The sequence below is a fragment of the Lycium barbarum genome, chromosome 3 (assembly GCF_019175385.1).
Source record: "Lycium barbarum isolate Lr01 chromosome 3, ASM1917538v2, whole genome shotgun sequence".
In the NCBI taxonomy this organism is placed as follows: Eukaryota; Viridiplantae; Streptophyta; class Magnoliopsida; order Solanales; family Solanaceae; genus Lycium; species Lycium barbarum.
In genome coordinates, this window is record NC_083339.1 from 140,103,845 (window position 1) to 140,170,627 (window position 66,783).

The 66,783-nt window shown below is 38.2% G+C and overlaps 7 protein-coding genes across 15 annotated transcripts; 4 read left to right on the forward strand and 3 right to left on the reverse strand.

The window, feature by feature from the left end:
* The first annotated feature begins 5,457 nt into the window (after window positions 1-5,457).
* Window positions 5,458-12,138, forward strand: LOC132633012 (uncharacterized). The gene is made up of 2 exons (XM_060349190.1): window positions 5,458-5,808; window positions 12,009-12,138. The coding sequence occupies exons 1-2, from the start codon at window positions 5,472-5,474 to the stop codon at window positions 12,041-12,043; spliced, it is 372 nt and encodes a 123-aa protein (XP_060205173.1). The 5' UTR covers window positions 5,458-5,471; the 3' UTR covers window positions 12,044-12,138.
* A 1,567-nt stretch (window positions 12,139-13,705) lies between these two features.
* Window positions 13,706-18,927, forward strand: LOC132633011 (signal recognition particle subunit SRP54 1-like). The gene is made up of 9 exons (XM_060349189.1): window positions 13,706-14,012; window positions 14,933-15,032; window positions 15,213-15,366; window positions 16,332-16,482; window positions 16,546-16,694; window positions 17,529-17,629; window positions 17,724-17,881; window positions 18,186-18,298; window positions 18,402-18,927. The coding sequence occupies exons 1-9, from the start codon at window positions 13,782-13,784 to the stop codon at window positions 18,733-18,735; spliced, it is 1,491 nt and encodes a 496-aa protein (XP_060205172.1). The 5' UTR covers window positions 13,706-13,781; the 3' UTR covers window positions 18,736-18,927.
* A 460-nt stretch (window positions 18,928-19,387) lies between these two features.
* On the reverse strand, window positions 19,388-26,484 carry LOC132633010 (PX domain-containing protein EREX-like). 3 transcript variants are annotated; one of them, XM_060349187.1, is made up of 10 exons: window positions 25,804-26,484; window positions 24,440-24,510; window positions 23,929-24,027; window positions 23,634-23,720; window positions 23,361-23,469; window positions 22,521-23,197; window positions 21,406-21,570; window positions 21,077-21,319; window positions 20,627-20,845; window positions 19,388-19,766 (listed from the first exon to the last, which is right to left on the reverse strand). In XM_060349187.1, exons 1-10 carry the CDS (start codon window positions 25,805-25,807, stop codon window positions 19,530-19,532), a joined length of 1,911 nt encoding a protein of 636 aa, XP_060205170.1. In that variant the 5' UTR covers window positions 25,808-26,484; the 3' UTR covers window positions 19,388-19,529. The 3 variants fall into 3 exon arrangements, with proteins under 3 accessions (XP_060205170.1, XP_060205168.1, XP_060205169.1); XM_060349185.1 differs by having other exon boundaries at window positions 24,440-24,550; XM_060349186.1 differs by lacking the exon at window positions 25,804-26,484 and adding an exon at window positions 25,005-25,662 and having other exon boundaries at window positions 24,440-24,550.
* A 2,280-nt stretch (window positions 26,485-28,764) lies between these two features.
* LOC132633015 (zinc finger BED domain-containing protein DAYSLEEPER-like) lies at window positions 28,765-32,589 on the forward strand. Of its 2 annotated transcripts, XM_060349200.1 has the most exons (3): window positions 28,765-29,024; window positions 29,593-29,641; window positions 30,440-32,589. In XM_060349200.1, exon 3 carries the CDS (start codon window positions 30,449-30,451, stop codon window positions 32,471-32,473), a length of 2,025 nt encoding a protein of 674 aa, XP_060205183.1. In that variant the 5' UTR covers window positions 28,765-29,024; window positions 29,593-29,641; window positions 30,440-30,448; the 3' UTR covers window positions 32,474-32,589. The 2 variants fall into 2 exon arrangements, with proteins under 2 accessions (XP_060205183.1, XP_060205182.1); XM_060349199.1 differs by lacking the exon at window positions 29,593-29,641.
* Window positions 32,590-32,731: 142 nt separating this feature from the next.
* LOC132633013 (putative pentatricopeptide repeat-containing protein At3g15930) lies at window positions 32,732-43,135 on the forward strand. 6 transcript variants are annotated; one of them, XM_060349194.1, is made up of 4 exons: window positions 32,732-35,423; window positions 36,010-36,090; window positions 36,306-36,462; window positions 42,229-43,135. In XM_060349194.1, exons 1-2 carry the CDS (start codon window positions 33,359-33,361, stop codon window positions 36,012-36,014), a joined length of 2,070 nt encoding a protein of 689 aa, XP_060205177.1. In that variant the 5' UTR covers window positions 32,732-33,358; the 3' UTR covers window positions 36,015-36,090; window positions 36,306-36,462; window positions 42,229-43,135. The 6 variants fall into 6 exon arrangements, with proteins under 6 accessions (XP_060205177.1, XP_060205179.1, XP_060205178.1 ...); XM_060349196.1 differs by having other exon boundaries at window positions 32,732-35,225; XM_060349195.1 differs by having other exon boundaries at window positions 32,732-35,225; window positions 36,309-36,462.
* On the reverse strand, window positions 37,218-43,873 carry LOC132633014 (putative cyclic nucleotide-gated ion channel 8). Its single transcript, XM_060349197.1, has 9 exons — window positions 43,665-43,873; window positions 43,539-43,566; window positions 43,002-43,135; window positions 41,219-41,801; window positions 40,441-40,653; window positions 39,372-39,676; window positions 38,751-38,862; window positions 38,350-38,586; window positions 37,218-38,252 (listed from the first exon to the last, which is right to left on the reverse strand). Exons 3-9 carry the CDS (start codon window positions 43,055-43,057, stop codon window positions 37,677-37,679), a joined length of 2,082 nt encoding a protein of 693 aa, XP_060205180.1. The 5' UTR covers window positions 43,058-43,135; window positions 43,539-43,566; window positions 43,665-43,873; the 3' UTR covers window positions 37,218-37,676.
* An 11,416-nt stretch (window positions 43,874-55,289) lies between these two features.
* LOC132634300 (probable N-acetyltransferase HLS1) lies at window positions 55,290-57,641 on the reverse strand. The gene is made up of 3 exons (XM_060350569.1): window positions 57,365-57,641; window positions 57,049-57,197; window positions 55,290-56,289 (listed from the first exon to the last, which is right to left on the reverse strand). The coding sequence occupies exons 1-3, from the start codon at window positions 57,599-57,601 to the stop codon at window positions 55,443-55,445; spliced, it is 1,233 nt and encodes a 410-aa protein (XP_060206552.1). The 5' UTR covers window positions 57,602-57,641; the 3' UTR covers window positions 55,290-55,442.
* Between the last annotated feature and the right edge of the window lie 9,142 nt (window positions 57,642-66,783).

The following is a 66,783-nucleotide window of genomic DNA, read 5'->3' on the forward strand; positions in this document are numbered from 1 at the left end:
CCTGCATAAAGAGAGATTCACTTGAGAAAAAATCAAAATGAAATGTATTTAAGTTGTTAGTTTTGAAAATTTAAGTTCTGCCCTCCCCAGCAGGCTTTGTATGTAAAGTCATGAAGTATGCCTGAAACGGCATACTCTACCGTTTTGTAAACAGAAGTTCTGCCGCTACCAACATTCTTAAAAAACGGAGTAACTGTTTCTGCAACAGTTATTCCAATGAAATTGCAACAGTTATTTTCATGAAACTGAAAAACCTCCTCTGTCTTTATCCAATTTAAATCAAATCCATGCAACATTTATTCCAATTTAAAATGGACTAATTTATACTTCTATATAAACCAACACAACTTTTGGAAGAAGGAAAAAAAACACTTTACTTCTGAAAACCAGATATAATCACATACAAAATGAACCAAAATCAACATATTGTACATGTTAATGGTGGCCATGGTCAAGCACATGAACATGCCCATCTTCATAACCAAATCTATCCTAATATTGCAAATTTGCAAATTACTCATGAAATTGCTGATATCAAAAGAGACATAGATTTTCTGAGGGCTCTTTACGGTGCTCTAAGTAGAGAAAATGATGATCTGCGAAGAGAATTACGATTTGTAAGGCAGAGGTTATTCCAGCACACTGACCAAGTTGACGATGGGGCAATTTGGAATGGGTACACATGAAGTTAGAACTGATGATAGTAGTTTGGTACTTATGAAGTTATATATATATATATATATATATATATATATATATATATATATATATATATATATATATATATATACATAAATGTATGTTAATGAAGTGTAAGTTTCTTTAGGTTTGTAGAATTTTACTTTAATGGCTTCTAAACAGAAGTATTGCCTTTTACGGCATACTTATTCAGAACTTTGCCGGTAACGACATACTCTACTACTTTGTAAATTGTACTTTTGCCTCCTCCGGCATAAGTACTTTTTGTTTTGCTTAAATTAATGCAGTAACTGTTTTTGGTTAAAAAAAAATGAAAACCTTCTCTACCTTCATCCAATTTAAATCAAATGTCTAAAACAGTTATTCCAATTAGAGGATTGACGCTGTTATATCCCGTGTTTTCACACGTTTGGAAAGACTTGAATTATATTGGATTCTTGAGATATAAGATCAATTTGATATTTTGTTGAACATAAGAGTTATGCATGAAAGAATAGAGTCATGAAAGTGTGGGACAAGGCTAAGGGTAATTTTGGAATTTTGGAAATTAGTTTCGGGAATTACAAAACGTGGACTATAAGTCATTGGGCCAAAAATGATGGAATAGAATTTAAGGCCCAATGCACTTGGAGTGGCCGGTCATCGTATGGCCCAAGCCCAAATGTGTATTAAATTTTCATGGGATTAATTAACTTGAGGCCTTGATCCAAGCCCAATTAATTAGTCATGTGCATGGTCATGTGACAATTAATATAAGATGCCTAAAGTCTTCATTATATGCATTAGAACATTCAAGAAAACTAAGCAAGAAAGAAGTCAAGAACAAGAGAAAAACCAAGGAGGGTTTCGGGTTTGGCTAGGAAAAATAGCCACCAAAAATATTGCTCCAAAAATTTATTTCTTGTTGATTCTCTACTAAGTCAAGGTCCCTTTGTAACTTGGTGTAGTTGGATTGGAGTGGGGAGCATTAGAATCACCAAAGTAATCATACCTCCAAGTGAAGAAGACTTGAAGAAAAGGTAAGAATTTCTACCTTTTTATTGTGTTATGAAGTTTTGTTTGTGTTGTAGTATGTAGAAATGTGTTGATTATATGGAAAAATGGAAGTTTGCAATGTGGGTTTGGTATATGGCTTGTAGCCGTGTGTATATACATGTTGTATAGCCAAAAATGTATAGAATTCATGTTGTATTCTAGTTGTGAATGTGATGGAATTTATGTTGAGAATGAAAGTGGAATAAATTTGATTGAATGGAGAAAAATAGCATATGGCCGTGTGGTGTATTTGACTTGGGAATGAAATGGATTAAGTTTGTTTAGAGTATTGGAGTGTTGTTGTAATGCTTGATATGTAAATGAAGTTAGAATGATATAAGTTTGTATTGAATTGGAATGTAGAAACTTATGTCGTTTTAGTATGATTTTCCGACGTTAAGGAAATGAAGTTGTTTGGTTGCTAATAGTAATGATCAGTGATGAATTTGGAAGTTGGAAACTTGTTATGAAGTTGTATGCCAAAGATTTGATGTTTTGCATAAGTTATGATTTTGGCGGAAGATTGTATATCATGTATATCGAGTGTATATCTTAAGGAAAACGATATGAAATGTTTCTAGAACTATATGGTGATGATCATGATGGTTGTTGAATATGTAATTATTGATCTTAGTTGAATGTTGGGTTGAATTGAAGATTATGTCAACTTGTGAGAAAAATGACTAGTTGGAGGATATTTGTGTTTTTAATGTTCATTGTTGATATTGTTGTTGTCGTTTGGGTTGTTGTTGATGATTTATAGCCGAGTTGAACTCTCGGGGTGTCATATGTATAGGGGAAGTGCTGCCGAAATTTCGGTAGCCAAATATGCTTAAAGTTGAAATAATGGCATTAATAATTCACAATTGGTAAACTTGACCAATTGCAGTTTTTCGACGAAACGGGAAGTGAGTTTGGAAAGGCTTAAGGAGCGCGAAAGGTATGTAAAGCAAACCCAATTCTTCCCTTGGCATGCCCCTAGTGTGTTAGGGTCGGATCCGGGCCTCGAAGGACCTCTTGGCCCTCGGAATCCGCAAGACAAAATTTCAGTTTTTCCTTCAGTAGAATTGAACCATTTTGATACGCTTTTTCTGAAATTATGCAATTTTGCTCTAAATTATTCAGAAAGTCATAGAATGTCTGTATAACCTTTTTAGGTGATATTATATGCTTAGAGGGCACAATTTGAGCCCGCCGCCTTGTTTGTCCCAAGGCGGGCCCGCTATTTACGGTTTTGCCCCTAATATGCTAAAGCTTCCTTTTTAAGCGATTTTTGAAAGAAATGTTTTAATTACCCTACTAATCGCTTAACGAATATTATTTTAAATATTCTGTTAAATATTATAAATTATTTTGACACTGGGAATGACTTCGGGAAAGTTATACTTCTGTAATTTATTACGATATCCGAAATACATTTATTATGATTCCGTCCGACTCCATTTGATTTGTTTGTCTTTGCTACGCTTCATCGAGTCTTTGAAAACACTTATGATATTTTTAAATTGCATTAGTCTCTCACTACTCCATTCGTGGATGTCCCAATGTTTCCCACACTGAGCCCGGGCCAGGATATGTTGTCAAGCGTAATTCTCTGCATTGTTCGCCGCGTCCCGATGTGAGGGGGCAGGTATACGCGTACATGGGTCTGTGGAGTATGATGTGCCATGTCCGCCTATTCTGATCTGATTTGTTATGGCCATTTTGATATGACATTATATGATACGGGGCCACGCCCCTTTTTCTGATTCCTCTGTATAGTGGCACCAGCGTCGGGAGGGTGGCCACATTCTGTCTGCCGAGTCCCGTGGCAGGGACCGGATATGATATGATATGACATATGTTTCTGTACACATTCTGTCGGTTTTGGAAATATGCATTTGACACTCTGGATTTTGTACTCATTTTCTGTAATCATTATGATTTGACTTCTGTGATTCCGCTTTGCATATTCAGTACATATTTCGTACTGACCCCCTTTCTTCGGGGGCTGCGTTTTCATGCCGCGCAGGTACAGACGACAGGTTTGCTGATCCACACGTTTAGGATCCCGTTTCTGCTATTTTGGGGCGCTCTCTTCTTCAGAGCCCATCTTTTGGTACAGTCTGTCACTGTTATCTGGATATGTATATTGTTCTGGGTATGACGGGGCCCTGTCCCGTCTTATGATTATGATATGTTCTGTAGAGGTCTGTGGATACATCTGTGTGGGTTCTGTATATATGTTTGGGATGTTTTGTTTTATGATAGCCTTATCGGCTTCTGTGTGCCAAGTCTACTCTTCTGCTAAATTTTGTAGCATCCACTAATGTTATTATTATATTATTATTCTGTTAATATGCTAGATTGGGTATCGGGTACGTATAGGTGCCCAGCTCGGGCACTGGTCGCGGCCCACGGGGTTGGGTCGTGACAAAAGTGGTATCAGAGCAGTTCGTCCTCGGAATGTCCACAGACCGTGTCTAGTAGAGTCTTGTTTATCGGTGTGTTGTGCACCACGCCTATAAACAGGAGGCTACAGGGCATTTAGGATACTACCCTTCTTTCTGTCTTAGATCGTGCGATAGAGCTGTGTTATCAGGATGACCCCTCCCTAACGAGTAGCTATATTTGCAGATATGCCTCCAAAAAAGGCAACAGCGGCCCAAAAGGCCAAGTCAGCAGCCTTGGGAGAGACTAGCCGGGTCCAGAGGATTACCAGGGCCCAGGCAAATATTGCTCTGGAGACTTTGCCCCAGACAGAGGGTTCTTCTACACCGCCACTCGTGGAGGAGATAGGGGCAGCCGTAGCTGCAGATCGGGGGGCGGCTCCACCGCCAGCTCCCGCAGTCCCAGTACCTGAGCCTCCAGCTCCACGGCTAGGCACTGAGGATCAGTCTATGAGAGAGGCAGTCCAGTTGCTGACTAGACTTGTGGCAGGGCAGGTTCAGGGGCATGGACTGGGAGGTGACCGGGCAGTCAGACGTGATAGTTCGAGAGCTCGTGAGTTTTTGACTTGTAGTCCTCCAGAGTTCTTCGGGACAAAGCCCGAGGAGGATCCTGAGGAGTTTATCAGGAAGATGCGACGCACTCTAGATTTGATTAATGCTTCTGAGAAAGAGTCAGTCGCGTTAGCTTCGTACCGATTATATGATGTGGCGGCAAACTGGTACGAGTCATGGGGGCTATCCAGAGGGGACGGCGCTCCCCCAGCAGTTTGGGGCGATTTTTCTCAGGCATTTCTTGGACATTTTCTGCCCCCAGAGTTGCGACGAGCCAGATCTGATAGATTCTTATTATTGAGGCAGAAGGGTTGCAGTATCCGGGACTATAGTTTGGAGTTTGATTCCTTGGCCCGATATGCACCTTCTGTGGTGGCTACTATGGCGGACCGGATGCACCGATATATTGTGGGGCTGGACCGGTATTTTGTTGATAGCTGTTTAGTATTGGCTGCTCAGCCCGGTATGGACATTGCCCGTATTCAGGCCCACGCCCAGGGTATGGAGGATCGGGGCAGAGGAGGACACCAGCCTGACAGGGGCCAGGATCGGAGACAGCCCAAAAGGGCCAGGTCATCTGGAGATTTTCGGGGCAGACAGCCCCAACAGCCGCAGCAGCCTAGCAGATTTTCATCTCAGCCAGCGCAGAGCGCGCCTCCCCAGTCTACAGGTCGCAGATTTGATAGCCCAGGGTATTCAGGAGCAGGCCAGAGCTCCAAGGCTTCAGGTTCACGGACAGATAGGGGTTCTGGTCAGATGAGGCCACCCAGGGTTCAGTGTTCTTTTTGCGGCAGATACCATACGGGAGAGTGCTACAGAGCCACCGGTGCATGCTTTTCTTGTGGTCGTCAGGGCCATTCTGTGAGAGATTGCCCGTATAAGGGTAGTTCGGGTGGTGCAGCGCAGCCTACCGGATCAGTCGCTGGGTCTTCATCTTCGTCAGTGGCTATGCGCCCTACGGGGCAGGGTATTCCAGCGCCAGCGGGTCGCGGCAGAGGCCGTGGTGGAGCTTCTGGTATTAGCGGTCCTTCGAACCGCATTTATGCTTTGGCCAGCCGCCAGGATCAGGAGGCATCTCCTAATGTCGTCACAGGTACTTTATTGGTCTTCTCTCGATCTGTGTATGCACTAATTGATCCAGGTTCGACTTTATCATATATTTCACCCCTTGTTGCCGGTAAAATTGGTATTATGTCTGAACCTATAGAGCCATTTGAGGTAGCCACACCGATCGGGGACTTTATTGTAGCGAAACAGGTATATAAAGATTGTTCCGTAATTGTTTGTGACCGTGACACTAAGGCAGATCTGGTAGAGTTAGATATGACTGAATTTGATGTTATTATGGGTATGGATTGGCTAGCTTCCTGTTATGCTAATGTTGACTGCCAGAATAAGGTGGTTCGCTTCCAGTTTCCCGGGGAGCCAGTTATAAATTGGGCTGGTAATACAGCATCGCCGAAAGGTAAGTTTATTTCATACCTTAAGGCAAAGAAAATGATCAGAAAGGGTTATATCTATCATCTGGTTCGGGTGCAAGACTTGGACGCCGAGACGCCGACACTTCAGTCAGTCCCCGTGATTAATGAGTTTCCAGATGTTTTTCCCGACGAGCTTCCAGGTCTTCCTCCAGAGCGGGAGATAGACTTCTCTATTGACTTACTCCCAGACGCTCAACCTATCTCTATTCCTCCGTATAGAATGGCGCCTGCAGAGTTAAAGGAGTTGAAGGAGCAGCTGGAAGATTTGTTGGATAAGGGCTTCATCAGACCCAGTACTTCGCCTTGGGGAGCCCCGGTATTATTTGTGCGTAAGAAAGACGGGTCGCTGCGTATGTGTATTGATTATCGGCAGCTGAATAAGGTAACTATAAAGAATAAATACCCCCTCCCCAGGATTGATGATTTGTTTGATCAGCTGCAGGGCGCTAAGTGTTTTTCGAAGATAGATCTTCGATCCGGTTACCACCAGGTACGAGTACGAGAGGCCGATGTCCCTAAGACAGCTTTTTGGACCCGATATGGGCATTATGAGTTCAGGGTTATGTCTTTTGGGCTTACTAATGCCCCTGCAGTATTCATGGATTTAATGAACCGGGTATTCAGGCCATTCTTGGATATGTTCGTGATTGTATTCATTGATGATATCCTGGTTTATTCTCGGTCGGAGGCAGAGCACGCAGATCACCTGAGATCGGTATTAGGGGTACTCCGGCATCAGAAGTTATATGCGAAATTTTCTAAGTGTGAATTCTGGCTGTCTTCAGTGGCTTTCTTGGGGCATGTTATTGCAGCTGATGGTGTCCGTGTGGACACACAGAAGATCGAGGCCGTGAAGAATTGGCCCAGACCTACGACGCCCACAGAGGTACGCAGTTTCCTAGGATTAGCAGGTTATTACAGGAGATTTGTGGAGAAGTTTGCTTCGATTTCAGCGCCTTTGACAAGGCTGACTCAGAAGGGAGCTAAGTTCCAGTGGTCTGACGCTTGTGAACGGAGCTTCCAGTTGCTGAAGGAGAAGCTGACTACAACCCCAGTTCTGACTCTTCCAGAGGGACCGGACGGGTATGTTATTTATTGTGACGCTTCTGGTATGGGGTTAGGCTGTGTATTGATGCAGCACGGCAGAGTTATAGCGTATGCTTCCCGGCAGCTCAAAAAGCATGAGAAGAATTATCCTACCCACGATCTGGAGCTCGCAGCGGTGATTCATGCTCTGAAGATATGGAGACACTATTTATATGGCGTTCATGTGGATATCTATACTGATCATAAGAGTCTCCAGTATATTTTCAGGCAGAGAGAGCTTAATTTGCGACAGCGGAGGTGGCTGGAGCTTCTGAAAGATTATGACGTGGATATTCTGTATCATCCGGGTAAGGCTAATGTTGTTGCCGATGCGCTCAGTCGGAAGTCTATGGGCAGTTTGGCTGATTTACAGCCAGACAGGAGAGAGATAGCCCGTGATATTCAGCAGTTGGCTAGTCTCGGGGTTCGTCTGGCCGATTCTGGAGATACACGGATTTCTGTTCGAGGGGTTTCTGAGTCATCCCTCAGGGACGATATTAAGCGGCGTCAATACGAAGATCCTGTCTTAGCTCAGTACAGGGACACAACCTATGATAAGGAGAGGACTCTGTTCGAGTTTTCACCGGACGGTACTTTGTTATACAGAGGCAGGTTGTGTGTACCTGATATTGCAGGCCTTCGGCAGCAGGTTATGAGCGAGGCACATTATGCTCGCTATTCGGTCCATCCTGGGTCTACGAAGATGTACCATGATCTCCGATGCTTATACTGGTGGGATGGCATGAAGCGGGATATTGCAGAGTTCGTCGCCCAGTGCCCTAATTGTCAGCAGGTCAAGATTGAGCATCAGAAGCCGGGTGGACTGTTGCAGGAGATGGAAATCCCGACTTGGAAGTGGGAGGTTATTAATATGGACTTCATTACAGGTTTGCCTCGCACTCCACGGAAGTGTGATTCCATCTGGGTCGTTGTTGATAGGCTGACGAAATCAGCCCATTTTCTTCCCGTCAGGACTACTTATTCCGCCGAGGATTATGCCAGGCTCTATATTAGAGAGATTGTGAAGCTTCACGGAGTTCCTATATCTATTATTTCTGACAGAGGCGCCCAGTTTACGGCGCGCTTCTGGAGGTCGTTTCAGGAGGGTCTAGGGACTCAGGTGAGTCTGAGCACAGCCTTTCATCCTCAGAGCGACGGACAGGCCGAGCGCACTATACAGACGCTGGGGGATATGTTGCGGGCCTGCGTTATTGATTTCAGAGGCAGCTGGGATGATCACTTGCCATTGATTGAGTTTGCATATAATAACAGTTACCATTCCAGCATCCAGATGGCTCCGTACGAGGCTCTATATGGCAGGAAATGCAGATCGCCGATTGGCTGGTTTGATATTGGCGAGTCAGAGTTGATTGGCCCAGATATGGTCCAGCAGGCCGTGGACAAGGTAAAACTTATTCGAGAGCGACTGTTGGCAGCCCAGAGTCGACAGAAGTCATACGCGGATAAACGGCGTCGACCGTTGGAGTTTCAGGTAGGCGATTGGGTATTTCTGAAGGTATCGCCTATGAAAGGCGTGATGCGGTTCGGCAGAAAGGGTAAGCTCAGTCCGCGTTATATTGGGCCTTATCAGATTGTTCGGAAGGTTGGAAATGTCGCCTATGAGTTAGATTTGCCATCTGATTTGGAAGCGGTACATCCGGTATTCCATGTGTCTATGCTCCGCAAATGCATTGGTGACCCTTCCAGAGTATTCCCTGCTGATGATATTCAGGTGACGGAGCAGTTATCGTACGAGGAGCAGCCCGTATCTATCTTGGATCGTCAGGTAAGGAGGCTCCGAAATAAAGATGTGGCCTCCGTTAAGGTACTGTGGCGGAATAATAACCGGGAGGAAATGACCTGGGAGTCTGAGGAAGAAATGAAGAAGAAATATCCTCAATTGTTCCCTATGTCCACAGGTAACCTTAAATCCTGCTTAATTTCATTTCAATGTCAATCGTATGTCTTATGTGTTGTTTGTAAGCATGAACTCCCCCAAAGTATTTTCCAACCCTATAAGATTAATTTTACATTCGAGGACGAATGTTCTAAAGGGGGGGAGGATGTTATATCCCGTGTTTTCACACGTTTGGAAAGACTTGAATTATATTGGATTCTTGAGATATAAGATCAATTTGATATTTTGTTGAACATAAGAGTTATGCATGAAAGAATAGAGTCATGAAAGTGTGGGACAAGGCTAAGGGTAATTTTGGAATTTTGGAAATTAGTTTCGGGAATTACAAAACGTGGACTATAAGTCATTGGGCCAAAAATGATGGAATAGAATTTAAGGCCCAATGCACTTGGAGTGGCCGGTCATCGTATGGCCCAAGCCCAAATGTGTATTAAATTTTCATGGGATTAATTAACTTGAGGCCTTGATCCAAGCCCAATTAATTAGTCATGTGCATGGTCATGTGACAATTAATATAAGATGCCTAAAGTCTTCATTATATGCATTAGAACATTCAAGAAAACTAAGCAAGAAAGAAGTCAAGAACAAGAGAAAAACCAAGGAGGGTTTCGGGTTTGGCTAGGAAAAATAGCCACCAAAAATATTGCTCCAAAAATTTATTTCTTGTTGATTCTCTACTAAGTCAAGGTCCCTTTGTAACTTGGTGTAGTTGGATTGGAGTGGGGAGCATTAGAATCACCAAAGTAATCATACCTCCAAGTGAAGAAGACTTGAAGAAAAGGTAAGAATTTCTACCTTTTTATTGTGTTATGAAGTTTTGTTTGTGTTGTAGTATGTAGAAATGTGTTGATTATATGGAAAAATGGAAGTTTGCAATGTGGGTTTGGTATATGGCTTGTAGCCGTGTGTATATACATGTTGTATAGCCAAAAATGTATAGAATTCATGTTGTATTCTAGTTGTGAATGTGATGGAATTTATGTTGAGAATGAAAGTGGAATAAATTTGATTGAATGGAGAAAAATAGCATATGGCCGTGTGGTGTATTTGACTTGGGAATGAAATGGATTAAGTTTGTTTAGAGTATTGGAGTGTTGTTGTAATGCTTGATATGTAAATGAAGTTAGAATGATATAAGTTTGTATTGAATTGGAATGTAGAAACTTATGTCGTTTTAGTATGATTTTCCGACGTTAAGGAAATGAAGTTGTTTGGTTGCTAATAGTAATGATCAGTGATGAATTTGGAAGTTGGAAACTTGTTATGAAGTTGTATGCCAAAGATTTGATGTTTTGCATAAGTTATGATTTTGGCGGAAGATTGTATATCATGTATATCGAGTGTATATCTTAAGGAAAACGATATGAAATGTTTCTAGAACTATATGGTGATGATCATGATGGTTGTTGAATATGTAATTATTGATCTTAGTTGAATGTTGGGTTGAATTGAAGATTATGTCAACTTGTGAGAAAAATGACTAGTTGGAGGATATTTGTGTTTTTAATGTTCATTGTTGATATTGTTGTTGTCGTTTGGGTTGTTGTTGATGATTTATAGCCGAGTTGAACTCTCGGGGTGTCATATGTATAGGGGAAGTGCTGCCGAAATTTCGGTAGCCAAATATGCTTAAAGTTGAAATAATGGCATTAATAATTCACAATTGGTAAACTTGACCAATTGCAGTTTTTCGACGAAACGGGAAGTGAGTTTGGAAAGGCTTAAGGAGCGCGAAAGGTATGTAAAGCAAACCCAATTCTTCCCTTGGCATGCCCCTAGTGTGTTAGGGTCGGATCCGGGCCTCGAAGGACCTCTTGGCCCTCGGAATCCGCAAGACAAAATTTCAGTTTTTCCTTCAGTAGAATTGAACCATTTTGATACGCTTTTTCTGAAATTATGCAATTTTGCTCTAAATTATTCAGAAAGTCATAGAATGTCTGTATAACCTTTTTAGGTGATATTATATGCTTAGAGGGCACAATTTGAGCCCGCCGCCTTGTTTGTCCCAAGGCGGGCCCGCTATTTACGGTTTTGCCCCTAATATGCTAAAGCTTCCTTTTTAAGCGATTTTTGAAAGAAATGTTTTAATTACCCTACTAATCGCTTAACGAATATTATTTTAAATATTCTGTTAAATATTATAAATTATTTTGACACTGGGAATGACTTCGGGAAAGTTATACTTCTGTAATTTATTACGATATCCGAAATACATTTATTATGATTCCGTCCGACTCCATTTGATTTGTTTGTCTTTGCTACGCTTCATCGAGTCTTTGAAAACACTTATGATATTTTTAAATTGCATTAGTCTCTCACTACTCCATTCGTGGATGTCCCAATGTTTCCCACACTGAGCCCGGGCCAGGATATGTTGTCAAGCGTAATTCTCTGCATTGTTCGCCGCGTCCCGATGTGAGGGGGCAGGTATACGCGTACATGGGTCTGTGGAGTATGATGTGCCATGTCCGCCTATTCTGATCTGATTTGTTATGGCCATTTTGATATGACATTATATGATACGGGGCCACGCCCCTTTTTCTGATTCCTCTGTATAGTGGCACCAGCGTCGGGAGGGTGGCCACATTCTGTCTGCCGAGTCCCGTGGCAGGGACCGGATATGATATGATATGACATATGTTTCTGTACACATTCTGTCGGTTTTGGAAATATGCATTTGACACTCTGGATTTTGTACTCATTTTCTGTAATCATTATGATTTGACTTCTGTGATTCCGCTTTGCATATTCAGTACATATTTCGTACTGACCCCCTTTCTTCGGGGGCTGCGTTTTCATGCCGCGCAGGTACAGACGACAGGTTTGCTGATCCACACGTTTAGGATCCCGTTTCTGCTATTTTGGGGCGCTCTCTTCTTCAGAGCCCATCTTTTGGTACAGTCTGTCACTGTTATCTGGATATGTATATTGTTCTGGGTATGACGGGGCCCCGTCCCGTCTTATGATTATGATATGTTCTGTAGAGGTCTGTGGATACATCTGTGTGGGTTCTGTATATATGTTTGGGATGTTTTGTTTTATGATAGCCTTATCGGCTTCTGTGTGCCAAGTCTACTCTTCTGCTAAATTCTGTAGCATCCACTAATGTTATTATTATATTATTATTCTGTTAATATGCTAGATTGGGTATCGGGTACGTATAGGTGCCCAGCTCGGGCACTGGTCGCGGCCCACGGGGTTGGGTCGTGACAGACGCAACTGGACTAATTTATACTTCTATATAAACCAGAACTTTTGCCTTCTCCGACATACTTGTTATGAAATTGGTTCAGAACATTGCCGTTAACGGCATACTCTACTCTTTTGTAAATTGAACTTTTGTCTCCTCCGGCATAAGCACTTTTTATTTTGCTGATGATAATGCAGTAACTGTTTTTGGTTAAAAAAAAATGAAAGCCTTCTCTACCTTCATCAAATTTAAATCAAATGTCTGCAACAGTTATTCCAATTAGAGGATTGACGCAACTGGACTAATTTATACTTCTATATAAACCAGAACTTTTGCCTTCTCCGGCATACTTGTTATGAAATTGGTTCAGAACATTGCCATTAACGGCATACTCTACTCTTTTGTAAATTGAACTTTTGCCTCCTCCGCATACTTGTTCTAAATTTGCACACAGTTTGCCTTAATTCAAGTTTAAATCGATAAGCATTGCCTGATTTAAATTGAATTTACTATAATTACAATTTCAAGTAAATAAGCATTGTATACTAATTTAATTAAGGTATAAAGTAATTAAAATCAGAACAAAGCATTAAATCCAATCAATTTTATTTTGCTGATTAATTTTATCATGGGCAATGTTCAATCTGAGCTGTATGTCATCTGTTTCTTAATAATCAGGTCGTAGAAGATGATCTTTTTCAAATATTAACAATCTAAACTCAATAAAATCGTTAAATTGAGTTGAATTAAGATTTGTACCTTTTAGTGAAGTTGTAGCAGCAAAATCAATCGAGAAATCTGGCTTGAAACAACGATTTGAATAATTGAGAAATCTGGCTTGGGAACGAAGTTGGGCTGGGTTAACGATATGAAAGAAGGGAAGGATTTGAGAATAACGATTTTTGTATTTTATATGTAACGGTTAGGGGTAGTAATGTCTTTTTACTATGTTGCTTTTGCTCGGAAGGGCAATAATTAAAGACCATCATTTTGAGGGGCAAAATCTAAAGACCAACCCAAAAGAGGGGCATTCGCGCCAATTGCCCGTTCGATTTCCTGACCCGCTCCACCAACAAATACCGGCTCTCTTCTTCCTTGTCGCCAAAGAAATATCCTCGGGCCCGTTTGGATTGACTTATAAGTTGCTTATAAGCTGTTTTCAGCTTTTTTGAGTATTTGGCTGGCCAACTTAAAGTTATTTTGTACTTAAAATAAACTCAAAAAATAATTGAACCCATTTAACTTAGCTTATCTAAAACAGCTTATAAGCTAGACTGAAAATAGCTTATAAGCAAAAAAAAAATTAGACTATCCAACCTAAATTCTATAGCCATTCACAAACTTAAGTTCCTTCAAAATCCCGTGTCTTGTTCTTGTGGATCTCGATCAAGATGGTGTTAGCACAATTAGGGGGGAGCATCTCGCGTGCTCTCCAGCAGATGAGCAATGCCACAATCATTGATGAAAAAGTCCTCAACGAATGCCTCAATGAAATCACACGTGCTCTTCTTCAGGCCGATGTTCAATTCAAACTTGTCCGTGATATGACAACCAATATCAAGAAGATTGTTAATCTTGACGATCTTGCTGCTGGACATAACAAGCGTAGGATCATCCAACAGGTTTAATTTTCTTTCAGCGAAAAATTTGGCCTTTTTTTTTTTTTTTTTTTTTTTTATATCAATGTGATTCTTTGTTAATTGCTTCCGAATTTGGTAAATTTGCCTTAGTTGTGACGTTGATATTCAGGTAATGATTGTCTTAGAGCCTGTTTGGCCATGAAAATTGTGAAATTTGAAAAAAAGTAGTTTTTGTTTTCAAAGTGAAAAATGGTAATTTGGAAATTGGAGTTGTGTTTGGCCATGAATACTATAATTGGAGTTGTTTTTGAATTTTTGTGAGTGAAAAAAGTGAAATTAACTTTTTGATACAAATTGGACCTTTTTTATATCAAAATGTGATTCTTTGTTTTGCTACTCTCTGGTTGCTTCCGAATTTGGTAGATTTTCCTTACCTGTAGGAGTTTATTTTGAGATTTCTCGATTTTCAGTCTTTTGTCAGGAGTGCTTGCTCCCTTTCTTTGCGTTATCTCATCCAATGTTGCTTACCCTTGTTGTTAGTGACTGTTTATATGAAGTTCCTCTTGGGTTGCAAATGGGAAATCAGTGTTTAATGGGTATTTCACCAAGACATTCAGATAATTTACGGTATGAGAGATGCAAGTTTACTTTTCCCCAATAAAGAACAGCGCAATTTCAAATTTGGTTGAAGAAGCAAGTATTCATCATGAATTGGCTCGCTTATCATTATAAATTTTGTTTCTAGTGAAGAAGAAAAGAAGACAAGCAAATGAACTTATAGGACATCTTTCATGATATCCCTTTTCATTTGTTGCTTCCTTTTTATGATGCTTAACTTGTTTTTTGTTGTGTCTAGTTGGAGTCCATTGATTTTTCTGTTTCTTATCAATTTTATATTTCTTTTTCCCACACCACCTTCTTTTATCAACTCAAGATAGATTTTTTTTTTTTCATTTGTGTAGGCTGTGTTTAATGAGCTGTGCAAGATATTGGATCCTGGGAAGCCTGCATTTACACTGAAAAAGGGGAAACCTAGTGTTGTAATGTTTGTTGGTTTGCAAGGTGTGTTCATTTAATCTGCTGCTTTAGGTGTATGTTATGTAACAAAGCTTATATGTGAGCAGTAAGTATTAACTATCTGAGCAGTAAGTATTATTTGGTGCAATAATTGTAATGCACACCAAAAGCTTTTTCCTTTTCAATTAAAAGATGGTATCCTTATTTCTTTTATAATTCGCGCAGGGTCTGGAAAGACTACAACATGTACAAAATATGCTTATCACCACCAGAAAAAGGGTTGGAAGCCGGCTCTAGTGTGCGCAGATACCTTCAGAGCTGGCGCTTTCGATCAATTGAAGCAGAATGCAACTAAAGCCAAAATTCCTTTTTATGGAAGGCATATCCTCTTCTGAATCTATTAGTTTCATTCCTATTTAAACATCTTTAGACTCGTGATGCTCATTCTACTATCTAATGATGATCAATATCCCTCTTTTCTTCTTCCTGACAGAAGTAGCTGAAACTCGTCGTTTTTATTAGCTAATTCAATCAATAAACAATGTCATAGGTCCATAAGCATTGCCAAATTTAAAGTGCATTTCGATAAGGAAAGCGGAGAATGGAATCTGACAAGCATTGCCTGATGCATGTGAAAAGTGACTTGTACTTGGCTAAGGAGAATCACAAGATTAGAGTTAATTAGCTGACAGCTGCCCATGAGTCATCATATTAGTAAAGGCCTATCCTTTAGAGTAACTAGCTTGAATTCTCTATAAGTTACCTCAGTCTCTCCTAATTAGTTTCTCTCCTACACTTTCAGCATCCTACTTCTTAGTCCACCATCTCTTATTTATAGATCCTTTTTCAAAAGAACTCTGTAAAATATTTTATATCTAAACTTTTAGGTATTTATATCTAAATTGATCAAAATATTTAAAAGATTGTTACTGTGTCGAGTGTGCCCCATGTGCTAATGATATGGTACTTTGAATGGTAGAAGGGAACAAAAAAGTATAGTACATAATTAACTGTTGATTTTCTGGTCATCAAATTGCCTCTCCTAATTTGGCAGAAGATTGTCTACTTTTTGCATTAAGCTTTTCAACTTTTTCCTTAAAATCTTTTTAAACCAAATTTTCCTCCATAAGGGAAAATGAGGGGAATAAAAATAAAGCTATTCTTATTGTTGCTAGGTTATAGGAATATAGAGTTTACTGGCTTTAAATGGAACTTACTGTTGTTGCGTGTCATATGAATAGGACTGAACCTGTAATTAGCAATCAGGTCATTTTGAACTGTATCACTGTTCTAATCAACACTACAGGGCATTTTGTTTTAATTGAATGAATGTTTCTGTAACAGCTATACAGAATCAGACCCAGTGAAAATAGCTGTGGATGGTGTGGAAACATTTATGAAGGAAAATTGTGATCTAATAATTGTGGACACCAGTGGGCGCCACAAACAAGAAGCAGCTCTTTTTGAAGAAATGCGACAAGTTTCTGAAGCAACGGTATGGTTTACTATGCTCTATATTTTTCCTTTCATTAGATGCTCATCTTATTGTTTTCTGCAGAAACCGGATCTCGTGATATTTGTGATGGATAGTAGTATCGGACAAGCTGCTTTTGATCAAGCTCAAGCATTTCGACAAAGTGTTGCTGTTGGAGCCGTGATTATTACTAAGATGGATGGCCATGCTAAAGGAGGTGGCGCCCTAAGTGCGTAAGTTTTTAATGGTTTGGCTGTAGGCTTAAAAATGTTTCTTCTTATAGTTCTGGGTATTCTCATTTAACTGCAGAACATATGTTAAGCTCATGTTGTCAGTTTTTTAAGATTTGAACTTCAAGCCATGGTAGCCCGAAGTTGCAGGCTGCTGCTGCTGTTGTTTCTTTTCTTTTTTTGTGATACATGCTGTTAGTTTGCTTTTTACTGGTTAAGAGGGAATCTCTGTTTGTTTACCCGTTTCTGTCGCATAAATACTCTAGTAAACTGTTAAGATATTCCTGCAGGAAATGATTATTTCTCTATCAAACAAGACATAGAAATTGATGCTGCTGCTTAAGCCTTGAATATTTGGTTTGTACATCGGTATTGATAATATAATTTTTCTTGAAGCCTTGAAATTTTAAAGTTGCTTTATGGTTCAAAAAGCAGTAAAATTGCAACTTTTATGGCTTCTTGGATCCAAAAAGATAAAAAACTTTTAATTGCCTCTATAGCGGACATATCCATCTTTTGTTTACAAGGATCTTTTTATATTGGTGGTGTCCAGGCCAAGTGCGGTCTAGCGGGCACAAGTTGCCGAGGTAGTCTTGCTCGCAAAGGCTGGAGAAAATGAACTCCATCTTGCGTTGTAACCGAGATAAAGACTTGGGATCTTCAGATTGTTACTCTATGTTACAACCACTAGGACATCCCTTGGGGACTTCACAAGGATTTTGTTATTGATATTCACAAGTTATAAGTTGGATCAAGTTTTCTCCAAACATTCTGGTGAATATTTTTGGCCTGTTTCTTTGGATTAAAAAAAGATTTATTTGCTCTTTCCATCTGCAGAGTTGCTGCAACTAAAAGTCCGGTCATATTTATTGGAACTGGTGAACACATGGACGAGTTTGAAGTTTTTGATGTTAAACCATTTGTCAGTCGTCTTTTAGGTTTGCATCTCTTCTGTTAATATTGTCAACTTTGCTTTGACCTATGTTCCTCTTTCCACTGCCATTGACTTTGTTCTCCTGAACTATCTACCAGGCATGGGTGACTTGTCTGGATTGGTGAACAAGATACAGGATGTGGTCCCAATGGATCAACTGCCTGAGCTTCTTCAGAAGCTATCCGAAGGACAGTTTACCTTTAGGATTATGTACGAGCAATTTCAGAACATGCTTAAAATGGGTCCCCTTGAGCAGGTTTGCCACTCGCATTCGTTAATCTGATCCTACTCGTGTAAACATTTCAAGCATCTTAATGCATTTTGGTCATAATAGATTTATGGATGTCAAATCACTTGAATCTCATTTGAGCATTAATTTTTTGTTCCAAAAGTATTTTTAATGCATGAATATAAGTTTAATTGGATGGGACCCCCCCCCCCCCCCCCCCCCCCCCTTCTCTCTTTATCTCTTTTACAGAGTGCCTGTTTGCTTTCCCTTCTAGAGGTTGATCGATATCGTTCTTGTTGCACATCGTTGATGTTCTTTTGTTGTGGTATAGGTCTTCTCAATGCTACCGGGAGTTAGTTCAGAGATGATGCCACAAGGTCGTGAAAAGGAAAGTCAGGCAAAATTTAAACGGTATATGACAATGATGGACTCCATGACTGATGAGAAGGCAAGTGACCTAACGTTATATGGGAGTGTAGTTTAAGCTATTTGTACACCTTATTTAGAATATAGTGTAACCGTTGATCTAAATTGATAACATTGTTGCAGAATTGGACAGTACCAACCCAAAGATTATGACTGAATCTCGAATCATGCGTATAGCTAGGGGATCTGGCCGCCTAGTGCATGAAGTGATGGAGATGTTGGAAGAATACAAACGACTTCCCAAGAAATTCAGCAAGATGATGAAGGGTCTTAGGATTCCAAAGAAGGGAGATATGAGCTCCCTGTCCAGAAACATGAATGCACAAAACATGAGCAAATTTCTTCCCCCTGATATGTTGAAGCAGATGGGTGGCATGGGTGGTTTGCAGAACATAATGAAGCATATGGGTTCCGCCAAGGACATGATGGGTATGTTTGGTGGTGGAGGAGAGTAATAACGTGATCACAATCAAAGTACACTTTATGGGTTAAATGTAAAGGCTAGTTCCATTATCAATCTATAGGTGCTGGAAACAGCGTATGACCAGATCTCTGTCATTCCCTATCTTTCAAATTTTTGGAATCAGATGCATGTGATGAATTTAGTTGATTTAGAAATGAAACGTGGTATGATTTTGCTGGAACAACTTGATTTTGATGCTCCACTTTTAGAGTTGCAACTTGCTATCTTTGAAAGTACTTTCCTGTGAGGGATGACATAGTCTGCATCCTTCTAGAGCTCTCCTTGAAAATTATCAGTATGCTGGATGACATTCGTCATTGATTGGCGTACTTGTATATATAGCTGCAGCTGGTGGAGAAGCCTCTCAAATTTCTGAGGATAGCAGAAATTTTCTATTGCAGAGCTTGGTGAAACATTTCAATGACCACTTATACAGTTACCATTATATGTTGCGTTAGAAGTCGCTGGTCTTTCACCAGTACTGGTGCTTCTCAGTCTGTCTCAGGTTATATCAGCACATATGAAAGCTTTATTTCAAGCTTACATCTTCAATGACAATTTTCCAACTATTCATTTACATGATGGGGTGGAATAAGCCGTATATACAAGGTTGCTTTATTTCAAACTTACGTCTTCGATGACAATTTTTCCAACTAGTCACTTATATAATGGGATGGAATAAGCCATATATACAAGGTCATTTGAGAAGTACAAAAGAAAGGAGACATAATACAAGCTTGTACATATTATTGTAGATACGTGTCTTGCGTTTTATAATTTATCCAACTAAAGGCTTCGTAGTTGCTGTCTTTGTTGGAGGACCTCTTCCTCATAATCCTCCGATCTATTAGCTGTTTGGAGTGCATAGCGAATGACAGCGTTCATCTGTTTCCTCAATATGGCATTGTCAACGCAAATGTCAGCTAGCTGTTTCCTCAAGTCATCCACTGCTGTCCTTGAATGGCCTCCATCAAGATTTCTACTAGCACTAGTAGTTTCAACATCTTGTGCTAGCAGCTGAGCCTGTTTACGACACCAAAAGAGAAATGAGAAAGATTGAGCGTTCATACAACATTGTCCATCATTATCATAATGACTCGGCCAATCAACAGAAATTACAAGTGCAAAACGTAACAGGATTCAAAACAAACAACATTGCAAGAAAAGTATAGACTCGTCAATTTACGTAGGGCTGGATATCAGACAATCATATTACTAGTTTGGTAGGTGTAAGTTAGAAATGGCAATTGCACACTAGCACATCATACAATACTACCCAGTTATGAAAAGCTGGGTTGCTTGGCAATCCTTTATCTGCTTAGCAACAGATGATAATTGGAGAAGAGTACATGACGTAAATTGGCAAGTCAGTAATGGTGGTAGCTCTCTTCCTTATTTACACATTTCAACTACTTTACTTCTTGGTTCCCAGACGGTAGTGCTATCTATTTTCTTTTCAACCTTTTTATCTACTTTAGTTCTTGATTCCCAAGCACAACGAACACAATAAGAGACAATAATACCTTAATACAATCAAAGTGTTCTCTACTGATAATCAGAGTCCACACAGCTGCAAAAGAAATGTTTTTAACCTACTCCAATTGTCAAACCAATATTCTTTAGGGCAGGATATCGATTTCTTCATATTCTTCCCATTGTTTCCCTTTTGCTAAGATGTTTGGTATATTTATTTATTTCCTTTTGGGTGTTGTACAAAAGACTGGAAACTTGACCCTAAGAAAAGATGTCGATTCAAACATCTGAGTAGAACGTATATTGCATATAGAGTATTTCTGTTAGAGAAAATTATAAGTAATTCAGAGCAATTAGGAAAAGCAGCCAAGAGCAGCCCAAATGTAAGCTCACAAAGTAAAGAGACACACCTCCGCAAGAAGTAGACCTATTCGATTATCAGATGTTGAAAGTATATCAGTGGCATCAGCAGGGCTAGAAGCTTCCAGGACCAGCTTATTTTCTTCCTCGATGAGAAAACTGACACTGCATTCCTCAAGTCTACGGTGAAGAATTTCATACTCATGCAGCAGCTTAATATTTGCAGTATTAGCCTGTTCCCTACTTTTCCTTTCCTCGCGTAGAATCATCTGAAAGAAAGAAACATTATCAATTTCACAGTTTATTGAAGCATAGATGCTCAGAGAAAACTTTACAACCACACCCTCCCGCAGGGACAAGATAAATGAAAAGCACAATAGGTGGTTTAACTTTAATCCTAAGTACTAGAGAACCAATTGCATATCAACTGCACTTTTACTCATCCAGATAGTTTAAAGAATGATTATGCATTAATAAAAACTAATTAAGGGAATGATTACTTCAACTTCTGCCTTCTCTTTTGCCAATTTGCTGAGCTCTTGCTTGAGTTCTGTGTGGGAACTTCTTAGAGATTTAATCTCCTTGACTAGAAGTTTGACATCTGTGTTGGACTTTGTCTCCATCTCCAAATGGTGTTTCTGCAAGCTATTGATCTGCTGTTGAGCAGCATCCAACTCTTCGTACAGTCTTTCATTCTCTTGCATTATGAGTTTTTGCGATGATTCCATTTGAACCTTGTCAGCCTTTACAATTTTCAGGAACAACTTGCTCAGTGTCCGAAATATAGAAGAAAGATTTCAATTTGTAATAGAAGAGAGCGATAGTAGACCTGTTCAGAAGTCAGCTTCAGTTCCATCTCCACACACTTTCTTCTAAGTTCCTCCATATCCCATAGCTTTTCTGTAAATTTTTCTCTCTCAGTTGAAACTGCTTGCTGCAGGTTCTCTTTGCCACTCTGTTTTAGAGATTCAAGCTCAATTTCCAAATCTTTGACCTGTCAAAGACCACCCAGATGGTAATATTAGCATCATTATCATAACACACAAAATAGTCTAAATAACTCCCGTCCGTAAAACAGACAAAGGCCAGCTATAACATAAGCTCCAACTCTTGGTACAACGAAGCTACGGTAAAAAGTCTGGATCTAAAAGCTAAGATAAGCTTCTAAGTGGTAAAATGATTGCTCATATGTATCTGTAAGAATTACCTAGCCCTTTCATAACCCTATTTCCATTATCCACTTACACTTAAGGTGGAATGAGTAGGCATGAGGGAAGTGTGACGTATTATGTAAGGAAATATCTGACTGAACTTCTTTACAATGGAGAAGAGTGGTGGCAAGGAGGAATAAGTACACAAGAACGCACAGGCTGACAATTTTGAACATATGAAAGGAGCTTGTCATTACAGAGCTTAGCTGGGGGTAGGATATTACAGGAAAGGGATGTCTGAAGACAAAAGTTGCTGAGACTGCTTTTACTAGGTCACTGTTTGAACCAATTCTTCTGGAAATTTCACAAGAATTAACTGAAAATAAGGTCAAAATGTTCCAATATTGATATAAGAGAAGGCAAACAAAGGACATCACATGATGCATTACGGTAACAAGCAAAAGAGAATTCTGCTTATTAACATACGTAAATATACTGGTGACTTCTACCATTATCCAAATTAACACCATCTTTTTTTTTTCCAATATTTTGGCCATCCCAGCATCGTTGATGGGCTGGGAATGAGCATCTACGGCACCTTGACCCGAAAGCCATGGGTACTGTTAATCACGCTCTGGTCAAATGGCCACGAGGCATCAACCAGAAAATTAACACATCTTAATCTCACAATTTTACATACTGCATGGTTTGAGCTGCTGGATGGGGTAACACGATCTGGAAATAAATGTACCAATGCATGTTTAAATTGCAGAATCTGGACTAGGAACCACACCTTTGTGGCAAGGTACTGTCTTACAGCAAGCTCTTGATTCAATCTTGTCAGGAGATCTTCCAAGTCAGTTTTTGCTGTGGCCAACCTCAGTTGCATAGTACTGAGAATCCTATTCATTTTATTTTTCTCATCCAATTGAATAACAACTTGCAAATGGCCCGGTCTTGCTGGTGCATTTAGTCCTGGAAAATCAGCACCTTCAGCAGGGTCATGTGAGGCACTCCTGAAGAAATTTGAAATGTCAGAGAGTCTTTCTGAAGAAATGTCAGTTTCAAGAGTCCGTTTAGCATGAGCACGATCCATGGCTCTATCGGCAGAAATATCAGTGTCACCTCCAGTGGAGGGCATTTTGAAATAACTTTCCGGGTTCCCTTGTTCAGAATCCTCCATTGGCTTGCCATCAAGATGTTTTAACCTGGCATCCTCAGAAATTACTTCCCCTGAATGGATGAAGCCCTGATAAGATGGTGCATTGTCAGGTTCATGAAACCTGCTTACCCCCTCCGTTGGAGATCCCAGCTCAGGGGTCCCATAAGCAGAATCATTGCCACAATCAGAAGCAAATGATGATGGACCAGCAAGCAAAGAAACATCTGAACTATTTGAGAATTGAATCGATGGAACTACACTGATGGATAAATTCGCATCTGCAACGTTCTGATTCAATTCATCGAATGCTGAGAAGTTCATAAAAGAAAGGGGAAAAAAGGTTTACATTAATTTAAGAAAGATGTGCTTGATAAATCATAGCATACTGGTTGATTACAGAACTTTCAATTGTTTGGTGAAAGTACGAGGAATAAAGCACAAGAATGCAACAAGCAGTTAGGAGAAACCTACACGATCTTGCAGCTGCTTCAAGCTCAAGAAAGATCCCTATGGGAGCACTTCTTGAAAACTCGATGTCAGACAATACTTTCGCCATCCAGTCCTCCAATAAACACCTACGCTGAGAAGAAACCCCCTTGAGCTCAAACCAAGATCTAGTTCATACTAAAGAACCATCACTGACCTATTATACCAGTGCACTCCTCAAACGATTTTCAGGTGATGATGCCATCATGCAATTATATTCGAAATAAAAGAGAATGATAGACATAGAATGTTACTAACTTCTTCCAAAAGCTCATTGCTTCGCATTCTCAGAAGCCCCTTCGAAGGAGCGAGGGGCAACTTTTTCTTTGGGAATTCTTTCTTCAGCTGCAACAAATGAGAGGTGTGAAACTGCAGTGTGAAGTAATCATCTGGATTGACTAATACTATATAGTAAAAGAATGGAGTTTTGGTCCAAGAAGCAATCACATCTTACTGAAGCCATAGATGTCATCTATAAAAAATTTAGAGCGAAGAAATATTATCCTACTTGTTAATTGTTACATTATGCAGGATCTCGAAGAAACTAGCTTACCGCTGAAGATAGCTGTAAGAAATCACTAAATCTGCGTAGTATCTCTCGCGTGGTTGTGAACCCATCCGGCGATTGTATCCCGATTTGAACCCTGTAAAACTGTTCCAATACGAATGTCAATATCTCAGTCAAGAAATAATAAGTTGTCCAAGTTACTATGGAGCTTCTTGTCGTTTAAGTTACTCGGACTCGCCTAAAATGTCATCGGGTGCGTGTCGGATCCTTCAGAAGTAGTGTATTTTTGGAGGATCCGACATGGGTGCGGCAACACTTTCGAAGAGTCCGAGTAACTTACCCGTTCCTGGAAGAAAATAGACTTTGGTAAATAAATCCCCCATTGGACCAGGTACAGTTCACCATTAAAAAGGAAAAATGAACAGCTAAAGATCTTCAAGTCAAACTCCAACCCTGGGCGAAAGTAACAGCCCATTTCGATGCAAATATAGCTTATTCCTTTTACAGTGTTCAATGCATTAAAGGACCGTGACTCAAAAAATTCACAGGGAAATACCACTACAGTAGCTGAACCTCTGGGGCGTGACAAGATAGTCCAAGAAGGAATTGTTGCGCAGTAACTCCAACCTGTATGAGAATCATGTGGCCAAATGGTATCATGTCCATCCTGTGTAAAATAAGGGAGCGCTCATTTGAACATGCACTGAAAGTTCTTGTAACAAAAGTAAATGTCTATGACAATCTCTTCAAGCTTTTCTTCACAACTAATCATGGACCCATATATATTAGCAACAGATCACACAAACTGCAAATCAGATTAAACTGCTTATAGACTCTCCAAATATAACAGAGCAACCTAACAATAGCTTGTCCAGGTATCAGGGAGCTAATGATTTCCGAAAGATTTTAGCACTTAACTACTGTTTATTGACAACCAGGATTTTGACTGGTATTGCAGATCAAGACTAAGTGTCCTGTCCATGTTTTCAGTCAAACAACTGTCACCTAATATCTGATGCAAATATAAGCCCTTAAAGCACACAAACATAATTTATAATTTTTCAAGAGAGTTACAAATGGTGATACACCATTATCAGTTACATTCATGGACATTGGCTCACTTTCTCTTGTACTCTGCGATATAAGCAAGGCTTTTCTAACATGCACTTTTCCAGCAAAACCTCGTGGATCACACTTTTACCTCAATGCCCAAAAAACTAGAGCAAAGATAACACAAATACATACTCCTCCATTAAGCTGAAACAGTGTCTTTATCTTGTCTGGATAACTCAGTGTGTTTATTTATAATCCTGGCAACTCACTTCCCTTTAGAAATAAGCATTAGCTCCTTATATCTATGGTCATCACACTTTGGAGAATATAAACTTGGGTGACTTTTGTGTTATGGTCAAGAATATCATATATTTCTTACTTGTGCCAACCAATACTTTTAACTTTCCATAAGGGACCAGAGAAATCATCTTGATGCCACTGCAGACCAGCTAAATATTCATTTAACAACTAATATTACGTTCCTAGATAATATAATCATACACAAAACTCCGGGCAGGAATTCGTTTAGAATCACATTCATAGAAAATATAACAATATATAGCAAAGGACCCTCCAAGTCAGGAACATAATCAGATAGAATTACTCCGTATTACTCACAACACTCTTCTAACTGCAATAAAATTCAAACTGACTGAAGAAAAATACAGTACTACTCCCTCTGTCCCAATTTATGTGGCACAGTTTCTTTTTAGTCTGTCCCAACTTAACTTTAAAATACCTTTTTTACCCTTAATAAAATGATCATAAATTGTGACAGAGGGAGTACTACTTACTCATCAAAACTCACGAAATAGCACATAGAAGTAACAATTGGAAACAAACAGTAACAAAAAGGATATTTTTTACCCATAGAGTAGGGGGAGGGCTCCAATCCATCCCTAAAGGAAGCGGTGAGGTGCCATCGTGGCGGTGCTTACGTGGACTCTTTAAGCTTTTGTTAGCTTCGTCAACCAATGAAGAAATCCTGGCTGGCAGTAATTCATCGTCGTCGTCGTTGCGAGAAAGTGAAAGGGATTGGATGAAAGAGGGATCGTTAAATCCCAAATCCATATATGAATAATTACCGTACAGGTTCATCTCTGGTAACAAAGTGTCCATTTTTTTTTTTTTTGCGATAACACTTAAGCTTTGCTCCGGCGGGTCTCTTCAACTGCCCAATTTACAATTGTTTTTCGGGCTCAATTGATTCCGTCTCTTTGACTTAAATTATCCTTTTTTTTATTTTTTTTATTTTCTACCCGGTGTTTTCTGTTTTACGCATTGATTGATATATTAACAATTGTAATCATAATCATTTTTTTTTTTCCTTTGATGAGAAAAAATATAAATTCTTTTTGAAAAATATATCTGCAACCTACTACTAGAAAATGATTTTTTTCGATGCCTCTCTCTGTCCAACTAACAACCCAAAGAAACTTTTCTTTTTCAACATTAGATTACAAAAAATTTAAGTGATCCCTTTTCTTTGTAAAATTTTAGGTAGCTTGCTTTTTTTGTTAAACTTGATTTTTCTTGTAATTTTCTTTAGATGTTCTGTTTGCAATAAAATGGTGACTCAGATCTATTTATCTTATTACTCCCGTCAAAGGTCACGATATTTTGGGCATCATCCATGGATGGCAAAATCCTTCTTGATTTTATTCAACTTAAATAACTTCCCTTATTGTTATTTTATTCTAATCTCTTAAATCATAGGATAATTTTACAGGTCCTTCAATTTCTTGAACCAAAGGACTATAATACCTTTTCTCGCAAAGTTTTTTATTTTACTAAATGCTTCTTGGGTATAATTTACACCCACTTTGAGTTTTCTTATTGAGTAGGAATGCAGAAAATTGTAGATATTAAATTCCCATCCTGCAACACAATGAAGGAATTTCAATTTATGATTTTATTTTATTTTAATTAAGATTTTTTTATTGATAAGATATTTTAATTACTCTTTATTGAATTAGATTTATTATGTTTAATACAAGACATTGAAAAATAAACAGTCTTACATCATTTAGTGTTTAGATTTAGAGATAACATCTTAATGTTCAGATGTGCATTTAGATTCCCACGTCTTAATCTTAATGAAAACAAATGTAACATTAACCACCCCCGGTTAGTGAGCTAGAATCGTCGCTGCCAAAAGGTAGGTTCGAGTTCGATAAGAGATGGCAAAGATGTATATTTAAGTACAATTTATTTAGAAGGACAAGATCTGTTTATTTGAAGGGAAAAAAAAAAAAGCACACAAAACAAATAAGAAGTAAAATGTATTTCTTGTTTATGTATTTTTGAAGCTTAGAACATCCTCCTGCTCCTTGCAATTGCTATCACTTAAAATTAGATACATTGTCCATGGCCGTGGCTCATTTTTAAACATTATAATTAATGTAGTGAGCAAAAATAGCATGTGTCCGACACGTATTTTGCTCTCTATACCTCTAGGATCTTTTCATCCCGAGGCTCATTTGTTTTTGACTTTTCGTACGACTTATCTCTGGACAATCAATTTTAAAATGAGCAACCTATTACGAGTGTCACAGACGATCGAACTTCACGATCCCACGATAATTCTTAGGCCCCCTAAAATCATAGATTCATAGTGTGTACAAACGACCTTCCTCGATATGGCCCACGACCTCCATGTGTCCAATCTACGATTACAACAACTAACTCCATTAATCAAGTTTAGGGGATAAGTTTGAGAGCCCTAAGAGCTTCTCAATCGTTGCTGTGACGTTCTTTCTTTCTATTTATTTATTTTGATTTATGTATTACACGTTGTTGGTGCGCTAACTTATACAATAGAATTTTTTTCTCTGCAACTATTGCTTGTATTAATTTTTATTCCAAAACATTGATACAAAAAAGGAGGAAAAGTACAGTAATTGCAATTACAAATTTTCCTACTTATACGGTAGCATTTTTTTCTCAACAGCTTTTACTTATAATTTTTATTCCAAAATGTTGATACAAAAAATTAATTGCAATTACAAATTTTCCTTAAATAACAAAACATTTAAGTGGAACATACACCTAGGGACTCTTGTTTTTCCTAAAGATAAACAGTAAATTAGTAACCTAAAAAAGAGTAGGGGTGGGCGTTCGGTTGTTCGGTTCGATTTTTTTAAAGTTCGGTTCGGTATTTCAGTTTCAGTTTTTTTAAAGTGGAAACCGAACACCGCACCGAATTAGTTCGGTTCGGTACGGTGTTTTGAAGTTCGGTTCGGTTTCGATTTTCTAATTCAATTTTTTTGGCATTGGTTAAGCAATAGTCACCCGTTACTAAATGATTCATGATCAACAGCAGCAGCAGCAGCAGCAGCACCAGCTAGCAGCAACAACACCACCAGCCAGCAGCAACCAGCAGCCACCAGCAGCAGCAGCCCGCAATTGCAACTAGCAGCTGCAGCAGCACGCAACCAGCAGCAGTGGACTAAGACGATATCTGTTGTGATTCATGGAAGTAATGATATTGATATATATTATATATTGGTATAAAAAAATATTATACTAAATTTTCGGTTAAATCGAAAAATCGAAAATTCGAAACCGAACACCGAATTTGCTATTTAAAAAATCGGAATCGAACCGAAACACCGAAAAACCGAATTCATTCGGTTCGGTTCGGTTTTTCGATTTTCGGTATTTATGCCCACCCCTAAAAAAGAGAACTAGCTAAATAGGAAAAAAAAAAAAAAAAAAAAAGGGGTCCCAAAAATAGAGGGTTCTTATTGGCTGAAACGAGCGGGCTCTACGTCAGGCGGCGTGTATACGGAAAAAGGCAGCCTATATATAATGGACCTTAAAACCGCAAATAGTCCACAAAACCCATAGGCCTAAAACCTCATAGCGGCCACACCACTAAAAAGTCCATTAGGGTTTTGAGCTTTGAACCTCTAAAGTGCAAGGCTCCATTCAAGCCCATCTCCTTCTCTTCTCCCTCCAGAAAAAACTTTCTTGAATTTACGCATTAAGAAATAATAATCATAAACGATAAACCCTAAACCCTGTTTGTACGTACATACAGAGGTTTTCGATTCAACATTGGTTCGACAAAGTTGTTCTTAATTAAAGTGAGTATCTTTGTTTTTCTTTGTTGTTGAGGGATTAGTTACTGTTGTTCATCTGATTTTTATGTCTATATAATTTGAAAGTTACAAGATTTTCCTGTCATTATTTGTTTATTCATTCGATTCTGATCGTTTTGGTGTTCACTTTTTGTATTTATTTTTGGGGTTCCTGTTATTTTTTTGGTTCTGGGAAGTGTGTTATGTGCTACTTAACAACCATGATGTAAAATAAGGAATGGTTACATTCGTTGTTTGTAAAGGAACGTTCGAGGTTAAAAGAGTCGTGAATTTTTCTTAGAAGAGTATATATCAGCTAGTGAACTAGAAAGAATTGTAGTTGGGGAAAAAAAGTAAGCTTTCTTTATTTGTGCTTACTCTTTTTTTAAAAAATTGTGCCTTTGCGTGTGATTGCAAGTTCTTGGATGGGAATTAAGAAAGTTTGTTTTCAGAAGAAGGTTCCTGTCTCAGTTTTATTTTTCCAAATATATTGACGTAGGATTGATTTTAACTTTTCTTACGGCTTTAGGATTATTTTACTCATGTACTTAGTGTAAACTTTTTTATGGGCTAGGGAATCGGATGAAGCTCATTGGGATCTATTCGATGGCCGCCAACTCAATGTAAGGGTGTAATGTTGAGAATTCCTACGGGAGATATGTGTTAAGAAACTTAATACATCTGGTGATAACTGACGGTTCTCCACTAGTTGGACAACGTGCATGTTGTTCCATTGGGATTTGCCTCCACACCAAAAGTTCCATTCCCGAAAATGGAATACCCTATACCCCCCCCCCCCCCCCCCCGCCTGCCGATTTCTTTTTTTTCCCTTTTTTTTCCGGAGAGGGAGACGTGGGTTACAACTCTATTGGAAGAGAGCCTGTAGATCCTATTATAGAGAATCCTGCTCAGCTCTACTTTATAATTATCTCTGTTATTCAGCACCTTGTTTAATCTGCCTGCCATCGATCCATATTCAGTAATGTTCATTGGTTATGCCTGAGAAATATTTGTCTAAGCCTTTAAGCTATATTGCATCATTGGTTCATTTATTTTATTGAATTCAATACTGTTGCATTGTTAATGCCTAAGAAAGACTTGCTTAATATTGAAGTATTGCTTCATTTTACATTTATTCTAAAACATTTGTATGCCCTGAAAGGTTCTGAATTTTTTACCTTATTTTTATATTATCCTTGTATAACTGTAGAGTAAATTTCAATGATAATTTACAACAAAAACTGAAAGAAAAAGCATCTAGTGTTTTTCTATATAAACTAGTCATACAGTTCAACGAAAATTGCTGCTAATTTTTTTTTTTTTTTTTTTGGGGACAATACATGCATGTCATTGATCGATGAACTTATTTTAATTGATGATAAAGCATCTTCATAGATCTTTTTTGTTTGCTTTGCTGGCAGGGAATTACTATGGACACCTTAACTAGTCATAATGAGATAGCTGATTCAGAGGCACAACCAAATAAGCGTAGGCGGAAGAAGTCCATAGTTTGGGAACATTTCACAATTGAAACAATTGATGCGGACTGTACCAAGGCCTGTTGTAAGCAGTGCAAGAAATCATTTGCCTATATTAGTGGTTCAAAGTTAGCAGGCACCAGCCACCTCAAGCGGCATATCGCCTTGGGTATTTGCCCGGCGAGTCGGATGAACCAGGATAAGAATCAATTAACCTCAAATAACTCTGCTGCGCAAACTAATGGTTCTGCTGTTAAATCAAGAAAGCGGTACAGAGCTACTCCAGTACCAACAAGTATCCCATTTGATCAGGCTCGTTGCTGCTATGATATTGCAAGAATGATAATTCAGCATGACTATCCACTTGAGATGGTGGAGCACTCGGGATTTAACAAGTTTGTGCGAAATCTTCAGCCTTTGTTTAGTTCTGTGAGTGTTAATACCATCCAAGAGCACATTTTTAACATTTACCTGAGCGAAAAGCAAAGCCTTTTGAACATTATTGGTGCAATTCCTGGACGTGTTAGCCTGACACTCGATTTGAGAATTTCAGATCAAAACTTAGGCTACGTCTTCCTAACAGGATACTTTGTTGACTGTGATTGGAAATTGCGGTGCCGACTTCTCAATGTTATCATGGTACCTTTTCCTGATTCAGACATTGCCTTTAATCATGCTGTTGCCGCATGTTTGACAGATTGGTGTTTAGAGACGAAGCTATTCACGCTCACTCTTGATCAATCCGTTGCAAATGTCAATGTTAGAAAAAACCTGGGTCATCTACTGTCGATCAAGGGAGGAAATATTCTCAATGGTCAGCTAATAATTGGTAGTTGCTGTGCTCGTGTTCTGAGCCATCTTGCACAAGATGCATTAGATTCCACGAGAGCAATCGTTGAGAAGGTCCGCCAAAGTGTTAAGTTCGTTAAAACCGCAGATGCCCACGAAGAGAAGTTTCTTGAGCTCAAGAGACAACTTCAAGTTCCCAGTGCAAAGGAGCTTATTGTGGATGACCAAACAAAATGGGATACCACATATCAAATGCTGATAACTGCTTCTGAGCTGAAAGAAGTATTTTCTTGCTTGGATACTTCTGATCCTGATTATAAGGTGACACCTACAATGGATGAGTGGAAACAGGTTGAGATTCTCTGTGCATACCTGAAGCTTTTCTTTGATGCAGCCAACATTTTAACTTCCCCGACATACTCAACGGCCGATGTGTTATTTCATGAAGTGTGGAAAATTCAGCTTGATCTGATGCAGGCAGCCCGTGGCCAGGATCATTTCGTAAGGAATTTGACTAAACCATTGCATGAGAAGTTTGACAAATACTGGAATGATTGCAACCTGGTTTTAGCAGTTGCTGTTGTCATGGATCCTAGGTTCAAGATGAAGATAGTCGAGTTCACCTTTAACAAGATCTATGGCGAAGAAGCTGAATCCTGGATCAAGATTGTCGATGAGGGAGTGCACGAAGTCTTTTGTGATTACATTGTGCAATCACTTCCTCCGCCTCCGGCTTCTTTTGCGGATGAAGCAAATGATAATTTTGTAATAAAATCCGAATTCTCTCATGAAGATAATTTCCTTCCTAATGGTGATACATTTGCAGATTTTGACGTCTATCTCCACGACATTATGAGCAATCAGCAGATGAAAACAGAGTTAGATCAGTATCTTGAAGAATCTCTCATGCCTCGTTCACAAGATTTTGATGTTTTGGGTTGGTGGAGAATAAACAGATCCAAGTACCCTACTCTCTCCAAAATGGCATCTGATATCTTGTCCATCCCAGTCAGCACTGTCACTCCGGATTCTGTGTTTGACACTGTACCGCGAGATTTGCATAGAAACCGGAGTTCATTGAGACCCATAACTCTTGAGGCTATCAGTTGTGCAAAGGATTGGCTTCAGTATGAATCTTGGGAGCTCCCATATGGAATCCCAGCAGCAACAGTTAAAATGGAGTATTAGATTTGTTAGTAAGATTTTTTGGTGTAGTTTCTTCTTTATTTTCTTTGGCTTCCCCTTTATAGTAACAGTTTTGTTCACACAAGGCCGTATAGGTTAATGAAATTCATATTCTTTCACTAAGTTCATAAAGAAGAGAATTCACTCTTTCAATGTTTCTTACGTTGCTTTTTGGAAAGAGTCGGAATATATAGAGGCTAGTGATCGGAAAAATCGGTTCTTTTGATTGTGAATAAGATTGAAGCCTTTTTGAAGGCTACAAAATACCATAACTTCATCTGATGAACTCAACTAAGTCAATTTCAACAAGATCATTAAAGGAAATTATTTGGTGATTCTGACGAACATTCTATCAGGAGTGGCTGTTTTAGGCTAAACTAATTATTATTGCATGAGTAATTTTACTCTCTGATTGAACGCACCGTTTTTCCCCTTCTCTACTTTCATCAACTGAAAACTTTACTCTTTTTTTTATTTTATTTTCATTTTGCTACCGTAGTTACTGAAAAGAAAAAAAGGAGTTCTTAAATCTAGGTGCAGCTTTTATAGGCAGTTTGATTTCAAAAAGTTCAACATAGTGATTACGCATTAGATGTGTTTGATAGTGACCGAAATGTCGACTTCAGCTATGTCTGTTACCCCAGTACAAGTTATAAATAAACTATGGTTCAAATGGTATATTTGTCTTAAAAATTCAATTACTCCAAACGGTCACAATTCATACCCATGAACTTCAAATCCGACATCTACATATAAAACATCCTATTTAGGACACCACTTCACCTTCATTGAACACGGTAAAAATTTACTCACTCTTTTTTACCTTGGTAGTTCTGGTGCAGAAATGCCGCTACTAATTTCCCTTTCTTAATCTTAGATTATCATCACATGGTAATCTCAAGCTCTCTCAGGGGACTCTCCAACTTGACATATACTTCCAATTTTGCTTTCCACAAAAAAGGTGTCTTTTTCATAGCTTCACTATGTCCAAACAAAGTTTTCCAGATTGCTCATCTTCACTTGTCTCCAGAAATCCATTTACCCCTTCACAGTCTCATAGAAAGAAGCAAATCCATGGACCAAATTAAGCAGATTCACTCAGTAATAATCCAAAAAGGCCTTACTTTTGATCCCATGCTTTGCTCCAAAATTATAGCTTTTTGTTCCACTAATGAATTAGGTGATATGAAATATGCTCGTTATGTGTTTGACATAATGCATGAACCAGGAGTATTTGTTTGGAATACAATGATCAAAGGCTATTCAAGGGAAAGTAGTCCCCAAAATGCAGTGTCAATTTACAGAGAGATGTTAAATAACAATGTGCAACCGGATAATTATACGTTCCCCTTCTTGCTCAAGGGTTTTACTCGTGAAGAAGTATCGCTGAAGCTTGGGAAAAGTTTGCATGCTCATATATGTAAATTCGGGTTTGAGTTAAATGAGTTTGTTCAACATGCTTTGATTCATATGTACCGTTGGTGTGGGCTAGTTGATATGGCTCGTGGGGTATTTAATTTGAGTGCTAAAAGTGATATACTTATTTGGAATGCTATGATTTCTGGATACAACAGGTCCAAGCGATTCGGAGAGTCGAGAGAACTTTTTTATGAAATGGAGGAGAAGCAATTGCAGCCTACTTCGGTGACTCTTGTCTCGGTTATATCAGCTCTCTCGCAGCTTAAGGATTTGGAGACTGGCAACCGAGTTCATCAGTATGTTAAGGAATTTAAGGTACAGTCTAATTTGGTATTGGACAATGCTTTAATTGACCTGTATGCGGGTTCTGGAAAGATGGATGTTGCACTTGGCCTATTTCAGAGCATGAAGCATAAAGATGTTATATCATGGACCACCATTGTCAAAGGTTTCGTTAGCATTGGACAAGTTGATGTGGCTCGGAAATATTTTAATCAAATGCCAGAGAGGGATTCCATTTCTTGGACAGCAATGATTGATGGATATGTCAAAGAAAACCGATTTAAAGATGTTTTAATGCTCTTTCGCGAAATGCAAGCAGCAAAAAAACGACCAGATGAGTTCACTATGGTTAGCATCCTTACCACCTGTGCACATCTCGGGGCTCTTGAACTTGGAGAGTGGATCAAAGCTTACATTGACAAGCACAAGATTAAGGTTGATATACATCTGGGTAATGCTGTCATAGACATGTATTTTAAGTGTGGGAATGTGGAAAAGGCATTGATGATGTTTTCTCAAATGCCTTGTAGGGACAAATTCACGTGGACGGCCATGATTATTGGTCTTGCAACTAATGGGCATGAGAGAGAAGCTCTTGATATGTTTTTTGAGATGTTGAGAGCTTCAGAAACACCTGATGACGTGACTTATATTGGTGTTCTTAGTGCTTGTACTCATATGGGTATGGTAGATGGAGGTAAAAGATTTTTCGCTAGTATGACTTCCGAACACGGGATTCGACCTAATGTTATACATTATGGCTGTATGGTTGATCTACTTGGTCGATCAGGGCGCTTGGAGGAAGCTTATGAGGTTGTAAAGAATATGCCGATGAAGCCAAATTCAATTGTTTGGGGAGCTCTTCTTGGTGCTTGCAGAATTCACAAGGATGTTCAAATGGCTGAAATTGCAGCTCAACAACTTCTTCAGCTAGAGCCTGGAAATGGGGCTGTCTATGTTCTCTTGTGTAATATATATGCAGCTTGCAAAAAATGGGAAAACTTGCGGGAAACAAGAAGAATAATGACGGATCATGGAATCAAGAAGACGCCAGGTTGTAGTCTGATAGAGATGCATGGAATTGTTCATGAATTTGTTGCAGGGGATCAGTCTCATCCTCTATCTGAAAGCATATATTCGAAGTTGGCTGAGTTGATTGAAGAATTAAAGTTTGCAGGCTATATTCCTGATACTTCAGAGGTTGCTCTTGACATAGGAGAAGAGGAGAAAGAGAACTCCCTTAATCGACACAGTGAGAAGTTGGCGATTGCATTTGCTCTAATCAATTCTGAACCTGGATCCACTATTAGAATAGTGAAAAACCTTAGAATATGTGCAGATTGCCACCATGTAGCAAAATTAATATCGAGACTTTACAATAGAAAACTAATTATTAGAGACAGGATCCGGTTCCACCATTTTTTACAAGGTTCATGTTCTTGTAAAGATTATTGGTGATCTTTACACACAAGGATATTGTTGCAGGAGCCTAAATTACTTTAACCATTATATTTATTTTGTAATTATTAATCCATGAAACAATTATTGGGCAAGTAAGAGGTTTGATAGGGTACATTTTTTCCACAAGGCTTCATACGTCACTATTATTCGTAATTCCATTTCATAGGATTAATAGTAGTTTTGGTTCCTCAATTATTGGTAAATTTCAATTTCGGTCCTTGTGATATCTGACTAAGAACATTTTAACCTCTAATTAATTGAAGTGTGCAGTTTTGATTACTCTGTCCGTGAATATTCACAAATTTACCATCATTATTAATTGTTCCTCCGCTTAACTACCTATATGGTTGCTAAGCAGCTGTTATTCGTTATGTCAGACTAAGGAAGAACTATTGTGAGTTCTAGGACTTCAGGAGGAGAAAGGAAGTTCACTTGAATTTCTCAGAAGAGGCTACAAGGTCACCTCCTTAGTAGTTTACTACTTTTTTTAACAGTCTGCTTGTATATCATCTGTTTAGCCCCATTATTCTAATGACATACTGTTTGAAGAAGTATTAAATAGGTCAATCTCTCCTATTGAGTCACTTCTCATTGCTTATGTCTAAGAGTCTACTAAACAGAAGTAGAGAGATTCAAATTGACTGCTAATCTAATACTACCTTTTTCCTTGCAGCAGACTGCAACTTGGTGGGAAGAAGATGTTGATTTAGAAGCATCCTCTGCATGGCGTAATTGAACAGCAGAACTGAGTTGCACAAAAAGTTGCTTATAGAAAGAAGAGGACGGCGATGGAAGCTTACAAATCAATACCCGCATGGTGGAGAAATTAGGTACTGAATTACCCAACTCGTTGAATCAGCAGTTTTTTTTAATATAATTCTTCCCCCAGCCTTTAAAGAGAAAAAAGTTCCATTCATTGTGATTTTAAGTTCCTATCTGTATGTTTTTTCATTCATTATTTATAATTGTGCTACCCGCAAGGGTGGCTCAGTTGGTTGAGCATGGGACTTCCATAATGGAGGTCTCGGGTTCGAAACCCCCTGCCTACGACAACAGGAATTTGCCTTCTGGGTTGAGCTTGTCGCACGGGGCTTGCTTGGCTGGTTATCTCTCCTGTGTGGTTTGCGGGCTGTGTAAGCGGGGTTTACCCTCTGCGCACCCGAAAGGTGGCGGCTGCGGGTTCCCTTGTAATCAAAGAAATAATTTATAATTGTGTTACCGGCAAAATGAAGGTTATGTTGACATGTTACTTAAGGCTCTTAGTTTGGAGCCGTTCTGTATAAATTCTGATGCTTTGCTGTAATCTAAAATTCTAAATGATGCAGAATAAACAATAAACTTGACGTTCAAGTTTTGTCCTTTTCCCTGGGCTGCATTAAACAAAACTTCTTGTTTGATATTTGATGCTCATTTTGGAAAGCATAAGTCTAAACTTCAAATTATGTCACTCTGAATTTGTTTTGGGAAAGTGGTCTTTTTCTTTTCCCGTAAGTTTTAATTTCATGGAGAATATTGTTCTGTTTGATCCATTAAAAATGGAGAATACTTTCAGTTTTAGACCATAAAATAGTTTCAGATCATTTCTGCAAAGACAATCCTTGCAATTAGGAAGGATGGAAAGTTAGTTACTATAGATATCTGATACAGATGGTCTACTTATTGTGTACATCGAGCGAGCATAAACATTTCTAGTGCTATATATACACAGTGCATCATGAATGAAATTACAATTGCCTTTTCCATGGGGAATATATTTACATTCCCGTTTGGACTAGAAAATAATATACTTTTGTTGTATTAACTGTTTTTTACAAAATTTAGACACATTGAATATACAAAGCTACATCTCTTATAACAATCCAAAAACAACTCTCATATTTAAAATTCAATCACTCAAAACAAAAAGCGTTTCTTCACTTAGTCTGGATTATGGACACTAAAGCCAGGCTAAAAAGCCTCTAGAACTCGAGTTCTGAAGCCTGTGAACTCCATACATAGGAGTAGCAGCAAAAATGGATTTTTTAACCTAATATATTATTTAGGTTTAAGTACGTGGTCGCTGCAACATTGGAGTGAACTCAGTTTCTCCATCATCGTTCTCATTAAAGCCGTCCTCTTCCATTTCTTCATTGTAACGAAGTTCTGCAACTTTCCTCCTCATATGCCGGCGCCATGCAGCTTGTATAAAGCTGGCAGCCCATGTTCTCCATTGCTGCGAGTAAAACCTAAAAGTGTGTTGTACCTGTCGACTCTGCAACCGCCTAAACTGTGATGCAATGTACTTCACTTCTTCTGCCTCTAAGGCAAATGCCTCTACTTCTGTCAAAGCCTTGACTGTCCTAGTGGATGGTGGCAAGTTTGAACCAGATTTTGGATCCAATGCCCATGTTAGCAGTTCTTCACCACAGAAGTCATTTTCTTTCAGGATACCTCTGTTGAAGAACCCACTTCTCCCACCATCAGTTGTTACACTTTCTAGGCGACCACGAATTATAAACATCATTTCACCAACCGGATCTCCTTCTCTAACTATGTAGGTATTTTCTGTGCATAAACTTGGTTTCAATCGCTCACAGATAGCATCAAGCATCCTCTCATCCATGTTCTCAAACAAGGGCACCTGCAAAATATCAAATTTAACATTAAGGTTTCAACATATAAAATGTTCTCCACTTCATGCCCAAAAATGTGAACTCGGGTTCTCAACAAGTACTTACCCTTCTGACCAAATTCAGACAGAGATGCCGCTTAATATCCCTCCTAAGGTCTTTGGGCAGATTTTGCACCAAACTCTCTTCATCTACTCCTCTGGTTTCCACCCATTTGTACTGATCGTAACGTCGAACTCTCTCCCTTAGTTCAGGAGGAAGTACTCTGTGATGCATCCACTGCTCTGAGTCACGCCTTTTGACCCTCATCTCCTCAAGCCGTACCGTCAGGGACTGAAGATAGGTCTGTAGGGTACACGAAATTCTCCAAAGTTTCAAGCATTATTATAATGTATGAACTTACATATTTCTCTAATCCAAAAGTAATACCAGTACGTGTTCAAGAATTTATATGTTCCTGGAGTTTATATTTCTCCAGGACCGAAAAAAGGCCTCTTTAATCTACGCACCTGCATGTTTCCGATGAGAAGAGCAAATAGTAGGAGTCCGGAAATGGCCAATATTATTGAAAAGACATTTTCCAGTGTATACGTACTTGTTTCAAGCCCCTGACCAAGTGTGCTGTAAAAAATGAAATATCGAACTAGTTAAACCTCACGTGGGCGTTGAAGGGTGATTTTCTGAGTCTGATGAACACCAACATGTACAGTGAAAATCATGATTCCAAGAACAATGATAAAACCCTATTCTAAGACAAATTTTCAATCAAGAAAAGCAACAGAATATCATTTTGTCTGAATTATAGACAGCACACTTTCACAGACGCTTCTTGCCTTTTAACCATTTGATTTTCATGAATTGATATTTAATCACACAACACTATGCCACTCAAGGGAATAATAGTAGACTAAGAAAACAAACTTTGATGACAGATGACACCTTGTTAATTATCAAATTTTTACCTTCTGTTGTACTAGGAGTCGACAGTTAGTTTGTGTTTCAATGTGGAGTAACATAATTTTCATACGGGAATTGTGAACATCTTTGAGGCAGACAAATGTTGACTAAAAGTGTGAAAAGGAAAGGAAATGAACAATATAATTAGAGGCATCATATAGGTGAAGTTTTACCTCAAATTCTGCAAGCCCCACCATAAACAAAAACAGTATTTGACGACGAAATCCTCAGTGTCAAGAACACCAGTTGTTACAGCTCTTGCATATATTCCATACTTAAACTTCTCCTCCTCAGCACAATTTTCGTCAAGAACACTCTTACCAATATCTTGCCATTCTGTCAAATTAAAGTTTCCTTGATCACGTGAACAATACAGATAAGATATTTGTTCCTTGCACTGATCATTGTCTCTACATGCTTGATTCCAACATGTATCTTTGCGTTCGACAGATAACAGGTACCAGAAGGCCCCAAATATCTGCATATCATAACAACAAACTTTAAGCATTTACGGGTTCTTGAAAGCTGGCCTTCTCATCATGTTTGAGACTTATTGGTTATTTAACTGGAGATAACTTAGCTTCTCCTAGTACCATAATAATCAAATACTAATAACTGATGAATCTTAGTTAACAGTTCAGGTTAAAATGAAAACAAAGCATACTGAAAGGAAAAGGAAACAAAAGGATCCAGTCTGCCCATTGAAGTGGGGGTGAAATAGGTAGGAGTGATGTCCAAATCGTAATGCAGTGTCCCAAATGATGGCCCTTAACAAATGTGTCTTATGAGTTGCATTAAAGTAGTATTCCAAGGCACAAAGCTATTTGGACTACGAAATCTAGAAAAAAGATATATTGTGAATGATCATTTTTCAGATGCCCCTTACAACTGTTGCAGAATTTTCATACTCTAGACGAAGGGCCATAAAAGAGCAGAGTGGAAAATCAACTACCAGTAATGGGTCTTTTAATAAGAATTTTGACAAAAAACTAAGCACTAAATACTAAAATGATTCCTTTAGAATATGATAGCGTGATGTTTTATCTTGCTACTATATACATTCTTATCATATGTAATGACTGGTCACTTTATGTCAAACCTTATCAGGCGAAAGAACTCACAGTAAATTGTAGCAATAACTAGTAATTCTTGCCCTAGAAGGAAAAATACAAAGAGAAATTTGCAAAAGCACTTAAAAAGTACTTTATATGCAATAACGACCAGACTTGAGAAGTTACTTACATGACTAGCCAGCACAAACCACAACAGATAATAAGCAGCACCAGCCCAAGCAGTTTCTGCAAACACCCCTGCAGTCTTTTTCAAATCCGAACTTAAAGGAACAAATCGCAAAAATCTAGGAATATATTGGAGGAGGATGATGATCTCTAATGCTGTCTTTGTCTCCAATACATCTGAACCTTTTGATCCACGAAGATATGTCCCTACTACAATCTGAAGAAGAAAAATGCACCAGAAGGCATAAGTCAAGCAAATACCACTTATGGAGAAAGAAACAATGGTAAAAATAAAGTTGAAGCTTCCTTTTAAGGAAATCAAGATGTCTTTGTTCTTTTTTTGAAAATGGTAATGTAAAAAGATGTCTTTGTTCTTGATTATAGTAAGATAAAGAAAAACAATGGGTCCTGGTCTTGTGTGATGATTTTAGAAACATGGCAGTAGCATTCAAACTAAGAACCAAAAGGTGCATGGAGAAGAATAGATATTATCTGTTTACTGTGGCTGCCAGAACTTATATGCATGTGTCCCCCTCTAACTTTATGTGTCTGTGTGTCGATTGCTGGAATAAAAGGTGCATAGAAAAAAATAGGTATTTATTGTATATTGCTGTTACAACTACTAATAGAGGTTGTATGCATATGTGCCTCACTATCTGCATGGTGTATGTGCCTGTGAGAGAGGGAGGGAGGGGGAGAGAGAGATCCAAAGAGAAAAGAGTATATCCAAAAGGTTGCTGAATGTTCACGAGTTGTTAGACAGTCAGAGGTATAGTAGGAACCTGCGGTAAAGGAAGAACGGAAAGAAGATCCACTATAAAATAACGCTGGACATATCTGGTTGCTATTTGTTTGGGATCTATTACAAGTTCGCCTCGCCCAAAAACACGGGAAGAGGGAGCAATATAAGCTGTTCGAAATTGGAGAACCATGCGGATAAGGTAAAAGACATCAATTGCTGTCCGCATATACATTACTATGTTTGCTAAACTTTCATCTATGTGGAGACACTTCCCTTCACTCTGAAAGACCGGAAGGTAGAGAAATAGAGGATCAATAGATACTCCAAAAATACATGATATGACCAATAGCCTATTCCAGAACAGGAGAGACTTGTCTTGGGGATCAAATATCCTTCTATCTGATACTCTGAGATCTTCTGGAAAAACTGCTCGGGTAACTCCAGATTTCAGTGTTCGGCCAAATGTCACTAGTCCCTCAGATCCTCTTTTTACTCCTAGTTTTATTGACTTGGATGGGTTGTTTGGACGCCCACCAGTATTCATTCCCTCTATATTAAAGCCATACTTTGTCCTTCCAGCCATATCGGACTTAAATGATAAGTCTGAGTTAGCGTCCTCCAACCTGCAAGAAACAACAAGGAAAACTTTTTGTGACTTATAATAGACAACTAGTTCATTTCAGGAATTTAAGGGTGTAGAGGCTGTCCCAAAAATTGCAACCATATGCATCAGTATAATACTGATAAGACAATTGAAGTGATAATACTGCACCCATTAATTACTTAACATTCCGCGACGCAATCAAATGTTTGGTATGCAATATATGTTTAAAGACACGAAAAGCATAATGATGTAGCTATTCACTTGCACCATTTATGAAATGATACATGAAACTAGGATACAAGCAAATACTATGGATTAAAGAGGTTTTAATTTGAGCAACAGGTGTTACCAATTTGGAGTCAATCATCTTTTTATTCATTGTAAATTTGCTAAGCAATGCTGAGAGATTATCCTGAATTTGTGTGTTGTTTGGGTAATGCCTTCAGATGTTTAGAGTTTACTGGAGAGCTGGAATGGGCAGAAGATAGCAAAACCTCAGAAGCAGATGTGGAGGACCGTCCCTTTGTGCATCTTCTGGACTATTTGGAAAAGAAAGGAATAGTGTTGTTCTGATGATAGAATGAATCACATCTCTAAAGTCATGAATCTTTTTCTTCACAATCTGTTCTTTTGTGTAAGAAAAGCTTAGTAGAGAATACGGATTTTTTGGACTCACTTAGGAATATACATCTGGAGTCTATTGTAGGGGCTGTCTGATTTTGTTGTACTTTTTACATACCTTCTTGTAACCTTTACTAATAATATTTTTACCTTACCAAAAAAATGGACTAAAAAGGAGTCAAAATTTCCCGAAATGACATTGATCGTGTAGCAGCTCATCCGCAGTACAGCTGAAGCTTATGAGAAACTAGAATATCTACATTCAATGAAAGTGATGAAGGAGAATGGGAGACTGCACCTGGAAGAGGAGATTTGTTCACAATTATATGCGGTGGAAAATGAACTTGATCACCAAATTTGGGTTTCAAGCACTTGGAAATCAAGGATAATGATCTCAGAAGTCCTTTTTGGGACAGAGAGGCGTTACGGGTTCCCGCGACAAGAGATATTAAGCAATGGCAGAGCTAGGATTTTTGCTGGAGATTCAAAATAGAAATAGTACTATAGACTTCGTAGAAAGACACGAAGGAGATGAGACTGAACAGAGAAGAAATATCTAATACGGATCGGGAAAGAACTGCTTGAATTAAAGGCATACCTTACAAACTTTTCTTTCTGTCCTCCAATAAGCTGCGATTTGTAATTACCAAACATTGTGTTAAATCGCTGGAGGATTTCATCAAAACATCAGGCATTGATATGGCCACATCAAATACGTATGTTCTAACTGCACTTTAATTTGGGACAAATTAAATAAGGTGTCAGTAGATTATACTTGTCATTGTGAAGCAGGCAACAGCCTGTAAATAAACCTCCATAACATTACTTTTTCCGAAAAAAATGAAACAGAACACCTAGAAATTTCAGAATTCTGTGTGTGTGTTTTTTTTTCCGACTCCAAAACATTGATTAAAATGGAATTTGAGGAGGAAGAAACAGATAGCTAGATAATTACTACTTAATTGGAACGACAAATAGTCTCAAAGCTCATTATGCATGCATGCATGCGTAACAGGACAACATTAAAAAAAAAAACCATAAAATAGTACAATTTCTTAAAATTTGATGTTTTCTAAGGCATTTTGTACGACAATATCTGTTTGTGTACGAAAAGTGGAGGAACAGAAAAAACAACCTTAATTTAATTTCTCCAATTTCTCCCTCTGAAATAAGAAAAAACGATCATCACCATATTGAAGCGAAAACAAAAAAGAAAAGAAAAAAATGAAACTTGAGAGAGAAGGCTAAAAATGAAACTTACTTGAACGTTAATTAATCTTGACGATTCTAATTTACGAACTGAAATTAAATGCCAGAGAATTAGCAAAGAAGAGCTTTTTTGGGAGGGATGAGGAAAGTGAAAAGGAGAAAGGAGAGGGAGGGAAAAAAAGGAAGAACTTTTTCCGGTATACCAAATAAGGAAGAAACTTTGAAGGAATTTTATTATAACGAATTATATGGGACAACAGTTACAACGTTCGGCATTTTCTTCTTCTTGTTTCTTCCACGTAGTTAACGAGAAAATAGGGATGGTTAAAAGAAAAGTAACAAAAAGACAACAATAATAATAAAATTAACATAGATATACCAAAAAAGAGTTACATTATCAAATCACTCAAAAAATATATTTATACACGTAATTCTACTTATTAAAAATTGGATTTAACATAAGAGGTAAAGGAGATCCTATACACTGCAAGAAAAAAAAAACAGCAATTAGCGATGACCAGATTTCATCACTAAATCAGTTTAGCAATGGATATGCATCCGTCACAAATATGCTCGTAACTAACCTCCCAGCACGAAAACGAATCCAACGACAGAAAAATCTAATATAGTTGTGTACATATAGGTTAATCTGATATAGTTTGTGCATTGACCTATAATATTTTACATTATCAGGTTATGTTGACCTACAACAATATGTAACTCTTCACATCAAGATTGATATTATGGCATTGAAAATACACTAATTATTAACGTGTTATAGTAGATCCAGTGGCGGATCCAGGATTTTAACTCAGGGGGTTCGAAAAAAATAATAAAAGCTAAATATAAAAAATAATGTTATTGATTGGAATCAAACCTATAACACTAGAGACAAGTTTGAACACCCTGAACAGCTTGAGGTAACCTTTTACATTTATTCAGGGTGTTCAAAAGCTAATATATATACATAAACACAAAAAATCTACACTATATATACACTGTAAATTTTTGCTGAGGATATTCGGGTTGTTTGACTCTGCATCTACCCCAGAGTAGGTCAACTTAACCTGTTAGTGTAATTTTTATTTTTATAGAGATTGACTTGTAATTACCATGTAAATGATATGACTATCAAGGAATACTAACATGTAATAGCAGATTAATTATTATTTTTACTATGTTGCCAAGTAATGCTTATTATATAGAGACTGAGTTGTAGTTACTTTGTAATTAATTTGATTATGTCAATATATTTTTACGTCGTTAATGCATAAAACATAAATTCCAAGTAATCATGAGATTAAGCTTAATTACATATACCGTAGCAATTTATAATCAGTAACTTATAGCTAATTGAAGTATTCCCCGGGGGGAATAATAGGAACAGAAAAAAAGATGGTTCTCTATTTAATTTAACATGACATTTTACTATTTTAGCACTGAAGCCACAAGGGAGAACTTTTTTTCCTATCTCTAAAAAGGAATATTTATCAAGAATAATTTGATTTATAAGGACTTCGTGCTGAATTTCATCCGAATCAGATTTGATTTATTTTGTGCTTAAAAATCCTAAGATACGTACCACTACGCACTTAACTGAAACATTACACGTTCAACCCCCATATGATGTCAATTGACACCTTTGATGCCACTCATGTTCTGTGTCTTGATTTCTTACTATATTTGAATTTTCTTTTAAGGGGAGGATAACATATACTATATCATAACTAATTTTTCCTAATCCTAGAATATAGAATATAAATCTACAATAGTTGGTGATCTAGAAGCAACAAGCTCCTATAAGCTGAGACTCTCTTTTTCTCACTTAATTAGTAGCGTTTACAAGTAGTTTTATGTAGTTAAATTTTAAGGAATAAAATTTGTACGATAGCATTAGCTCGCCGTTTGTTTGACCTCTTTAAAGGTAAATATTATGAGACCATTCTTTCGATATTTTTATATGCTTTTTGTTATCTTTCGACTGGTTAAATTAATTATTCATCTCTAGTACTCATGAATGTAAATCTAATTATCCGAATTAACCATGTAACTTGTATCTTCTTTTTAAATGTATGCAAGCACGATGGATTCGACAACAACAAGCTAGCTTCATCTAAGCCTGTCAAGTGGGCCGGGCAGGCCGGGTAAACCCTGCCCACCACCGGCCCGACACAGAACCAACTAAGAGGTGTAAGGGGCTGGGCTAGGTAGGATTTATTAGGGGGCTGAGCCAGACAAGGTGGACAACCCGCTAGCCCGGTCCACCAGTGAGCCCGATTGATGGCCCACTGGGGCACCGGTCCGGTCCGACCCACTTCGAATTTTAAAAAAAGAGATATTTACTTGGTGCGTCAGTTTTAGAAAATCATGACGTAAATGGCACAATATTTTCCGTTCTTCAAAGTTCAATTCCGTGCCTTTACACCAAGTGCCTACACAACACACTGGTACACCCCCTAACACCCGGCGCTCCGGATTTATGGAGATATAAGTCACCACAATGTTGACATTTAACATGTTTCTCGTTTACTTGCTCAAAATGCATCCACACCGCACTTAAAGGTGATCTTCCAACTCGAGGAGAAGGTGGAGGTGGAGCATTATCCACGGAAGTTGAAAGTAGAAATGTACACTAGTTGAATAGCAAAATTAGATAAAGAGAGAATTGTGGAAGGATTGTGTGAAAATGAAGAAGAATGGAGGGGTATTTATAATTGGAAATATGACCAAAGTGTAATTTATTCATAAATTTAGGGGTTCAAATAAAATTGGCAACGACTAATTTTTTAAATTTACAACGGCTGGTTTTTTGAATTGACAACGACTAAAATTTTTTTTAGTTTAGCAATTTTATCATTAGATGTAAATGTTAGTTTTATTATTATTTGTAAATTTAAATGTCTATTTAAGTATTAGAATTTAAAAATAAAAATAAAAACGGCCCGATTAACCCTCGGTGTACCCCTATCCGGGTAGGGGCCGGACCGGACACCCTTTTTATCACGACCCAAACTGATGAGTCGTGACGAGTGTCTGACCTCTAGCAGCCAAACACCCCTATACTTACATCTAAATCTTACTGAACATCAAGGGCCCACAAGTGACTCAAATTGATCTCATACTGCCTCATAAATAGATAACATCATGAACTCTGTACACCCTGTATATACATAAACGTGCTGAAAGAACAGTGCAAGCTAGCTAGGCTGCGGAAACATAACGATGCCGCACAACGACGGTCCGTCGACCATGTCGACTACCTGCTGACAATGACTGGTGTCTGCAGATTTCCTCAGATTCAGATCAGATCGCGTCGATTTAATTCGTTCAACTTCTAATCCTGTAAATTTCCAGGAATACCTGCTGGTACCTTTGTACATGGGGTAAGACACTTTTTACCTCCAAACTCGGGCTCGGGTCTCTATTCCAAAGGCATACCCGACTAGGAAACCATAAGTTCTCCTACGATGAAAACGAGAGGTGTAACATTCTCCTCCCCTTAGGAACGTTCGTCCTCGAATGTTCAAACAATATGGGTTATAAAAATTTTGACAGAGTTTCCCTTGTAAGTATACCCATCTAACCTGCACACAGCAACCCAAAATACTGCCAAACAGGGCCACATACTACAACATACAATACCATGGCCTCACACGACCAATCACGATAACTGAAAATGAAATAATACCTAGGGGAGATGAGGCCTCAGACTGAACCTCCTATACTGCTGGAAACAAATGTGGGTACTTAATCTTCATTGCTTCTTCCGCTTCCCAAGTCCCTTCCTCAACATTCTTATTCCTCCACAAAACTTTAACGGAAGCTACATCCTTGGTTCGCAGCCGACGGACCTGTCTGTCTAATATAGTCACTGGAACCTCTTCGTATGATAACTGCTCGGTCACCTGGATATCATCTACTGGTACAACTCTTGAAGGATCTCCGATGCATTTACGAAGCATAGACACATGAAATACCGGATGTACAGACTCCAACTCAGAAAGCAATTCTAGCTCATATGCCACCTTACCCACAGTACGAATGATCTTATATATCCCAATATATCGAGGGCTCAACTTACCCTTCTTACCAAACCTCATCACTCTTTTCATAGGTGAAACTTTTAGGAAAACTCAATCACCTACCTCAAACTCTAACTTGTGTCGCTGATTATCCGCGTAGGATTTCTGTCGACTCTGAGTCGTTAGCAACCTTTCCTGAATGACTTTCACCTTGTCAACTGCTTGCTGAATTAAGTCTTGGCATACCAACTGATTTTTCCTGACATCAAACCATTCTATGGGTGATCTACATCTCTGTCCATATAAGGCCTCATACGGAGTCATCTGAATACTGGAATTGTAACTGTTATTACATGCAAACTCGATAAGAAGCAGATGATCATCCCAACTACCTTGAAAATCAAGTACACAAGCTCTCAACATATCTTCAAGTGTCTGTATAGTACACTCCGCTTGTCTATCTGTCTGCGGATGAAACGCGATACTAAGACTCACCTGAGTCCCCAATCTATTCTGAAAAAACTTCCAGAAATTAGCTGTGAACTGTGTTCCCCTATCTGAGATAATGGTTGTAGGAACACCATGAAGTCGTACAATTTCTTTAAGATAGAGCTTCGCATAATCTTCGGCTGTATAAGTACTTCTATCACGACCCAAACCGATGAGTCGTGATGAGTGTCTGACCTCTAGCGGCCAAACACCCCTATACTCACATCTGAATCTTACTGAACATCAAGGGCCCATAAGTGACTCAAACTGATCTCATACTGTCTCATAAATAGATAAGATCATGAACTCTGTACAACTTGTATATACATAAACGTGTTGAAAGAATAGTGCAAGCCAGCTAGGCTGCTACATATACTATACACAAAAGAATAGAAGCCGACAAGGCTACATCATCTTACTAATACATACAACTGTCTACAGATCTCTACTGGAATAAAGTTGTAGAAAGGACGGGACAGGGCCCCGTCATACCCATATGCATATACATCTTAGGAGAAGACTGATAGTATACCTATAACAACGTCCAAAGACGTCTCACGATCCTGCCTACTGGCAAATGCATATACGCGGTGCTGAGGAATGCTCGAGCTGGATGCTCCACTCTTCCCTCTACCCCGTCCTGCTGGTGTCTGGAAAGTTTGCCCTAAAGGGCGTACTGCAGAAGAAGAACCAGTCATAGACCCCGTAGGCTGAACCATACCTGTACCAACCCTCATCGGGCACTCTCTCATCCTGTGGCCTGACTGACCACAAGCATAGCAGCCATCTAATCCCAATTGACACTGCCCAGTGTGTAGCCTACCACACTGAGTACACCGGGGCAAGGGTGGCCTCACCTGGCCTAACTCTGGTCGGTACTGAGAGTTTGATACTCTAGAACTCTGGCCCGCTCCGAAATAAGAAGACCGATCAAACCTCGGACCTAAAAACCGCGGAGGTGCGCTCCTTACCGAATGGAATGGATATCGGGGATACTTGTCACACCTCGAATTTTCGCATGTTAAAGTCGCATCATGAGTTAGTCCATGTAAGTTCAAAAAGAAATTATGTTGAGGATAAAAGGGATTGATTTTATTAATAAAAATTATTAAAAAGAGTCTCTAAATAATATTAGTAAGTGGCGGAAGATTTAGAGGGTGAATGAATCAAAGAAGCATGAGTTTCGTCAAAAGTCGGCAAGTTGGGAATACGATAACTCGTACTTTTGGGTGAGATTAGGAGTGCTCCACATGCTAAGAAAGTAATGATATGAAGTATTTGAATTTTATAATGGTCTCTTGTTAAGTTTGGAAGTCAAACGAGTTGTAATACGAAAGTCGACAAAGGGCGTCGCAAGTTAAGTTTGTAAATTTCACTGAAATTTGGGTCAGATGTCTCGGAGCTTTTCTCTCAATCTACTTGGATTTACGGGGTGATCCACCTATCAAATAGAAGGTCTACGAGTCTAGTTTCCATAACATTTTACCGTTTATCGATACGACATCGGAGTAGAGAGCAATTTGCATTTCCGTCCAGGGACGTAAACTGCCGCGGGAACAGTGAGCAAGGTCGGTGGCTGCTCACTTTAGGTCATATAAAAGACCCCTTGCATGAATGTTTTCTTCATTTTTTCACCATTCACGACTTGGAAAACCCTCAAACTCTCTCCAATGAATCCTCCATCAATATCAATCCAAACCAAGAGCAAATCTATCAACTTTAACATGAAGAACAACATGGCGATTATGGAATCGTGATTTCTTCACTATTTTGCTTCTCGGATGAAAACTTCACCTTGAAGTAATTTATAGTTTGAAGGGTTCTACATCACTTGAGGTATGTTTAACATTTTTTGCATCTCCTTGAACTTTACAAACGTTTAGACCTAGAAATTTAGAGGAAATCCCATGTATATGAACCATATGAACTAGTATGGATGAAATTGATTGGTTGAGCTGATTTATGTGGTTTAAATGCATTTTATTGGAGCCATGAAGGTATGGATGGATTGATAAGGAAGAATAGGAGTGAAGGAGAAGAAAAATAGTAGTCTTGAATGAAGAAATTAAACTATAAATGACCCTACGAACTTACGCCCGCAAGTTGTTCGACGAAATGCCTCAATGAGTATTTCCATAAGATATGAATTTGGAATTGATCCCATATTGGTCGTATGATGTAGGTGATCGTTCGTAAGGCATTCGAGGACTCGGGAAACATATATAACTCCATCGACGAGGTATGTAGGGCTTTCTATTCTCTTTGTGGCATGATTAGATTTCAAATGACATTTCATTGAAAAGTTATTCCGCTAACTTGGATCGATCGCGTTCCATGATAATTGAGCTGACACATACTCATCTATGACTTGTACCAAATTATGGTCCACATCTCCTTTTGTCTATCGATTGAAAGACTTTCCGTTCAACTTGTGTCGATTATGTCCCAAAATGGTTAAGCTTACCCTTTTCTCATGAATAGCTTGTATTGAAGTACCTTTCACATTTCGTATCCCTCTTGTTTATCGAATGAAGAATGATATTAGTTATGGTACTCTTCACGTCAAAGTTGAGTTGATTGTACTTCCTTCAATTGAGTTAATCCCTATCTTCTTGTCTATTGCTCCAAGGTGACGAACCTCTCGTTGGCACAATCTTTTCGATAAAAGTTGTGTCGATCATATTTCATAAGAGTTTGGCTAACTTTGGCTTCGTGAATAATTCATAACAAGATGTTTCCTTGTACTTTTACTTCTTTGGCCTAATGATCAAATAATGATAAATGTAGCGACAATAATGACAGTCGGAGGATAACGACAATAGGTCACTCCAACTCTTTCCATGATATTTCTTCTGAGGTCAGTATTTCATTACACTTATATATATGTATTTATTTTCATTACCGAGTCGCACTATAGTCGGCCTGATAGGCACTTATATGCACCAAGACATGTTTCTTTCTTTACCGAGCCGTGCTGTAGGTGGCCGGGTAGGCACGTAGCTGTGCACCTAGATGTATTTCTTTCTTCATCGAGTCGTATTATAGGCGGTCGAGTAGGCACGTACATATGCATTGCCACTGATCAGTTAGGCAGAGATGATGTTATGATGATGAGCTCACCCCACAGAAGGATTGTTATATGATATGATATGATATGATATATGCCTCCAAAGTGAGGAATGATTTTACGGGCATGCATTTACATTTATGTCATGATTATGGTCGCCCTCAGTGGCCTCGTTCAGAGTTTCAGGTTGTCTCTACATCTTTTCCCAAGTTATCTGTATATCTTATGCTTATGTTATGCTTATGCTTACTGCCTTACATACTCGGTACATCTTTCGTACTGACACATTTTGTACGCTGTGATCATGCCCACAAGTACGGTAGACGGATTGTTGTACCTTTCTTAGTACGATACCAAAGTTCAACAGGGATGTTCGCACTCCATTCTTCGGAGTTGCTGGTCAGAGTCATTAAATAGGATGCATGCATATATATATATATATATATATATATATATATATATATATATATATATATATATATATATATATACAGAGTATGGCTATGGGTACGTCGGGGCCACTGTCCCGACCAGTTGATGCATATTAGTACTCTTAGAGGCTTATAGACTATCAGTCAGTGTACATGTATTGTGTTTGGCCTTGCCGGCCTTCTGACTAGTTGTCTTTCTTGGTTGCGGCCTTGTCGGCCCTAGTTATGCATATATGTGTTGTTGTGCCTTTTCTACTTGCAGGTTATTATGATATACTTCTAACTATTATTATTTAGCGGCCTCGTCGGCCTATGATTCATGTTACAGAGTTTAGATATCATAGTTGGTTCGCTCGGCCCTTCCGGTGCCGGGTGCCGGTCACACCCCCAAGGTTGGGGTGTGACAATATTGTTGTCTCTGTCCTTCCCTAGACTCACCTCCGGTATTTAAAGATCTGGCCCTTTTGCCATGGCCCCGGTCACGGTCACGTTCTGTCCTCCGCTGACGCTTGCGGTCCTCTAAATTATGTGCATACGTCTGTATACGAGTGATATCCATGCCCGACTGTAATGCGGCCGTCGTACAGACATCTATCAAATGTGGCCCTAGACCAGCCACAAAACGATGAACTCTGTCCTCCATCTCAGCCACCATGGCTGGGGCATACCTAGCCATAGAATCAAAATACACAAAATACTCTTGAACACTCATACTGCCCTGCTCAATACGTAAAAACATGTCTGCTCGGGCTCGTCGGTCCTTTGGTGGTAAATAATGGCGAATAAAAGCATCTAAAAACTCTCGCCAAATCGCTGGAGGGGTATTCTCTCCCCTAGATAGCTCTCATGTCTGATACCACTGTACTGCAATATCGCGAAGTTTATACGAAGCCAACTCCACAGACTCAACCTTATCCGCGTGCATAACCCTCAAGGTCCTCTGCATACCATCAATGAAATCCTAGGGGTCCATATTTTGCTTTATGATCGAAAAATCTGGAGGACCTAACCCAAGGAAGGTCTTAACCCTCGAACTACCAGCCCTGTCTGCCTGGTCAACACCAACTCCCTGCCGCTGAGCTTGGGCGGCTACTAATCTGGTCAATAACTGTACAGCATCCCGCATCTCCTGGCCCAGTGCATCCGGCTGAGGAACTGGGGCAGGTGCTGGAGGCGGGGTATGCGATGTCTCAGACGGCCCCTCACTCTGAATATTATCCTGAGCTCTCGTAGCCTGCCGAGTACGGCTAGTGGCCTCATCTGCCGCTCTCTTGCCCTTCTAGGCAGCTGTAGCTTTCTTGCGGGGCATCACTGAAACCAGAACAAATCATCAGAAAGCGAACGCTTAATACATGGCTCTATCGCACGATCTAAGAGAGAAAGAATGACATCATCCTAAATGTCTTGTAGCCTCCTGTTTATAAGTGTGGTGCACAACATACCCATAAACAAGACTCTACTAGACACGGTCTGTAGACAACCCTAGGACGGAACTGCTCTGATACCACTTCTGTCACGACCCAAATCGATGAGTCGTGATGAGTGTCTGACCTCTAGCGGCCAAATACCCCTATACTCACATCTGAATCTTACTGAACATCAAGGGCCCACAAGTGACTCAAACTGATCTCATACTGCCTCATAAATAGATAATATCATGAACTCTGTACAACCTGTATATACATAAACGTGCTAAAAGAACAGTGCAAGCCAGCTAGGCTGCGGAAACATAACGACTTCGCACAACGACAGTCCGTCGACCATGTCGAGGACCCGTCGACAATGACTGGTGTCTGCAGATTTCCTCAGATTCAGCTTAGATCGCGTCGATTTGATTCGTTCAACGTCTAATCCTGTAAATTGCCAGGACTACCAGCCGGTACCTTTGTACACGGGGTAAGACACTTTCTACCTCCAAACTCGGGCTCGAGTCTTTATTCCAAAGGCATACTCGACTAGGAAACCATAGGTTCTCCTACGACGAAAACGAGAGGTGTAACACTTTTTCCTCCCCCAAGCCCGACCCCTTAACTACGGCCCGGCCAAGCCCCGAACTGGCCCCCCGTGTGGCCACGTTTAAATGGCCCGACCCGTCCCGTCCCGTCCCACTTGACAGGCTTATAGCTTCATCTCAAATCCAGTTCCACATATAAAACATTGTATAAAAAGACTTGCGAAATGACAAATATATATATTCGTCATGTAGTGTGTCGCGTTGAATTACATAATTCTGAGTATATGAGGTAGTATATATTTATAAAGGAACTAGTAAGAATAGCAACTGATATAAATCACAATTAAAGAATTAATTACATATTTCATATAAGACCACATATATATATGATGCGTGTATATGTATAAAGTTTCAGGTTTTATGCACGGGTTGAATTTATATGATCACTTAATCCTCACTTTATTATATTAAAGTTACTAAATTATTTCTTGTAACATAGAAATCACTCTTTTGCTCAAGTAGCATATAAATTATAAAGTCACCAAATTATTTTTTTGTAGCAAAAGAGTCATTCAGCTATATCTAAGAAAGTCACTAAACAGCTACTTATTTTTTTGTAAATCATTCAAAGTTTACCTAAGTAAATTTCTTTTACCGATTCTTCATACACTACCAGGTGTATAACTTATATCGTATAACTTAGTATTTGTTAAGTATGTTGGTACAACGTGGTCCTCATGATTCTCGATTAGTGCTAAATTAAAATCGATGCTTGAACAGTTGTTAAGCTACGAAGCCTTTTAGTTTCATGATTATATGCCACGATCAAAGCTCTAAAGCTAACGCGTGGCTAGATTCCACAAAAAATGCATGGTGATCACTCAATAACATTAGTATAAGTTTCTTCTTTAATCTTAGCGCCGTTGGGACTTTGGTCTTTAAGCCGAAAGTTTTAGAAATGCTCATCTCTTTTTCTTCCTCACATTATTATTTATTTATACAATGCAAATGGAGAGGGGACCATAAACACCTTTCCTGCATACGACACATTAGTGATTCCATATTATTCTTTTTTTCTATATCGACCATATTCCCATTCTTTTAGTCGAGAACTTAAACCATAAGATGAATATATAAGAAAGGGTTGCACTTTGATCCCTTTTATTAGTGAATTCTGATTTTAGTACTTTTGCTAAGCATGAAATCTTTAATTAATTGACATGTGTATTTTTGGTCCATTTATATAGGAAATATGGGATATCTAGATTATTTTAGAATTACATTACTCTCAACTATGAAGTAGTAACAACATATATTTAATATAACACATGAATAATTAAATAGTTTAATAGTGGATAATAATTCATTTTGATTTGTGAAGATTCACAAAGTAGAAGGATTAAGAAAATGCACATTCCAATTAGTTAGAGGGTTTAAATGCGCTCAATATGTCGCAAAGGTCAAATTTAGAATTTATCGATGGTTAAAAGAGCATTTTCCCCTTAAAAAACCTTCTTTCTATTTACATTTTTCGTTTCAATTTATGTAGAGTAGTTTGACTAGACACAAGAAAGATAGACTTTTAAAATTTATGGTCTAATTGGACATGCCATGAGATTTCAGTGACTATAAAAATATTTCATTAAGGATAAAATAGAAAGATTAAAATTAAATTATTTCTAAATATAAAAAAACTACATCCTTTTTAGCTTGGACTAATAAGAAAATATACTCACAAACATGAGGAGTCATTGGATTGGTTAAAATTGGATAGAATCATTTCCTCTCTTTTCTTTTAATCTTTCTTTTTTAGTTTGGGTTGGAATATACAATTGCTGAGCCTATCCAAAACTCCATGCAAACCTAATTAGAAGTCACGCGGATCAACGAAAATGACTGATGAAGAAGAAACTCGAGACTCCACCCAGTCATCCGGGGATTCACCGATTTCAAGTTTCTTCATGCACCACAAATCTCCCCATGAAAACTTGTTCCATCGCGGGATTGTCTCTCCAACAGGATCGTCAAGCCCAACTTCAGACACCAACAAGCGACAGTCTCTATCATTTCTCCCCATGTTGTACGCAAAATTGCAAAGCGATTTCATGAGCCTGGGACCGTCTTTGCCTTCCATGTGAATTCCATACAACAAATAAAACCCAAACGTCTTAAAAATATTAGGGATAGAAGGCACCCTTAGCCATGGCATCCACGAGTCCAAAACCCTAGTCCCTAAGCAACAAGCGTATTTTAGCGGTGATATGCCTCTCACTTGTAGCTTGTAAACATCTTTAGTATTCCACACACTTAGTATAGCAAAAGTTGATGGAAAAGATCCACTTTTAGGGTCCCAATTTAGGAGGGTTTTCTTTGGTACGGCCATGAAAGTACCAAAACTAAGCTTGCTGTCTAGGATGTGGTTTATGTCTTTTGGGAAAAACTCCGAGTTTGCGAAAATACGTCGATAGAATGACTCGGAGAGTTGTGGTGAAACTCGAACGATGGCAATGTCGGATGCTATTGACTTGTAATGAGCGTGAACTGGCTGTACTAGTACCAATGGAGTGCGAAATTTTACATAATTGCATTTGGATGTGAATAATTTGATAGAAGCTTCGTTGTTGCTGTCCGTGGCCATATAAGCGTATTTTGCTCCATTGTTTCTGCTCCATTCTTCTAATTTCTCAACTAGTTTTGTTCCAATGCCAAGCCTCCTAAAGTTGAAAATAACAGCAAAAATAATTAATACAGATTGAATTGTTAGAGAAGAGATGAAATGATGTTAAGAGGAAGACTTTGTATAGTTAATTAAAGTCGTCTAAAAGCTTTTAAAATATGGTAAAAAGTAGGAGATAATTTTTTGTATTGTTCTAGTCATTTCGGGAGTCGCCCATTGATGTTTGTAAAGTTAAAATAAAGGTGCTTTCAAACATACTGTGAATTAAAGAATATGTTCTGATAATGACATAATTCCCTATAAACTACTGTTACAAGAGCATCATTTTGCGTAGATTATGAACTTAATTGGATAGTTGGATAGCATATCCTTTGTCTTTGTGTTTTCGCATTTGGGTGTGGAACCTTAAGATTTTTAGTATAGATTCTAATATTCTAACAATATTTACGGCAAAGACACCTAATAAAAATTATTTTGAGTGACCTGATAGTGTAAATATTACTTTAAACTTTACATTGAAGATGTATAGAACCAGAGGCGTATCTAGCCTACAAGGTAGGGGTTCAACTGAACCTCAAATTTTTGATGCGGAGCCTAAATTTATGTGTAAAAAATTATTAAAATTACAATAAATAGTAGATATGAACCCCTAATTTTAAAAATATAATGGGTTCAATGCTAAAAATCTTAAGATTGAACCCATTAAATTTAAATTCTGGATCCGCCTCTGTATATAACTTAAAACTCTTTTGTAGAATACATGAAGATGGTAATGAAATATTTCCAAAAATGGTACCTGTGATGAGATGAAACCCGCAGGCCAAGAATATAAGCAATTTTTATATAAACTGGACATGGAGTGGAGCCTTTGTTTCCTCTAGTCACAGTCTTTATACAGCCTCTAACTATCCCAACAATTTCTCTATCTTCTCCACACTCAGCTACCTGCTCAATATCATCAACAGAAATGGCCATGAACTTTTGCATGCGTTATATATATGCAAAGGAAAAAAGGGTGGCTACTAAAATTATCAAAGATTCAATTAGTAATCCCTCATACTCGTACTCTGCATAAAGACACATAAATTGAAACGGGAGGAGCAATTACTTACCAGCATGACATGTAAGGGGAGATTGCGAATACGACTAATGGGGTCACCCATGAGGTCAGTGAACAACGATGGCTGCCCTCGTTGTCCGAAATCACACTGTCCCTCCAACTCTTCCACAGCCAACTTGTCTCTTTCTTCATCGTATTGTCTCACTATCACTACTGTTTTCTTATTATCTTGAGGCATATGATAATTATCATAAGCTGCCAAATTCTCAGCTGAAAGTTTAAGCGACATTCACCTGTATACTCTATGACAATAAAGCTCAATAGAGTGGGGAATGTTGATACTCTCTACCGATTGAGCTAATCTTGATCTTCTATCACCCCATATTTATACCTGGAGCTTGTACTATACTTTGGTCCTTTATTTCATGTTAATATAAAAGAAGTGGACCTGCTGATGACATGGCACCATAGCCGGTTTTGGAGGACCTTTTTTCTTCTCTATTGATGTTAATAAATTCTGAGTACTTTAATTTCTTGGATTAATTAACAGTTGATTCATACAAAAAAAAGTTTTTATATATAGAAAGACCAATATTCTTAATGCCAAAGGTAAAGAGGTGCATGTATCTACTAGCTAATACTACTTTATTATCCAATTGATGGAGTTTGTTAATGGTAAGTTGGATGGTGTTCCAATAATTGTTGCTACATGAGACTGTCATCTTGTGTTTGATGATGGTTGCAATGAATATTTTAGAGTCCCACATTAGTGGTGAGATGGATATTGGACAATCCTCAACTCTTAAATAGTTTTTAGGGTTAAGTTAGGTTTAAGGTCAATTTATTTATCATGTTATTATAGTCCGACTCATTTAAATTTTTGATTTGTCCGGTGTGGAGCCCCATATTATATTGTTTACATTGGTAGGTTTGGGCCTACGGACCGGGGGTGTTGAGTCCCTCGTGAAACAGTGTTGTGATTAGGGACTTGATCTTCTTATATGATAATATCTTGAGCTAAGTTTTGAGTTGATTTAGATCAAGTTCTATTTGTCATCAAGTATGGTACCCCAACCTCTTTATACTACTGTGCCTTCTCAAAATATTATCAGATATGTTAGGACGAATATGAGATCTCTCCACCCTTATTAGTCAAAGATGTGGATTCGAATGCTGAAAATGGAAAAAATACTGCTAAGGAATGCTTTTCTCTTTATTCTTAAGCTGTGAAATTTCGGACTAGTGATCAATACCGAATATCAGATAATTAAATAAAACAAAATTGTCATTTTCGAATAAGTGGTTCCACTTCCTGGTAGTCTTCGTTTAAATTTCTTTCTAAGACCAAAGAAAAGAACAAACATTTGCATTGGTCGGTAGACTGCTGAAAATTTCGTTACCTCTAGCCCTCTAGGTACTTGTGTTTCAGAATTCAGTCAAAAAGATTAGAAAGTCACGAGTTCTGTTTCTACCTAATTAATTCGAAGTTTTGAGGAAGATTCGTTATGAAAGAAATTTTGATTCATATCTTTGATAGTCCTCCATTTTTCAACTGCTCATAAAATAGTTTAAAGGTAAGGAAAAGGGAACGGCATGAGAGAAAAGCGGTAAGGAAAAGGGAACGGCATGAGAGAAAAGCAAGGAGAAAAAGGAAAGGGGTACCACTAATTATGATTAATATGAATAAAACAATGCTTAATTATGTGGGGAGCTAATGAAAAAGTTTTTGTTAGCTCAAGGACGTACCTTCCCATTGGATATGGAAATAAAGTAGTTTCTTGGATCAATAATTGGGTTTGGGTTGGTGCGAATCGTGGCCAAATAGATCGAGGGGAAGTTTATTGGCTAACATGTGGAGGGGGTTTATTAGGTGATAATTAAATCACATGATGTTCAATACTATATAATTAATCGCCATTTGCATTTTGCGCTTTGCCTTTGTGCTAAACAAAAATAATGGCTGATGACATGGGCAAAAAGTGACAAGTGTTGGATGGCTAAAAACGCACTCTTTTTTCTTAGAAAATTATTTCTTCATGTGACTAATGTTAGCCTTTGGGTTAATGAAAACCCGCCGCCTAGCAACAAAGATTTACGTATCATTTTAGGCACATGAAATCTAAAGCCTAGCTACTTGGTTAGTAGGGTAGTTTACCGATATTGAGATCTTTAATTTCCATTTGGATAATGTAACCCTAATTACTAGTACTCCAAGATTGAACAAATGTGATGTAATAGGAATAGCCTAGAAATAGAAGGCTAGAGGGATATCTAGATCTCTCTCTCTTTTTTTTTTTTTTTTTAATCCTTCTTCAAGTCCGAGCACGCCAAACAGCTAATTAACAGGCCACTCCGGTACCGCTTATTTTATTACTTTATCTGGATTTAAATTATAGTGATAGTTTTTGAAAAATTAATAGTACTATCCTATTTATTTAATCCATTTTAGTGGGGTCATTTATAGTTCAATTTATTTAAATGATGACTTAACCTGCGTTTGCTAATAATGCTTTCTGGACAAACAAATGAAGAACTATGTATAATATATTCTGAAAGTTTCAGAAAACTATAAGCTCTTACCGAACCAACAGATTATATTAGTCAATAGTGATTCTTTATTTTGTAATGATGCATAATTATTTATATTATTGTCCTTTTAACCAAGAAAAAAACTTCAAATGATGATGTAAACAAATTGTTATATATTCAGAACGGAAAACTTATAGTAGGCATTTGGCCATGAAAACCAAATATTTTTCACTTTATTTGGAATTTTGAAGTTGGAGTTGAAGATGGAGTTGTACTTGGTTATAGTTTTTGCAAAAAAATATTTGGTTGTTTGAATATACTGAAAGTGAAAAAAAGTGAAAACAAGGTTTTAGCTGTTTTCAGGCCAAACGCTGATTTCCAAACAAAGTGAAAAAATATTCCGGAAAAAAGTGAAAAATTCTCATGGCCAAACGGGTCCTTAAACTCTCACTATTCTATGAAATTTCTGTTTCTTGCAGCTTCTTTTTTTGATCGTCTTACTAGGACGAGAATGATCTAAGTTACAGGATAGATGCAAGGTCAATATAGCTTTGATTGGAATATTAAAGCCGAATGTCAATTAAACTAAAAAGAGTACTATACATGTGATGATGAGGGATAATATGACTATGTACTATATATTCCACCCTCTATTCAGAAGGATGTAATAGCTTAATTCTACCTTATCTAAAAGCATGTTCGCAGTTGAATATGTATCTCATAATGACCATTTGTCTAATATTGATTTTCTATTAGATTATATATATTCTCTAAAAGATGAGAAGAAACACATATTGAAGTATATTGACGAAGATTTGAAGGACTCAAACAACTGATCATATGATAAGGTAAAATAAACAATATTCACATTGGCAAAAGCATATTCGTTTTCAACGCATGCAGTTGCAATGTTCAAGGAGAAGATATGTTGGTCGTATGATTAATGTAATCTTGTTCTTGATCTCTTTCCCAGATTTCTTCTAATTTCTGTAAAGTGCGAGTTAGGTCATAGGTGCAACTTGTTGCTTTAATTTATGTATTTTGTAGGAATATATACCAGACTCTGACCTCATTGCCATCTTTATAATTTTAAACTGATAACAATCATATTGTGTTACTAGTTGTGGCGTTCCTTTCACATATGATCGTTAAACTTTTATCACTATAACAATAATGAAGTCATATAACTATTTTTATTACATTAAAGTTATTGCACCATATATTTTGAATTGCTCAAAGATTACAAATAAACGGAAACTCAAATTTTCTGCATCGTATCATGACATGTCACTCGCCACATCAACATTTTGGCATTCTATAATTCCATGTTAAACAATAAAAGAAAACATCACCATGTAAAAAATTTGACTACCCGTATTTTAAACAAAAGGTGATTAAGAAATATGTATGACACAAGAAAATGATATACAACATTTATAGAAGTGCAGTCGAATTCGAATTTTACTTAAACTATTATAATGATTGAAGCTCAGTGTCATCCTATAATCCTATCTGAAAAAAGAACAAAAGTGCTTAACTGAATGGAATACTAGTCCGATGACTCCGATTCAATTGGTTTTACTGTCTAAAGTGGATTAAACTTTAAAATAAATCTCTACTTTATTTTAAGGTTATCCGTCGGCGTTTTCCTATATCTTGCAAAGGGAGTACTCGAGTTTTCATTCAGTAATGCTACTAGAACACAATAGAGTATAATTTATAATTAAAGGTCAAGCTTTTAGAGTTGCAATTAGCCACTTCACCTTTTCAAGTCCCAATCATGGTCGTACCTTTTCTTTAATATCTTTATTTGGAAGCGCTTTCATTTAAGATATTTTTTGTTTTTATACTCCCTAAAATTGTGGTTACTTAGTCCCAACGGATGATAATGATTGATGTGTCGATTCCTTGATGTTTTGGTTACTTACGAATGATAATGATTGATGGGTTATGTCTAAAGATGTTTCATTTTCCAGTATATTTGCTTTTCCCTTAAAGATGATTCCACCGGCGCATTTAGGCATTAAGGTTGATGATAAATGAAAGTAGTGATTGCTGACACCAAACTTTATTAAATTATTCTAAAACTTCTTGTAAAAGTTGTTTCATTTATGGAATAGACAACTTCATTTGTTTTGTCGGGCAGTATTAAAAAAAAATCAAAATTAAGTTTTTTTTTTTTTTTTTGGCTTTTAAAAGGATTTAGTTGGTGCTTATGAGTAGAATTCCTAAATCATTTTCATAGGTGCAAGATTCAGTTCTCTTCACTTTCGTTTATCTTAAAAAAATAATGAGCATAAAATAAAAAAATAAAAAACTGAGTACAAATTATGGAAACTAGCAACATGTCCAAGCCCAACAATTTGGATCCAATCGCACAGAACCCGCGAATCACCCTTCTTTTGGGGTGGTCTTTAACTTTTTGTCCCTCAAATTGGTTGTCTTTAATTTTTTCCTTCGCCTAAAATTCATGGGTTTCGAATTCGAATCCCCGCTCAGTCAAAAATTTTAAAAAAATTTGCACGGCAGAGTTTGAATTTCGCTCTGTCCTCTCCGACAGACTTTGCCTTGAGGCATATATATATATATATGTTTTTTTAAACTTTTCAAGGCAAACTTTTAATTATGCCTTAACTAAAAGTGTGGCCCATAAGACATAACTAAAAGTATATCTCATAAGGCAGAGCTTTTCCTTAAGACATAACTAAAAGTTTGCCTTGGAAGGCAAAGTCTATGCCTTAAGGAAAGGTTCTGCCTTATGGGGCATACTGTAACACCTCGTAATCTTATACTAAACCATATCGGTAACATCCCGTAAATTCGAGTTAGATGTGAATGTATGAAACTAGTGTAAAGATGATATTTTAGCTATATGAATCCATTCGGGTGATAAACAGTCGTTTTGAAATTAAACCAAAAAGTGAAGTTCTTAAGGCCTTCTAAATTCGTTTAAGCCTGAGACAGTCTGTACTTATGGTCAGTTTTCGGGTAGTGAAGTTATGAATTTGAGAAAATTCAAAACACGAAAGTTGTAGGCCTTTCAAATACCTTTCCAACCATATATTATGGAGCTCAAACGGAGCTCTGTGCTATAAGTTATCCCCGTTTTACTGGACGTTGTGCAGTCTGCGCGAAGTGCTACACGAAGTGCTGCACGAAGTGCCCTTCAGGTGCGCGATCGCGCACCAGAGGCAGTGTTACTGCCTTCGCTGCGCGATCACCTGCGCGAAGTACCCTCCAGCTGCGCGACCGCGCACCGACCACGACGTTTTAAGAGCCAAACTTCGTTATATTCATTCCCACTTCGTTTTAAACCAATTTTTCTGAGGTAAAGAACCCTAAAGAAGTCTCTCAAGCCCTAAGGATGAAGCACTTCTCTCCCAACCTTCAAGATACTTTAAGGTAAGCCTATTCCATGCATTCCAAGTCAATTCCAACATACGTTCATGATCATTAAACAATAACTCATCATTCTTAACATAGGGTTTTCAAGAAAATTGTTACACCTCGAAAAATTTTCCATTGATGCACAGTGAATAGACTAACGAAGAGCACGAAGTATACGGTATTTCGATAAGTAAGGAATGACATTTAATGACCTTAATTAAAATTTCAAAGACGTTCGAGATAAGGGAAGAAAGTTTGCCAAGAGAAGACAAGGCTTACGATAGGTATCGAAAAGGAATTACGAGTAACAAGTTAACGAGGACTTAATAATGCTTTGGAGAAGAGTTATAACGTCCCTTAGATTGTTAATGAGGTGATAAACAAGTGCTAAGAAGGTTCCATAAGGATTGAAGATCAAACAAGTCGACGAGAACGAACTTCGAAAAACTGGGATTATACGGCCAAACATATTGGCCGTATAAAACATACAGACCGTATGTTGGACCGTATAATCAGCCCATATTGTCACCCCTCTCTGGACCAAATCTACGGCCATACATACGGTCAGTATAATTTATACGGACCGTATGTTGGTTCGTAGAACTGGTCGGGACAGATTTGGTGTATTTAATGAGGGATCCAAGTCTTATTTCATTTCATTTCCTTTCACACCCCTTCTCTCTAAAACATCTCTCTACACTTCTCCCACAAGAATTCAAGAGATATTAGTGATCAACAACATCAATCTAAGTGAATCAAGTGTAAGAAACCCATTAAAGTTCATCCAAGGCAAGGACTCCAAGTGAAGTTAAAACTAGGGTTTTGCTCAAGTGAGGTGTTTTCACCCAAGGTTCATCCCTACACCATCTAAGGTAAGATTTATGGTATTTCCATGTTGTTTAAGGTATTTGAAAGTTGAAACACTTGGATTGTAGAAGGATATAGAAAAATGGGTCATGAATGTGAAAATAGTGCCATTTTGAGTAATAGCTTGAATTGAGTCATGATTCTTGATGTGTTGTGATATGGATATGTTATAAATGATGTTAAGAACATGGGATATGCAATGTATATGAATGAACGTAGTCGTGTGCTATGACCATGGATATGGGTGATTGGAAGTGAATTGAGAAATATAGATAATGTGGATAAATAAAGACTATTGTTATGATATTGTGAATGTATTATTGACGTTTGGGAGTTGATTTACGATATGGAAGAATGTCGTATAAATAAAAGAGATGTTGTCCAATTTTCTCTAGCCTTAGTCATGTATGCTAGCTATCGATTTTCTAATGATAGTATAACTCTAATGAAGGTAGAAACGTGAGCATTGAAAGAGAACGTGCAAGTGATAAAATAGTTGAACGGAAAGGTATGTAAGGCTAACCCTTGTTTCATAAGGCATGGTTCTTTGGACAAATATCTATTCTTCTATGAGCCTATGATGCGCTCCAAATGATTCTATCTTCAAAAAGCTACAAAGCTTATAATCCTTGATATGAATTACGATTGTACTAAAATCCTCATATGACGAATAATCCTATAAGGATAGACGTAATGAATGACGATAATGGTAATGATGATAATGATGACGACGATAATAACGATAACGATAATGATGACGATAATAGTAGTGATAATGCTAAAGATGCCTATGAGCTTGTATGTATGTGCGCCTATGTATGGCTATTATGAAACCCCGAGCTTATATGGCCGAGTAGAATATATAGATGTATATATATGTATATGACGATGTGCGCGCACCACTGCAGTTGGGTACGGATAACACTGAGCCTTGGTAGGGCCAGGTATGTGTAACACTGAGCCTTGGTTGGCCACGTATGTATGATCACCGAGCCTAACCATGGTCGGGTACATGAAACACCGAACCTTCGTGGTCGGGTATGCTAGGTAAATAATATGTATATGATATGGATATGGATATGTATACGACATAGATATGAGTATGAATACGGACATGATACAAATACGAATAAGAATGTGTATAAGAATACAATTATGGATATGAATGTAAATGAGTACGGATATGAATACGGATACGGTACGGACGTATGTACACAATTACGCACTAGAAATGGAAAGTCCCTATGAAAGTCAAGTAAGTGCTTATGACGTTGATACTACTATCTCCCATCTTATGCCATTTCTTATGTTGCTTATTATGCTTCTATATTGATATTGATCATGCTTTACATACTCAGTACATTCTTCGTACTGACGTCCTTTTGTTTGTGGAAGCTGCGTCATGCCCGCAGGTGGCCAGGGAGACAGGCTTGATCCATAGCTATATTTCTCAGGGACTACATAGTGGAGCTCCATCTCATTCGGAGCTATAGCTTTTGGTACTTATTCTTTTGTGTACATATTTATGGGCATAGCGGGTCCTGTCCCGCCTATATGATATGAAATACTCTCCTTAAAGGCTCGTAGACATGTGTATATGGTTAGATGTGTTTGGCCTTGTCGGCCTATATTTTGGACGTCATTTTGTTAGCCTCGTCGGCTTATGTACATTGATATGAGCATAGTTGCTAATGTTGATATAAAGGTATTGTTGTCCAATGGGATTAGTATGATTGATGAATAGAAATGTATGATTTTATATGTGGCTCACCTAGATGTAAATGTAAGGGTATGTTAAGAGGTGCTCGGGTGGGCTAGCACCGGATGCCCGTCGCGGCCCTCCGGTTGGGTCGTGACAAAAACCCAATTAAAGGGATTCAAGACTAGGTTTTGGGATTCTTATTCAAATTTCATATTTTCCTTACAAGTTTGGAGCATTACCAGGTATGTAAACGCTATCCACGTGTGGGAACATCCTTGTTCTTCCCCATGTTTCAGTATTCCATGATTACACACTAGGTTTTAGAGTTCTAGGCATATTCATGATAAACCCTAGACACTTGAACCATGATATATTATATTGTCAGTTATAATTCCGTTTGTTTAGTCTTAATTTACTATTTTGGTGATTGAGACTCAGTCCGTAATCTATGAAAAACCCATAACTTGCATCCCATGGGTTCTATAACACAAGATATGAGATATTATGCTTATTTCCATGAAAAACTTGTATATATGTATTTATTGTCATGTCTTCATGAATCCATGTTCATGTTAATAATCAGAAATCATGTCTTCAGTTATCTTTCATGTTTGGGAGTTGTATTAATACCGAGAAGGCTCAGACAGCCTGAAACTACGTATGCCAACGTAGAATAAGGATCGCTCCGCCCAGTTAGGACGATTCCTTCATGTTTTCCCCATTAAGGGATTTTGGATCCATTCATGTCATGTTCATGTCTTGTACCCTGGCAAGGTATAAGATGACTTAGCTGATCGGGCCGAGATCAGACTCCACGTTTCTCCCCACGGTGGTTCATGTCGGTATTACAGTTATTATCATATTTTCATCTCAGTTACAGATTACTCCATGCTTACAGTACTCGTGTTCATGTTCAGTTTCAGTAATCAGTTTCAGTTTAAATTTCATGTCTATGTATTATGTGTCTGCTTATTCTCTCATGTGTT

Excerpts from the sequence above, each read along its gene's own strand:
- LOC132633013 (XM_060349192.1), top strand. The coding sequence starts at position 33,359 with ATGGTAATCTCAAGCTCTCTCAGGGGACTCTCCAACTTGACATATACT.
- LOC132633010 (XM_060349185.1), bottom strand. The coding sequence starts at position 26,055 with ATGGACACTTTGTTACCAGAGATGAACCTGTACGGTAATTATTCATAT. Across the intron at positions 24,551-25,803 it reads GCCCTCCCCCTACTCTATGG|GATGGACATGATACCATTTG; the intron begins GTAAAAAATATC and ends TATTTTACACAG. Across the intron at positions 19,767-20,626 it reads TAGGTCTACTTCTTGCGGAG|GCTCAGCTGCTAGCACAAGA; the intron begins GTGTGTCTCTTT and ends TGTCGTAAACAG.
- LOC132633014 (XM_060349197.1), bottom strand. The coding sequence starts at position 43,057 with ATGTTTGGTAATTACAAATCGCAGCTTATTGGAGGACAGAAAGAAAAG. Across the intron at positions 40,654-41,218 it reads CCGTTCTTCCTTTACCGCAG|ATTGTAGTAGGGACATATCT; the intron begins GTTCCTACTATA and ends TTTCTTCTTCAG. Across the intron at positions 38,863-39,371 it reads TGGGGCTTGCAGAATTTGAG|CACACTTGGTCAGGGGCTTG; the intron begins GTAAAACTTCAC and ends CATTTTTTACAG.
- LOC132633012 (XM_060349190.1), top strand. The coding sequence starts at position 5,472 with ATGAGGCCACCCAGGGTTCAGTGTTCTTTTTGCGGCAGATACCATACG. Across the intron at positions 5,809-12,008 it reads ATCTCCTAATGTCGTCACAG|GTACAGACGACAGGTTTGCT; the intron begins GTACTTTATTGG and ends CATGCCGCGCAG.
- LOC132633015 (XM_060349200.1), top strand. The coding sequence starts at position 30,449 with ATGGACACCTTAACTAGTCATAATGAGATAGCTGATTCAGAGGCACAA.
- LOC132633011 (XM_060349189.1), top strand. The coding sequence starts at position 13,782 with ATGGTGTTAGCACAATTAGGGGGGAGCATCTCGCGTGCTCTCCAGCAG. Across the intron at positions 15,033-15,212 it reads AATGTTTGTTGGTTTGCAAG|GGTCTGGAAAGACTACAACA; the intron begins GTGTGTTCATTT and ends TAATTCGCGCAG. Across the intron at positions 16,483-16,545 it reads GACAAGTTTCTGAAGCAACG|AAACCGGATCTCGTGATATT; the intron begins GTATGGTTTACT and ends TGTTTTCTGCAG.
- LOC132634300 (XM_060350569.1), bottom strand. The coding sequence starts at position 57,601 with ATGTCGCTTAAACTTTCAGCTGAGAATTTGGCAGCTTATGATAATTAT. Across the intron at positions 57,198-57,364 it reads TCCCCTTACATGTCATGCTG|GTAGCTGAGTGTGGAGAAGA; the intron begins GTAAGTAATTGC and ends GATATTGAGCAG. Across the intron at positions 56,290-57,048 it reads CGGGTTTCATCTCATCACAG|GAGGCTTGGCATTGGAACAA; the intron begins GTACCATTTTTG and ends TTTCAACTTTAG.